Here is a 72,089-nt window from a genome sequence, read left to right as displayed (position 1 = left end):
AGAAGATTGGTGGTTGCTAAATATGATATCTAGTACCATTCTAACCATGTTATACTCTCGATACCGGCGGATTTATAGTCTTTTAAGACAATGCTATTGGCCGACGTATCTGAAATCCGAGGTTTTGATCCGTGAGATGTTCTTGAAATTTGAAATGGGACTAGGCATGCCTGATTCAAAGATTATTCATTTCACCCGCCTGACAGTACGGAATCAAATATCCACATGATGATGCTCTCCGGTCTATTGAAAATTACCAGGACTCTGAAGCCGCACACACTGTGGAGGCCCTTGAGGGCTTATCTGATAAAACAGGAAAAATTGTGCTGCAGTGGATTCCAAGTCATGAAGGTATATATGGAAATGAAATTGCCGATCAACTGGCCAAAGAAGGAGCCCAGAAGGAACAACCGAAGTCGTCAATCACTTACCATCAGCAAAAGAAAATAATAAAGCTAAAAATAGACAAAGAAAGGAATGACACACACCTAGAACACAACAAGCAGGATCCAATCCATGCCATTCAGCGAAGTAGCCAAGTCACTCTATTCCGCCTCCGAACAGGACACAATAGACTAAGAGGACATATGTTTACAAAGCTAGGTATTGGAACAACCCCTTATTGCCCATGTGGAACCGACCATGAAACCACTTTACATGTGCTTATGGATTGCCCATTATACAACGTGCAACGTTCGAACCACTGGGTCACCCCTACAACACTCAACACAAAGCTCTATGGTGAGGCTGAGGACCTAAAGCGGACCACAGACTTCATAGCAGATATCGGACTGCAGCCATAGATGTCCATCAGAGGAACGAAGAAGAAGAAGAAATATCCACATGTTCCAGTACAAATCACCTGCTAGGCCCCCTCCAGTGCTGACAGCTATGTTCTCATTAACCTCAGTGGAATGAAGTAAATTGTGTGTAGTGCCACATTCCACGAGACAGCGTGCATCGTACAATTAGGGTCTTTAGACAGTGTTCTCATTGGGTATATTTATTTTATAACTCATTTATTGAATATTGTTGTGATTATTCACTTTTTTTAGTGGAGGAAAGCTAAATGCTACTAATAACTGTTGCATTTTATACCAAAGACTACATTAGTTGATTAATACAAATCTATCAAATGGTGCAATTTAGTTCAAGGTCAATAGTTCAACTGGAGTACAGAACTCTGTAACTAGTTATTTTGACTTGACCTGACTCATCTAACATTAAGAAGTTTAAGGGTTTTGTTGTTTTTTTTTTTTTGGGGGGGGGGGGGGGGGGTTTGTTTGTTTGTTTGTTTGTTTTTTTTTGGGGGGGGGTTGGGGTTTTTTTTTTTCATCTTCACCTTTTTAATGAATCTAGATCGTTTGATTGCAAAAGTCTACATGCCTTTGTTAGACAGTCGTTCCTAAAGATTTTATATATTTTCTCTTTTCATCTTCAGCTTTTTAGATGATTTAGATCGTTTAGGTGCAAAAGACTACATGCCTACGGAACAAGACATCTTGAGGACCAGAGTCAAAACCACTGGCATTGTCGAAGTTCATTTCTCTTTTAAAAATTTAAATTTCAAGTAAGTCTCGACATTTTAGAAAAATCAATATTTACTTTGGTTTATATACAGAGAGTTAAGGTGGTTTGGACCCAAAAAAAATAATTAAAAAAAAATAAAAATAATAAATATTTTTTTAAACAATTTTTTTTTAAATAGATAAAAACAATTTTATTTTTAAAAGAAAAAAAGTATATGTTATATAGCTTCCTGATGAGAGCGAATGCTCGAAACAGTATTGTAGAAGTTGATCATGGTTATACTTGAAATGTTTTATAAATAGCTCCTTTTATCAAAAAGTTGAGCACTATTATTTCATGGTTTTTGTATATATATATATATATATATATATATATATTATATATATATATATATATTTCATAGGATGTGAATCTTATAAATAAAATGGTTTTCAAATTAAATTAGTCCTTTTAAATCTTTAGTCAACATCTTATGCCATGAGATCAAACGCAACATACTTCCAGAAAGACTCCATTTATGTTTCATCACCATCCTGTGTTATAATGATTTGAATTACACGACAAAAAAAAAAAAAGGGGGGGGGGTCATATCTATTGAAATGCTCACTAAACAGAAAGGGAGATTTGAGTTCCTTAAGGTCCAATTTGTGGGCCATGATTTGCTCTCCTTGTATTCATCCAGTGTTTAAAATCATATGACCACCACAGACATTAAACATCGTAGAAAATATGTTTAGAATATTGAGAATATGTACGGAATACTGTGTATCCTTTGTTTCTTTTCAGATTGTTTGATGTTGGAGGCCAGCGATCAGAAAGAAAGAAATGGATACATTGTTTTGAAGATGTGACGGCCATTATTTTCTGTGTTGCTATGAGTGAATATGATCAGGTCCTACACGAGGACGAAACCACAGTAAGTCCATGTTTTCATTGGAATATCATTAATTCATGGATAAGAAGTTCCAGTCATTTACACCAAAAGTCGGTTTACTTTGATTGGAACATAAAGGTGTCTTTACATTCATGACAAGGAAAGTTAAAAGCTCCTTAATTGCCGTTAAAAAATATCTTAGTTTTGTAAAGAGAAATGGACAATAAATATTAAAAGCCCAGAGAACACTTACTAAGATCGTAAATTTTTTTCAGCAAGTTTTTAAAAAATTATCTGAAATAGCGTTTCTGTAGATTTGTCTTTAAACCCTTTCTCATTTTTTGACTAATGTGATGTCAGGAGCCAACCAGATGCCATGTCTTGACTCTTGACTAACACATCACTAGGCATTGAGTTTGGTCAGTGAATGGATGGGTGTGAAAATGATTAAGAAAATCTTGTCCTAGTGGTTTAGGGCACATTACTCACGTCAAGCCATTGGTCTCGAATAAGAATCAGTGCTATACTTATACAGATGTTATGAACATTTTGGTTTGCATAAAATGGACATATGGGTCCTTATGGAGCAAAAGGAATAGGTTGTGAAGTAAGTACATGAATCACGTTGAACGACATTGTATATGCATATCCAATCCAATCCAACCCAACCCAATCCATTACTGCCACAGCTCCAGTGTTGAAGGTCATCATGCCATTTTATAAATGTGTGTGGTTTGGCTTATTCAGTTCTAGAGGATGTATAATTCAGTTACCATAAATATTGCCTATTTCAGTCAAAATGCGTCTGTTTTCACAAAATGCTCTGAAATTCATTGATATAAATTATTTCACTTTAATGTCAATAAAAAGATGAATAAAATTATGCGGTGTTATGGGGGAAAATTAGAAATCACGATTAAGAATTGGTAGTCCATGAATTTAAAATGCGAAAAACTTGTCTTTTTGTAAGAATGAATGAAGGGGTCTTTTTTTTTTCAAGTATCTGTTACAATTCATTTATAGATATTATAAATGAATGACTTGGTCAGACTGATTGTTACTTTGATCATTGACCATTCCCTATCTTTTTCTTCAAAACCCTACAGAATCGTATGCAGGAGAGCTTGAAACTGTTTGATTCCATCTGCAACAATAAGTGGTTCACAGATACATCCATTATCCTGTTTCTCAACAAAAAAGATCTCTTTGAGGACAAAATCAAGAAATCTCCTCTTACGATATGTTTCCCAGAATATACAGGTATGGAAAGAAATGGATCAATCTGGCAGTTGATTTGCTGTTTTGGTTTGATCAGACACTCTTGTTTAAGAATAATTATCCATCCCTCTATAAAATGCTTGCTTTGAAAGATCCATTTTAAGATATTTATATACTTATGGACAGAATTATATACTTATGGACAGAAATTACTTGACGCATACAAGCATAACATATGGTTGAATTCCTTATATTCCCTTGTAAACCACCTCTCTGTTATGTACCGTTATAGTTTTTGCTGTAAATGATAATCTTTTTGTAAACATTTGAGTGAATTAGATTATTGCTGTTAGTGGAGCCCTCTACCTGGATGGGATTTTTAGGTGATCTTAAATTAAGCACGTTGATAGTTTGATTTTGGAATGTACTTCTGGTCCCTATTTTACCCAGCCTGAGTCGCATTACAGTTATTCTCTTCTTGGTGACAACCACACGATGCCATCTAATAGTGAAATAACCGAGTCTGAGGCTCACAAGATCTCAACCATCATCTCATAATGTTATTTTAGGCCAATTGCAAACATTTCGGCTATATAGATAAGCCTTTCCATATTCAATCTTTAATGGCTTGTTTTTGTTGTTTTTTTTGCAAAAGATCCCACGGGCCCATCACTGCAAATGTTCAGTCCATTCAAAATAGGGAACAGTCAGATTACTTTTTTTTCCATGTGTGATGAAGTTCGTTTGTTTTTGTTTGTTTTTGTTTTTTTGTTTGTTCGTTATGTTTTGATGTGCTTTTGTTGTTGTTGTTTTGTTTGTTTGTTAATTGTTTTTTTTAATGTATTTGTGAACAAGTGAACAAGGGTTAGAGGTTGCAAAAGCAATATCCATAAAGTATGCTGAAAGCAATTGACAAAGGGCCACAGGCCAATAGTAATCTAAATATGTCAGATGACACACACTGCTTGTAAAACGCTATTATAATTTCTTTGCTCCAGAGACCACATTGTTACTGATCATCTACTCATTTTGCATTTGAGTATGAAGAGAAAATATGAGCAAAGAGCCCTTTCCAAAGTCTCAACTTTGCACTGCTGATAGTGGAACTGAAACCACTGACCTACCTGTAGAAGTAAAGTTCTATATCATTAAACCACAAAGTCATATTAACATTGAATTACAGAATTTTATCCGCTTTTGTGGTATTGGCCAGTCTTCTTAGCAGGCAGAGTTTGATAGAATTTAAAAACTCAATGTCTTTTCTTTTCATTTCTCCTTGTGACTTTAGGGAAACATCTGTATCAAGAAGCCTCAGCATATATCCAAGCGCAGTTTGAAGCTAAAAACAAAAGTTCATCAAAAGAAATCTACTGTCATCAGACTTGCGCCACAGATACCAACAATATCCAGTTTGTCTTTGACGCTGTTACCGATGTCATCATTGCCAACAACCTACGGGGCTGTGGTCTATATTAAGTATATAGTCACTACGCTAACTACCACTACTACTATTACTATTATTATTATTATTATTATTAATACTTATTATAACACACTTTGGTTTTATCATTGATGACATCATAATATTGTTATGATTATTATGGTTATATTATTTATGCCATTATTACAATTGTTAACAATAAAATGAAAGTAAGGCTCTTCTGATTGCATCGTCATGATATGTGTATGATGAGTATGAGGTGATTACTGACATGGGAACATATTTTGATAAACAATCAAATTTAACATTTTATAGAATGATTAAAAAAACAAAAAACAAACAAACAAAAAACCAAAAAAAACATAACAGTACGACCGGGTTAGAAACAGAATAAAAATTTACTAAAAGTAATCTATGAAGTCTGCTCTTTTGCAAAACTTGTATTTTCTCAATGAGCAATTATTTTGGAGTTTAATGAATGATAAAGATTTTAAAGAATGATTATCATAGATTGAATCAATTTTTAATGCTTAGTATTGAAGTATGAAAGCTGAGACCAATCACCTTGGTTATTGTCTTTATAATTAAATTTGACCACATTGTTATCCATCAATCTGCGATGCCATTACATTTTCTTAGCACGTCCTATTCATTCTGCCATGTGAGATCACTAGGAGATTTGAGACAGAACATTTGTTAAATTCAAACCGTTTATTCTTGTAACAATCGCGAGTTTATTTGTAAAAACTTTAAGTTCAATTGGAATCTATCAGGGTAGAATTGATATCTTGAGAGAATCACACAAATTGCAATTATTGAAGTAGAAATTTCAATTTTCCAAAATGAGTCAAGGATGAACTGTTGTTCTCATAACAGAAAACCGGAGTGATTTTATATTTGTAATAGAATAAATGAATGGCTTGCTAGAGTTTTTGACTCTTATGTAATATTTTGAATATAATTTCAGAATTGAATCATAAATATTGTCAACATTTGAATGGGAGCTGTGTGTACAGGAAGACTAAAAATAAATGAAATCGATGGGTCTTTGTAAGCATGGCCTTTGTGAGATTAGAATTGTATTGTTAATATCATCATACCGGCGTGATAAGAGTGGATGATGGGGTGAATGAATTGATAACGTCTTCTTATATTTTGTCAACATTCACCTCCCATCAGGGCATGCTTTGTACATGAAATAACTATGAAAAGAAGAAACACACACACGCACACGCACACATATACACAATGAAATATAATGAACATAGGTTATGTCCAATTTATGTGGTATTGAAATCATTTAATTTAAATTCTTTTAGAGATTAAGAAAGATGATAAAGCAATATTGAGCACAAAGAATCTCCTGATAGTTTTTATTGATTTATCATTTCACTTTATACTAAATCTTTGTTTGTTTCTGTTTATGTTACTGCACATTTTTGATCAACCACTGACACTACCATGGGCCAACTTTGTGTTATACACATATAATGTTTTGTTCTAATCATTTTTTAATGATCAAATTTTCTTTTTGTCTTTGATTTTTACTTATTTTATTTAACTTATTTATTTTTTATCAAGGAATTACTTTGGTTTTGTTGGGTGTTTTTTTTTTTTTTTGGTATTTTTTTTGCTCAGCCATTTTGTACTTCATAAAAGTTACCCAGATTCAGCAAATCTTTGACAATGGCAATTTAAGCAGTCTCTGCATCATTTGTTACCTAGTATTTCTGTTATGACAATGCAGAATTAGAGGTTCTAGTAAAGTTACAGATTTAGATCTGACCTGTTCCATCTGTGACTTTTTCTCCCTTCACAAACCTAGCTGATTTCATTTTGCAAATTTACAAACTATCTGGAAAATTACATGGTGAAAACCAATAAGACTTTGCTTTCAAGATTTTGCTCTTTGTCATAGCTCTTTAGTTTTTAAAAAAATATAATAAGCGCAAAAAGTGAAAATGATAATTCTCCTCTTGAAAAGTATTGTCATCCCTTTGTTTTCTTCTGATTTTAAAATTTCAAGTAGAATGGGAAAGGGAGGGGGGGGGGGGGGGGGGGGGGGGGGCACGAGCCATGACTTATTTGGGGTTTGTTTTTTGTTTTTTAGTTTTTTGTTGTGTTATGAACTTTTGTTTAATTATTACTTTTTAAGAGTTGCTCACTAATAACTTTTTAATATACCCAATTAAAGAGAAAAAAATCACCGTTTTATCTTGTCATGTCCTCCCTTGTCGGTGACAAGCTGGGATGACCAGGACGTGTAAGACTATAATCCCGTTTTCATGATTAATTTTTTTTTTTTTTTAATTTTTGGAAAGGTTTTTTTTTCCATTTTATATTGATGCATTTACATGGCTGAACACTGACACCAGACATCTATATTTATGCCTGTGGTGTGCGCGTGTGCGGTCACTGCTCTATGAGTGACGGTAACAATAATTGTTATGATATAATATTTCTATTGTCAAGCTTTTCATCTCTGTGGATGGTGAATGACGATGCACATCTAGATAATGTACACCCTGTCATGTTCCTGTCTTATAGTTTATTATATACTTATAATTAATTATTATTTTTATTATTATTATTATTATTATTATTATTATTATTATTATTATTATTATTATTATTTTTATTGTCATTAGTATTTAGTATTATTTAATGACAATATACATTGATCATAAGATGATATGATAATGACTTGAATTTGTTTGATTCGATTATTATTCTGTCATCGTCTTACTATTAAACTATCCCACTCGACATTGTCGAATGCGTGTATAAATGAGGTTTCCTTGTCATTTAAAAAAAAAATTATTTTGTTTTGGGGTTTATTAAAATTTGTTTTTTGTTTTTTAAATGTGCATGTGTTCATGTATTATGTGTGAATGTATGTATGTGTGTGCGCACATGCTTGTATGTATGTGTGCTTGGGAGTTTGGGGATTGCTTTACGACTATGTATTGTGGAATTGTACAGCCCGCTTTTACAATTTGCTTTTAATCCATTTTGTATGATGATATTGGTGAATCGGTGTGCATGCATCTGTGTGTGTGTGTTGTGTGTGTGTGTATAAAATAGAGTGAAAGAGAGAGAGAGAGAGAGAGAGAATGTGTGTGTGTGTGTGTGTGTGTGTGTGTGTGCGTGTTTGCGTGTTTATCATAGTGTGTGTATGTTTTGTGAACCGAGCAAGCTTGCTCAATAGATATGATGGATTTTATAAGTGGGAAAAGGCACAATATCTGTAAAGACTTGCCCTTGTGTGCTTGAACACAGTTCGTGAGCAATGTTTGTATAGATGTGTATATATGTGTTTTTATGGTCCTATGATTTTTGACATTATTCTTTTTTTAAATATCTGGCATCATATTTTATATCAAATAACATAATTTGTCAATGTGTTAATTGTATTACATACATGTTCATCATTAATGTCATTTGATATTAATTACTTGATCCTGTATCTGACACACTATTATTATTATTTTTATTATTATTATTATTATTATTATTATATTATTATTATTATTATTATTATTATTATTATTATTATTATTTATTATTATTCATATATCATATCTATATATTATTATTATTATTATTATTTATTATTATTATTATTATTATTAATTTTATATTATTTTATTATTATTTATTATTTTTTTTCCATCTCATTATTTTTTATCTTATTTAAAATAACTAAATTTAAATCGTTTAGCTTCATATCAAGTATGACATTTTGGTTTCGAATTTTTTTTTTATCTCATTCTTTTTTTTCTTTTTTTTTTTGTTATTATGGTTCCTGTTTTTAAGTTTTATTTGTTTAGTTTTGGGTTTTTTTTTGGATTGTTTTTTTTTTTTTGGTGGTTTAATAGTATTTTAAAATATTCATTAGGTAAATTTACTCTCTACAATGAATCAAGGTACCCATTTCAAATCATGCTTTTTGTATGAAAATAAATCTCCGTTTCTTTTTATTTTTAAATTTTCGTTTGTTTTTTCATTGATTTTTTTTTTTAATTATTCAACCGCCTAGATTCCACCTCCTTTTGCTCATTTCTTTCTCTGTGTTATATTCAGTCAGTGTGTGCATGAATGTATATTTATATAAATATATTTTATATATACATTTATGTTTACTCATGTTCATACTTTAGCTAACACTTTATTTTGTGCTTTAAACGCCAATAAGAAAATTTGAAGCTCAAATGGTGAATGTTTTCAGAATTTTGATAGTTCTCCTTTTCGTAGGTTTATTATATTATGATAGTGTTGTTTATTTCAATGAGTATTAATTTATTGTTTAATTTCATCCTTTGCTTTTGACTACAACACATCCAATAATTTTGCCTACACACAAAAATCGATGTTAGCAAATTGTTTGGGTTTGTTTTGTTTTGATTTTTTAAATTAAATTCTCATCTTCAAGTGGGTATCGTGGAAATCAATGCAGCATTTTTAGTTTCAGCTCGACAAGCGTGTAATCAAGTTGAAAAAAAAAAAAAGACTGAAACTACAGTAGCCTGTATAAGTGGAAATGTGTAGAAATACTAGAATCATTGTGCTGGAAGAGAAATTGCTTTTTTTTTATCCATGAAATAAAGTGTTTACTTCATTATAGAATATGAGTATATATATGGTTATATTATAGTTAATCTGACATTGCACCAAGGTGGTAAGCTTTGCTAAATAAAATATACATTAATTTATTATCGTTTATAATTCATTTCATCATTTTCCATCATTTGCTCATGTAATTTATTTATATATTTATTTTGTTATATTTATCATTATTATTATTATTGTTATTATTATTATTATTATTATTATTATTATTATTATTATTATTATTATTATTATTATTATTATTATTATTAGTATTATTATTATTATTATTAGTATTATTATTATTATTATTATTATTATTATTATTATTATTATTATTATTATTATTATCACCGTCATCCTCATCATTAAATAATTTTTGTTAATGTTGATGTCATTCATATTGAATAATATACCCATCAATGGAGTTTTAAATAAATAGTTTGAAAACACTAACATCTTGACGGTTTAGAAATGGTGGAAATGAGATGTTCTAGTTTATAGTGTATTGATTTATTTATCTATTTGATTGTTTATATTATATTTTGTTATTTATTTGTTTATTGATTAATAAGTTGCTTTTTTTTGTCTGGGTCTCAAGATGCATCTATATCTATTATTTATTGATTTTATAATTCAAATCTCAAGAGATAGGTTTGGGTGGGGTCTTCTGACATCCCGTGGTCCGTGGTGGGTAGAGAGGTCACTTATTGTGTCTTCTATCCCCTAGATATGTTTTCCCTTTCCATGCTGCTCTCCATCTTTGTTGTGGATTGAGATTGCCGAGGTTGGTTTTTTTTCTTGCTCCTAACGGGGATCCTTAGCTGGGAGGGAGACTTGAGAGATAATTTTTTTCCTTGTCAATCATCTCTCTGGTATGTACAACTATAATTAATAATTGAATTATACGTTTTTAATATACTGTAGTTTCTAAACATTTGAGTGTATCTTTCAGATAGGGATCCTCTGCTTGTGCCTGGATGAGACTTGTAGGTAAGATCGAAATAGACACATTGATGGATTTCTCACGGAGTCTTCTGTTCCTTATTTGAACTAGTCCCCTTTGTCTCGCTTTTTCTTTGATGCTTTTAAATTCAGATCTACAAGTTTTCCTCTGCCATCATCATTTTTACTGGCGTTGAATTGACCCGATAGTGTAAGAAGCGCCTTAAAACCCATGAAGAAACCAAATCGAGAGATACATCCAATTTTATAACTTAGTTTTAATTTAAGGTGATTGAAATAAATTGATTTAAAATAGAAATATCATATTTTACTGTCAAAACCCGTAACGAAAATTCTCAGATTTTTGAGCGAAAAAGGAAAATAACCCAATTATGACTGAATTGTTACTTTCGAAAAGAGAAAAGTTTTGTCGTTGGCAAATAAACACTGTACTTCAAGACTCACGAATATTGTTATTATTTTGTATATGAAATTTTAATGGATGAGATATTGCAAAAAATGTGTTAGGATGGCATTTGACGCACAGTCACACTACGCTCCTTTGGCGATGTTGTCAAATCTCTCTTATTTCCCAACTACTGGATATAGTCTCATTCATGGTATATTACTTTATTAAGTACAATCTGTAGTTTTGTTATAATTATTTTTTTAAAATCTCTTGTAGATTGGTCAAAATTTAATATTTTGATCTATCTTTTCCACTGTAAATGTGGTCTGCATCTTTCCTGTAGTTTTTTTATTTTTTATTCAGAGCTTTTATTTGGCTCTCAAGACTGCCATTTCTTTTTGATATTTCAATTCGTAATATTTTATTTTATTTTTCTATACTATAAATATTTCCACTTCTAGTTTAAGATCAGGGTATTGTAATACTTAACATTAAAAATGGTTCTGCCACTATCATTTGTACTGCCACGGCTAATAAAATTATGTTTTGATTAGTCTTACTGAAAGATAGAGAGACTTAGTCACAATGAATGATCTTTGAACGATGAATGGTAATGACTGTTTGTTTTGTTTATTTGTTTGTTTGTTTGTTTAATTGTTTAAATAGAATTTTCATTCACATTTCCACTTATGAAGTCGAAAGTACAATTATGTTGGTGTGTCTGTCGTCTCTATATGTTCATTACTCAGTCTTATGGTGATGGAACCAACTTGGGACTGAGATTGGTTTGTTCAATCACCATTTATACATTTGTGGATATTGGTAATGGTGGTGATGGCAATTTGGATGAAAATAAAAATTGATTATGTATCATCCTTCATTTTTTTTCCTTGGTCATTTAGGTAGGCGAGTTGTTGCTCGCAAATTGAAACGATAATGGTCATATTCATCATCATTGCCATCATCATCATATCATCCTGATCAGCATCATCATCATCATCATCATCACCACCACCATCATCATCATCCTCATCATATCATCTCCACCGCCTCCCATCTTCGTGGTAGTTGTTGACATGATAACATTATTAAAGTGGGCAGGGCATGAAAGGAAATATTGATGGATTACTAAGGTGGCAATGATGGTGATAGTTATAGAGACATGACAATGCTAACTCTTGTGTATCATTTGTTTGGACAAAAGTGTGCGATGTGATGTACGACGTGTGGTTGTGGGGAATATTTGAGAACCAGCCTACTACAACAACAATCCCATCTCCACTTCATCATCTCTGACTAATTCTAGCAACCCTCTCCTCCTCCTCCTCCTCCTCCTCCTCCTCCTCCTCCTCCTCCTCCTCCTCCTTCTCTTTCTTCTTCCTCTTCCTTCTCATCCTCTTCTTCTTCTTCTTCTTCACATTCGCATCTATTATTTTCTTTCATTTTACAATACGTTTCAGCACCTCTATCTGTACGACAATATCACTTACGTGCGTTTTAAAATATTTTTTTAACCATCGCCATGACAACAACATCAACAAGACATCTCCAACCACGTAACTATACAGTTGGGGTCAGGTGGTGTGAAAGAGTTGGGTAGCATAATAACACGAGTACTGATATAAACAACACATTATTATGATGGTCATGATAAATATACTATGATTGCGATTTTATAATATCAATGATAACAATAATATTATAATGATGATGAAATAATTAATGTCTGTGGTATAATATTGTTATTATAATAATTATTACAATGTGTGTGTGAGTTTGTACGTGAGTGATTGAGACAAGAGAAAAGGGATGCGTGCAATCTACTATATTATATATATATTATATATAAATGCATACTGACATGTATGTATATACATATAATATGTATACATACTAAATATTATTTTTTATTCATTTAATATTATTATTATTATTATAATTATTATTATTATCTAGTCAACAATTTGAAAGTTTAAGGAAAACCTTTATTTTTCAGTGCAATTGTTCTCTCTATGTGTAGCTGTAACTATTCTTTAATCACTATCGCCTGCTGCCACATAATACAATGGTACAGTTCCTGATGCCTCTTTCTCGTCCAATTTATCGTCGTCGTCGTTGTCGTCGTCACTAATTCTTTTTTTTTAATCTCACCTCTCCTCTCCCTCCTCTCATTCCACCATTCAACCATCCATATCATCAATTGCTTACTGCATTTTCATTCTCTCTCTCTCTCTCTCTCTCTCTCTCTCTCTCTCTCTCTCTCTCTCTCTCTCTCTCTCTCTCTCTCTCTCTCTCTCTCTCTCTCTCTCTCTCTCTCTCTCTCTCTCTCTCTCTCTCTCTCTCTCTCGTCTTCCTACCTTTCTACCTTTTAAATAGAAATAAAAAACACAGCCTAACAAACCAAGTCCCACGAAATCTGGTGATTGAAAGAATTTCTGCAAAAAAGATGTTAATCACTCTTCTAATATTGTATATTTTTTAAGGAAAAAATGGGGATTTTGGCTATCAAAATTGTGTTACGATTCACATGATATAGATTTCTTGTCTTTACTTTTTCGCCTACCATCATCAGGGAGAACATGCCGTCAGTTTTAAGCCTTCAATCCACCTCACCGTTGTTCATCCATTCACCCTTTTTTTTTTTGGTCATGCATGTCCAAAAATGCGTCTTTTCCCTCTTTTACGTTTAGTGTCTTACTCTATCTCCCTCCTTTTCTTTCCGTTATTTTAGATGAATAATCTTTGTAAAAACCTTGAGATGACGGAGTAGATATAAGTCATTGCACTGAAACCTGGGAGTCATAGGTTTGCGCCCCACTTTTGACATTTTCACTTTTTTTCCTTGGACAAGATTATTAAACCTAATTCGCAGATTGGCTGAATTTAAGAACTAATAACGATGATTTGTTGAATTTGTATTTACATTTGATGGTTATGATACATTGATATTTATGGATTTCACCCATGTAGGACGACACACACAACCTGTCTTCTCTCCACTCTTTTCTCTTTTGTTTTCTTCTTCCAACTCGTCTAGGACTGTATCTGGCATAACATCTGTCTTCAGCAGGAAATAAAACTCTCAAACTTTCACAGCTTAATATTTGATTGATTGTTGCTTGCATTATGCCTGTTTAGTATGTATTTATGTATGTTTGTTGTTTTGCCTCTTGTTGTTTTGTTTATTCTTTGTATATTGGCGGGGGAGGGGTGGGGGCAGAGGTTGGGGATCGTTTTGTTTTTATTCTTTATAAGTGTTCAGTAGGGATATATGGTGTTATGCTATCGCGTCCTGTTCCAAACCCCACTGATCTGTTCACTTTGTAGTGAATGAGTAGCTGAATCTCTAAGATCTGATGAAAGTAAAAGCGACATGGACAGTTGTTTGGTCACTGTACCACATGATGCCGTTGATTCAGGACTTTGCCTCACTAACTTGATCATCATCAGATTTGAAACTTACTTTACTGTTTTAATCGGAGATACAAGCTGAGGTTTCTGGGTGGGGTTACCGACCTCCCATTGTGGGCAGGGAGTTACTTGCTGTCTTCTATCCCCCTGTATCTGTTTTCCAATGGCTTTTTGTCTTTGTCTTGGAATGAGATTACTTAGTTTTGTCCTGACCCTGGCCGGAGTCCTTGGCTGTGAGGGAAACAGTCGAATGTATAGTTATAGTTTTGGGAGATGATATTTTTCTTCATTGTAAATCATCTCTCTGTAAGTTATATACTTTTTTATTTTTATTTTAACATATGATTTGTAATCATTGGAGTGTATTCCTTTTAGTGGGATCGTGTGCTGGTGTCTGGGTGATACTTTTAGGTGATCTCAAACTGAGTACACTGATTGTGTGCTCTTGGAATCTACATCTGTTCCCTATTTGAACAATTCCCTTTGTCTTACTTTTTCTTCAAGTCCTTTTAATTGTACATCTATAATGTTTTAACTATCCAATTTTCTTCCTTTTTACTGGCGCTGATATGACCTAAATGTGTAGCAAGCGCCGGAAAACCATTAAAAACAAACAATTTCCTTGTGTACTTTAATTGTAATCATAGAACTTTTTGCTATCCCATTTTCTTCCTTTTTACTGGCGCTGATATAACCTAAATGTGTTGCAAGCGCGGTAAAATCCTTTAAAGCTGAGGTTTGTTAATTTTTGGAATATTAATATGGTTAGTAGATGCACCCTGTAGAATGGGCAGGTTTCCTTTGCCGTTTACAAGCAGGGTTTTGCTTCTCATTCTTCAAAAAAAAAAATAATAATAATAATAATAATAATAATAATAATAATAATAATAATAATAATAATAATAATAATAATCTCAAGTTTATTCACTCTTTCCCATGACCAGATGGTAGTCGGTAGGAGATGCGGGATGTAGCCTTCACAATCTGGTGTCAAAGCTGTCTATTCCTTGGTATTTCCTGCCACATTTTCTTTTGTCTTCCTCTTCTCATTTGATCTTACACCGTGTGTTGCATGACTGTGCTTCTCACGTGGTAACGATAAATATCTGGGTGGGTTTCTTGACCTCCCATAGTGGGCTGGGAGGCACTTACGGTGTCTTCTATAGTGGGCTGGGAGGCACTTACGGTGTCTTCTAGCGGGTGGTTGGATGGGAGCATCACCCTTGAATCATATACCTATGATGTTCGCATGGGTGTACGATCCGATAGTGATGTCGTTTCTTCTTCTCTTACTAGCCTATCCTGCTTCTTTGGTTGTGATTGTATTTTGACAGGGGATATTTTTTTTTTCTGTAAATCTTCTGCCTGTTTGTTCTTGGTTATTTATAATTTAGCTTATGATATCTTTAGGTATGATTTGATTTACATTTGTACTATTTTTGTTGGATTGCTTGTTTTTTTTGTTTCAGCGGTCTCTCATATAACCTCAATTGTGTTGGAAGAGACCTAAAGCAAAAGACAAAAAAAAAACGGTGTCTTCTATAGTGGGCTGGGAGGCACTTACGGTGTCCTCTATAGTGGGCTGGGAGGCACTTACGGTGTCTTCTATAGTGGGCTGGGAGGCACTTACGGTGTCTTCTATACATATATGTGTCTGCTTTCTAACTTGCTTTCTGTCTTTGACTTGGAATTAGATTACTTGGTTTTGCCCTTTCCCTGAGCGGGGTCCTTGGCTGGTAGGGAAACAGTCAAATGTATACTTATGGTTATGGAAGATGATTTTTTTCTCATTGTAAATCATCTCCCTGTTATGGTTGTTATATTTGTTGTTTTGATTGTAAATTGCCGCTCTGACAAACCTCTCTATGAGTCCGTTGATGGAAGATCCCGGCAAACAAATGTATAGTATTTCATGATTAAGGGTTGATATCAAAGGAGAAACTGAATACTTGCTGATTATAGGGAGAAAAAAACAGAAGATAAAGAGAAACTGAGAGAGAGAAGTTTTTTAAAAAAGAAAGAAACCCCTCTTACCAGTGATTGTCTATGGTTCATGTCGAGATATAAAAGTTTCAATATAACTCTATATATTGATACCAGTCGACAGGTTATTGGAGATAACCACCACCAAAGAATAAGAAAACTAGAAATCAGAAGTAGACAAGATCTCATTACAAACTACAGTGGAATCCCTATTAGGCCAACACCGCTGGATCAGAAAGATTGAATGACTTAAAGCAAATTTGATTTTATCGATGGAACACACATACAGAACAGAAAATTTTGGACCATAAGAGGTGTTGATTTTAAGCAGAAGTTTACGTTAAGTGTGGATTCCATTGTATCCGTTTGTCTGGTCGAGTGTGAGACCACCATTAGTCCCACCCAAACACTGGCGCAGGCGACAATCATACATTGCCTTTTTTTTTAACCTTGATCTTTTATATAGAGCAACATCCACTAAAGGTGCTCAAAGCGCTTTACAAGTGGTCCCTGGCCAGCAACAACACTTAACATGTAGGACGAGACGTGGCGCCTGTTACGCGATGATACAATTCCGACAGAGACAGCGACCAGGTTTTCATTTTATACCAGAGTACGGTGAGAATGGAAGAGCCTTTTCCAAGGACTCAGCTATGCACCGCTCAGAGCGGGCTCGAAGTACACTGATAGTGTGCTCTAGGAATGTACTTCAGTGGTCCCTATTTGAATCATCCCCCTTTGTCTTACCTTTTTCTCGTATGTTTTTAATTGAAAATCTAGAATCTCTTTTTTTTTCCTTTTTACTGGCGCTGAAATGACCTGAATGAAGCGCCGTAAAATCCTTTAAAACAAAACAAAATCTCTCTCTCTCTCTCTCTCTCTCTCTCTCTCTCTCTCTCTCTCTCTCTCTCTCTCTCTCTCTCTCTGTGTGTGTGTGTGTGTGTGTGTGTGTGTTTTGTTTTTAAGGGTTTTACGGCGTTTGCAACACATTAAGGTCATATCAGCGCCAGTAAAAAAGGGAGGAAATGGGATAGTAAAAATTCTAGAATGACAATTAAAGCACTCGAGAAAAAGGTAAGACAAAGGGGAACTGGTCAAATAGGAAACAGATGTAGATTCCAAAAGCACACTGTCAAAGTACTTAGTTTTAGATCACCTAAAGTCTCATCCAGACACGAGCACAGGTCCCCACTAAGAGGTATACACTCAAATATTTACAAATCATGTATATAACATGTAAACAAAAAATAATACAATGCATAACAGAGAGATGATTTACAAGGAAAAAAATATCATCTCCCAAAATTCTACCTATATATTTGACTGTTTCCCTATCAGCCAGGGTATCTGGCCAGGGCCAGAACAAAATCAAGTAATCTCATTCCAAGACAAAGACAGAAAGCAAGTTGGAAAACAGATATAGGGGGATAGAAGACACAGTAAGTACCTCCCTGCCCTCTATGGGAGGTCAGGAACCCCACCCAGTCTCTCTCTCTCTCTCTCTCTCTCTCTCTCTCTCTCTCTCTCTCTCTCTCGCACAAAATATGTACACAGCTAACTCATGAACCAGCACACCGGAGCAACAAGTACACAGTAAACAAAACAATTAAACTATTTACCACACATCACACACAATCCAAAACATACTTAAATACCAATCGGAGCAGCTTATCAACCACCTAGTATAACACCATCATGTATAATTCTAAAATCAATTCTTTGATTCTCGATACACTCAGGCGGAGGGGGAGTGGGGGATAAAATAAGAAATAAAAAACAAAAAACAAAAGATCGTGCTTGTTGCACACGATTTAAAAACAGAAAGCAACAACCAGACAGTCACCATTGAAGATTGTGCAATAAATAAGCAATTGACTTGTTTCAGACCTGCCAAAGATGAATATACGTGAGCATTTATATGGCGCATTATCCACTAACTGTGCTCAATATGCTTTACAAGGAGTGCCTGCCAATAGCAACCCTTAACATGAAAGACGAGACATAACAACTGGATGCCGATAGTACTTTTTTCCCCGACAGAGATATCGCTGTTTTAACGGTCAGGTACTCATTTCACACCCCAGGTACGGCGAGAGAATGTGAGTAAAGCGCCTCAACTTTGCGCCTCTCAGAACAGGACTCGAACCCACGACCTACTGGTCCAAAGTCGAGTGTCCAGTCACTAGACCACAAAGTCCGACGGACACATAGAAGAAGAAGAAGAAGAACAACAACATCAACAAACAACTACAAGAACAACAAGAAGAGGACGAGGAGGAAAAAACATAAAAAGGGTGGGGGGAGGAAACTTAATCCTTTTAACTACAGTATTTTGAAAATTAACCCCCAAAAAAATCTCCATTCCCTCCAATTCATAGGCGATGGCAAACCCCTTATTATAACAGTGATCAAAAGTTACGATCGAAAATAACGGTTCCAATGACATCTAAAGGTAGAGGTGAAATCTATTTGCAAAAAAAAAAAAAAAACAAGAAAAAAAAACAACTTCAGTGATATTAGGCAACTTATTCAATTAAACGTTAGTTTTACCAGCAAGACAGTCAGGTGTACGGTTGTCAAATAAACGCTAGCCAGACTTGTCACAGATCTCACTCAGTGACATATACAGCTATGGAGTGTTGATTATTTATTGATTGATTCATTTTTGGTTTGTTTGCTTTATTTGCCAGCCAAAACTGGACACTACAAATATGTAGAGATCAGTTTGGAAACCGAATCACTTACATATGAAATGGAGAAAAAAGTTAAAGTTAAATATTATATGTTGCTGCATTCTCTCCAGAAAATCTGGTAAACACATCAGAGTAAAGACAAAGATCTTAATCTAAAGAAATTCATCCAACCTGGTCAATTCTCAATCTGTACCAAATGACACCACGATATGCACACATTCTAACGATGATTCATAAGCTTGTTGTTTTAAAGGGTTTTTGGCGCTTGCAACACATTAAGGTCATATCAGCACCAGTAAAAAAGAAGAAAACGGGTTTTTAAAAGTTCTAGAATAACACTTAAACTTAAATCACCCAAGAAAAGGTAAGACAAAGGGGAATAGGTTCAAATAGGAAACAGATGTAGATTCCAAGAGCACACTATCACTATCAGAGTACTTAGTTTGAAATCACTTAAAAGTCTCATCCAGACACAAGCACATGTCCCCACTAAGAGGAATACACTCAAATGTTTACAAATCATATATAATATTGGGTGTCTATTTTGATTCAGAAATGAAAATGTCAGCTCACATTTCTGCTCTCTGTAAATCTTTATACTTTCAATTGAAGAAAATCAGTTCGATCCGTCAGTATATTGCAATTGGAACATGTAAAACATTGGTTGTTTCCCTCATTTTTTCGAAACTAGACTATTGTAACTCGCTGCTTGTCAACTTGCCTCAGGCTTCTATTAAACAATTGCAACTACTGCAAAACAGTGCAGCAAGATTAGTTTTTGGCAAAAAAAAATTTGATCATGCAACCCCTTTGTTGGCCTCTCTCCACTGGTTGCCCATTGAAAAGCGCACATATTACAAAGCAGCGTGTCTTGTTTATAAGTGTTTGGCTGGTATAGCACCGGCATATCTCACAGATCACGTGGTCATGTGTAAATTTGAAAATTACACTTTAAGATCATGTAATGACCAAACGAAAATTTCGGAAAAAAGATCAAGAACAAAATTTGGTGATAGATCGTTTGCTTGTTTCGGCCCCAAGATTTGGAATGAACTACCACGTGGTCTGAGGGAGTGCAAGTCTTTACCTACTTTTAAAAAGAATCTCAAGACACATTTTTACTGTATTTGTTTTTCTTGACTCTATATGAATCCTTGATTTGGCTATGAATTGTTATTGTTGTTATTATTTTATTTTTTTTATTTTTTCACTTAAAATTGATATTTATATTGTAAAGTGCCCAGAGCTTGTGTTTTACACGAGAATGAGCGCTATATAAATGTGTATTATTATTATTATTATTATTATGTATACAAAACATAATACAATGCATAGCAGAGAGATGATTTACAAGACAAAAAAATATCATCTCCCAAAAATCTTACATTTGACTGTTTCCTTCCCATCTAGGGTATCCGGCCAAGGCCAGGACAAAACCAAGTAATCTCATCCCAAGACAAAGACAGAAAGCATGTTGGAAAACAGATATAGGGGGATAAAAGACACAATATTGACAGAAAATAATAATGCTGCACCAACAAGTGTGTAGAGAGGAGTAGGGGGCGGGGGGGGGGGGGGGGGGGGGTTCGCTTAGTAGGGACAATACATTAATAAAATAAAAACGTAAATTCCGTTTTATTTTCACTCAGATTTTATCACATTGAGTGGCAGGTCTGTAGTTTGCTTATAACCACGTGACGAGTTATAAGCAATAACCACGTGACGAGTCTCCACCAATCAATTTCTACATCATGCTTCATCCACCACTTGCATTGATTTATTTCACAATACAGCAATTTGCCTTGATATCTCAAATGTCATCAAGTTTACATGCAACAGTCCAACTGTATGGTGATATTTGAAGGGCAACAAAAAAGTTGTGAAAATATGAAGTGATGAGATGAGGGTGATGGTAAGAAGAAAAAAAAAAACACGATATCAATATCTTATATCAACAGCTTTGATTGATTTTTATTTTTCATTCAATGAGGGCAAGGTGAGAATAATGCAATATAAAAACAACAACAACAATAATAATAATAATAATAATAATAATGATGATGATGACGATGATGATGTGCAGCTATGTGGTCTCGTGGTATGACACTCGCTTTCGGATTGGAAGATCCTGGGTTTGAGCCTCGCTCAGCGCATAGTTGAATCCTTGGAAAAGGCTCTTTACTCACATTCTCTCACCATACTCATGTGTAAAATGAGTACCTGGCATTTCACAGCGTTGTCTTTGTCAAAAGAATTGTAATATCGCCTAACAGGCGCTATATAAAAGCTCAATTTTTAAAACTTTTTTCTTGACGATGATAATAATAATGGCAATAATGATGAAACAATTTACAGAGAAGAAAATTAAAAAGCAGAAAGTTGAAACAAATCAAAACAATATGAGAACTGCTACATTTTTACTCTCTTAATAATAATATGGTTGCTTTTCAAGCTTACATTCAAATGGCTCCTAAATGGAAAACGACTCCAGTCAGCCATGATCGTTTCCAGGACAAGGATAGAAAACAAGGTTTTAATAAGTATCAGTGTGAATTACATAGTAAAACATAACTAAACAGAGAAGTTGAGATTTACAGATGAGCAATGTGACATGGTCTTTGCTTCACACCCAGAAGATGCAGCATTCCATTAACCCACAGAAACCAAAAACAATAGGAAATGAAATGGAAGTTTTAATTTAATAAATGAAGATAGATAAAGTGGACGTTTCAGGTTTCCCCTTTATCAACAAAGCACGACGAATGAAACATTAAAGACAAATGAGAGATGTGAGTTTCTTATGCCATTGTGATTATTGCCCCTATTTCTCACATCTCTCATGAGTCTTTGGGATTCCATTCATCCTGTTATGTTGACAAAGGGGGAACCCAAAACGTCCACAGTATTTGTCTTCTTTTCAATTCCTATTGTTATTCATTCTGGTTTTAGATATTGAGATTGCTTTTATGAAGCATTTTATAGAATGTCATTAGAGTATTGATAACCCTTTCTAATCCTATTATATACCGTACCTACATATTTAAGATAAGATGTCAATTCAAATCATTTCATTAGGAAGAATAAATTCAACAGAGCCAATGCTGTTAATGCTAGGTACTCATTTTACACCTGAGTATAGTGAGAGAATGAGAGCCTTTTCCAAGGACTCAACTATGCGCTGAGCATGGCTCGAACCCAGGTCCTTCCGATCCGAAAACGAGTGTCATAGCACAAGACCACATAGCCGCAAAATAACACCAAAGAACCTGTAGTGATACCCACATTAAATGTTACTTTATTTCGTCACTTGTCTTACCACTTATAAAAAACAATTCATTTGAAGAGTATCAAATTCAATAGCAATATGAGCATTGACAAAATATATGAACAACCACCATAGAGTCCCTTGCAAATTCCCGACTATACTTCTCACATTCGAGATCATTCTATCCTCATTATGAAGTATATACAATTATCATACATAAACTGATTTGTTTTTAAAGGAAAATGGCATCAAGACCATCAAATAATACAAATTGGACATTCATATTTATAAATAAAATTAAAAGATGCAACCAAACTTACCCTACAAATATATACAAAGCACTCACAAACTATCATCATCGGTATTCAAAATACATCTTTAACTGCCTCGTATGGTTGGCCATTTGCTAACAAAACCCTAAAATGTCTTAAGCTAAATTTTTTAAAAATATTGAATAATGGAACATAACTCCACTCAGGTCACTGATGTCAAGCAGTGAAACTAAAACTATACGGGGGATTTTACGCTTGAATCACTAAAATGAACTAACGACGAATCTGACAAAACAAAATCAAACAATCCATAAAAATTGGAATTGGCTAAAGGTTACTTGATTTTATGTGCTTTCATTAAGTCTTTATTTTTTTAAATTATCAAGTAAGAGATTTTCTTTCACAGTCAGCATGTCAAGATTAAATAGCATGTCAAGATTTAATCAAATCTGCTAAAAATTAAATATGGCATAGGAAGGTGCCATTTGCTCCAAAATACCTGACTAGATAAAGGCTAATCCGAAATCTCAACCACAACAATCATCTTCATCAATTCTATAAATAATTTCCATTGTAGGTCTTGTGACATTGGTGTAAAAATATTCCTGATTAAGAAATAAAATTCAAAGAATGGACTTTTAGTTTTTTTACTACCTTATTTGTACAGCTTTACAGCAGAATTAAAACATCCCTTTTCTTGGTACTTTATGCACTATCAGAACCAGCACTGCTGCACTGTAACTGTAACTAAACAACTTCCGTTCAATTTGACAGGAAAATATTTACTTCCAATATCCATGGCTTAAACCAATCCCAGACTTGTCACAAATTTGTCTTACAGTTTCAGATTTAAGAATTTGTGACAAGATGGCAATCATCTTGCTTCGTTGATCTTTGAAGTAACGACATTTTCTCCAATAAATAAAACAAAAGGTGTTTAGTCATAGAATGAAAGTGAAAGTACAGTTGGTGCCTTGTGCTCTATTTAGATAACAGAAGGAAAAGTAAACTATTCATTATATTTTTCAAAAGTTCACTTTCTATCCTTAAATTTGAAAAAAAAAAAAGGCAAAGTCAAGTTTCACCCGGCAAGCAAAGTCAGTGTTTCAAGTCAACCCTTACAATGAATATAAATAATAATCAAGTAAAAGTTGTCAAATATATTTTTAAAGAGTCCAAGAAACTTTGTTGCAGGATTTCTCGCTTGTCCATAAAACTGTTTATGTTATAAAGTCACTCTTTGTTTAAACAAGATACTTCCTTAACAAAAAACAAGTGAACTTATGTAATGATTGAATAACCATTTCTTCAACAGTTGTTTGAATTGAAAAAAAATAAAAAACAAAACCAATTTCCACTCATTCACTGAAATGAAATGCCATAGACCATGAAACCAAACAAGAGGAGGAAAAAGATTTTACTACAATGAAAACAACTGTGTGGTTGAGAACATGCTGGATAATAAAAGGACATAAACCAGTGGCAATTAAATCATTGTGATGATCTGCCTTCCGCATCATCCCCTCCTGCCACCCCCCCCCCCCCCAACCCCCTACCACTAAGTCAAAACAGGCATCACCAACTACTGGCACCAGGAAACAGTATTATCGTCTGAATCTCCGTCTCACCCAGCCAAAGACAGAGGAGAATGGAGCGCTACGAGGCATGTTAAAGATGTCGCTGTGTCAGGGGGCTGGTCGGGGCTTCAGAATCAATTTGCCGTTCTGTAAAAAAAAAAAAAAATTTGACTGCATTTACTTTTTATGTAGTTTATATGTACAATATAATGTCTAGATAATTAACATAAACTCGAGTTACTCTTATTTAGTTGAACAGAATGAATGTACAAAATAGACAGTTTGAAATGTTGTCATTTTTTTTTTTTTGTTTCCCCTTTTGATAGCTAACAAACTGTCAATAATCTAAACAAGTTAATTTGGCACACTCTGACAAAATAACTTTTTTTCATATTAGAAAATTGATTAATTAAAATGACCCACAACTTGTCAAAGATTCTGATAACCCGAACCATCAAAGAATTATGATAGTTTGTGAACTTTCAAGGTTAAGAATGTTTGAGAAGTTAAATGTCATCTAATCTATGGCCGTTTGAAGTTAATATTTTTGGCCAAAATAAATAAAAGGCGTACATCACAGTGTGACAGTAATGTACGTGTAGGCTACCAACAAACATACTGGGGATACCGACAGCTCAGTTGGTATTTTTTTTGGACCCCCCCCCCCCTGTATATTCACCAGTGAATGGGTAGCTGGGTCTGATAGATCTGGCAGAAAGTACTTTGTCCTAGGCAAGAGTCCTAAACAAAGGATAGTAAGCAATTGCTATTGTCAGTTTCACACTAAAGAAACTGGGACAAACTCCAGCTCCATGAGCCTCATGGTTGTTCTTTTAATGAGAATTTCCAGTTGGTGACGGCAACATTTCATGCATTTCAAATTGAGATGTTGCACCACCCAAGGCTTGTAATTTGTAGTGACAACAATATTGTTCCACAAATTTTCAGGTGATGACATACGGGAGGCAACTCAGTGACAACAAATTACTGGGTTGCTCATGGTACCGTGATTATCTGTTAATCTTCCATCACTATTCTTAAAAAAGGGTCTCAAGTTATAGAATTTGTGATAACTTGGGGGGAAAATAAATTTATCAACATTTCTTTCAAAAATATTTCTGGCGAAAAGAAGAAAATATATTTTTATCAGCATGCAGCATAATAGCAGTTTTGAATATTTTATTTTGTCAGTCATTTTACTAAAAATTATGTTCGAGATCATTGGACTTATATGAATACTCAGATATTGCAACCACTTGGTTATCAATATCAATGCCAAAATATAGGAGTTGATTGGAATAGGGAGAAACTGTTGTCATTATTTCATCAAAGGAATTAATGTGAAGCTCCTATCAATGTAAAAAAGATTGTTGCTTTCAAATGCCATGGATAAAAATATATTAATTTCATTATGAGGCCTCTTTATACATAAAATATTATTCCCCTTCTAATGGATTTAAATGTACATGAAGAAACACAGGCAAATAAATCAAGAAAAAATAACAAATAGGATTGAATTGTATGGGGGGGGGGGGGGGGGTTCAGAAATTGTGATAGAAGAAAGAAGAAATAAAGAAAATTGATTACTATGTGCATTCCCTTTACTTTTTCTTCCATTCAATTACAACTATCATTCTACACTGCAGAGCATGCTGGGAAAAAAAAACGTCCTTCTTTATTTACTTCATACATCGATAGATTACAATGACCCCCACTTGTTAAAAAGTCTTCAACTTGAGACTTCTAAAGAAAAACAGGTTTTGCACTATTGTATGTCAATAGAGCTATGAAGGGAGATGAATGAAATCTATAACAATGGCATGATTTATTTAAAGATCGATCATCAAATCTCATCCCTAATACTTACATCATCACAGGACATGTTGTACTCAGATAGGAATGTTCTACAGCGAGCTGCAATACTGAGAGTGGTGTTAAGGCTGGATATTTAAATCAATGCATTTTAAACATCAGAGTTGTAAACATAATTCACAAGATTCATGATTTTGATTACATTTACATGCCTACTTTAAAAAGAAAAATTAAACATTTATGAACGAGACGGGAATTTTCCAAACACATTTTAATTATGAGAGAAATAGAAGCCATACTTTTCATGCTTCTATGAATCCTCCATCAACAAATTCAAATTGACGGACACTGGGCTTAATTTAAACACTACTGGCATATATTATATCCCAGTTTTTTTTTGAAAATCAGATAAAATATCAATATTTCAACATTAAACCTTCAAACAGAGGAAAATTCCTTAATCCAAATATAAACAGCTCATTGTCATTTTTAGCTACTTGCAGCCATTGCACTTAAAATGAAAAGAAAGCATATAAAACAATGTAAAAGATTTTTCTGGCATGTTTGAAAAAATGTTTTTCTCTATTTATGATTGTTTTTGGCACTATTTAGACTGGTTAGTGATACAAGTCAAAAACAAAGAAACAAAACAACAACAAAAAAAAAACCCAGTAAAATAATTGATCAGGCAATGTCAAGGATACATAGAGGCTGCCACAACACGTTTGTGTATTCCAAACAAAAATACCAAAAGGAGGGAGGCACAGCTTATTGTGAAGATTATGTGGTTCCATAAAGATTGACTTAGACTGACCTGGAGAAAAGCAAAAGATAAAAAAGTAATTTTTTGAATCATCAAAACAAATGAGAATAAAGGTCACGTGACAACATATACAGTACAATTTGATCACCAAAATTTTGACACAATAGGTGAAAGTTTTTAAAAATCTAATTAATACATGAATGATGAAAAGAAAAAAGGAAACATTTTTTAAAAGTCTATTGTTGATGAGGTGATTTGAATTGACGACAAAGGTAGACTAAAATTCTGACTAAAATGGCGCATTAAATTTCATTTTTCAACAAGAAAGACTTTCATTGGACTGCAATTTTTGACTTAATATTGCCAAGTCTAACTGATTTGGGGTTGTCAAATTTCATCTTGTTATATTTCCATTTAATACCTTTAAAAAAGGGACTTTAAAAAGAAAATGTTGTCTACATTTGTGAACTAGCTGTGTTGACATTTGGTTTGTGACCTGCTACTCCCAAAGTCAAGTCTCACTGTGGCAATGCAAAGTCAAATCCGACAAAAAGTCTCTTTACACACGTTTCCTCACTTTACTTTTTACTCTGCTGTAAAATAAGTATCTGGCTGGAAACAGAGTTGTCTTTATTACAAATAGTTAGTTGATATTGCTCGATATAAAAACTCAAATTTATTGACTACAGTGGAGTCTGCATAAAGTCAACACCTCTTGTTGGTCCAATATTTTCTGTTCTTTATCTAAGTGTGTTCCATTGATAATGGATCAAGGCAACCTTGCTCAATCGACCAATTTTACTGGTCTGGCAGTGTTGACTTTATCAGGATTCTACAGTATTTAGTTCAAAAATACAGGACTAAAGACTAATTTCAATAATATGTTCAAGTGACCTACTGTCTAATAAAGGCATGTATGTCTGAGTGAACGAAACACTGAATATTTAAATTTAATTCTACTGAAAATCATGAAAGTTGAGTTGCGACCACAGTGCTTTTACAGAGGAGAGAGTTGCAACCATACTGCTTTTTATAGAGGAGAAAGTTGCAACCATGGTAAGTTCACAGAGGAGAGAGTTGCACCTATAGTGCTTTTATAGAGGAGAGTGTTGTACCCATAGTGCTTTTACAGAAGAGAGAGTTGCAACCATGGTGCTTTCACAGAAGAGAGTTGCACCATATGATTTTATAGAGGAGAAAGTTGCCAGGCCTGTAAATGGTTGGTGAAAAAATTGTCGGAACTTTTTGAACACGCGAAAATAGACACAACAGGAAACAAATATGGACACAACACAGATATGACACGTCAATTGACTAGTCAAATCATGTCACTTTCCCCTACTTATTTATAACGAGGTCCTTATTTTATGGTACCAAAAAAAAATCCCAATTATTTGAGAGCCCAGGTCTGAGTTAGTAAAATGAAAGGAAGAGAACATTCCTACCCTTTTGAATGATGTGTATCTCGTGCTGATGACACAGGAATCTGCATATCTTCGCTACTGTTTGTGTTAAATGTTTACGCTGATTCTTTCGTTTATTTGGATTAATTCTTATAGAAGAAGAAGAAGAAGAAGAAGAAGAAGAAGAAGAAGAAGAAGAAGAAGAAGAAGAAGAAGAAGAAGAAGAAGAAGAAGAAGAAGAAGAAGAAGAAGAAGAAGAAGAAGAAGAAGAAGAAGAAGAAGAAGAAGAAGAGGAGGTGGTGAGGTTGGGTGAGAGCTTTCGAAGAAGAATTTATATCTAGAAGAAAAATAATTATTTGGCATTATTTTTTTTTCCGTCTTACATCCGGAGGGAACCAAAGAAATATAGAGACTGAGAAATAAGAACCGGAGATGCATGTGTGTCGGTAGCAAAATAGAGAGAAACCTTCCGGTCCGGTTCGACACACTTCTGTACGTGCGTTATTTACTGACTAGGTGTGTGTGTGTGTGTGTGAAGACGACTCGTGCGAACCTCGCGACCCACTCTCGCTGGCTGTGGCACAGTAGCCAGGCAGTGAATATATCCACGGCAAGTGGAGTGTGTAAGTGGCATGATAATATTATAGCTAACAGCTAGACAGCAAGTTTTGTTTTGTCTTTGATGCAACAAATGAAAAAAAAATTATTTTTTTTAAGTCGGCATTTGAAACGGAATAAAAATTATTTTTTTTCGAGGAACGAAATAAAAGTCTTTTATTTTCTTTTTTATTGGTTCTGTTCTTTGACGTTGCGAATTTTATTTTTACTATTATCTTTTTTTTTTTAATATTACCACTTAAGAGCAAAATCATGCTGTCGGAAATCCGAAAATAGACGGAAGAGTTACAGGCCTGAGTTGCATCTACAGAGCTTTTACAGAGGAGAAAGTTGCACCCATGGTGCTTTTACAGAGGAGAGAGTTGCCCCCATATTGCTTTTACAGAGGAGAGAGTTGCTTTTACTATCTGTCCCTATCTCAGCTTTCAATTCAATCTCTGTTTACATTTCATCTCATAACTTCATCTCCTTGTCTCCTTTTTCTTTCTTCCTCCCCCCCCCCCCCCCCCCCCCCCACCCTCCCTCTCTCCCTCTCTCTCCCTCTCTCTCTATATCTCAGTGTATGTCCCTCTCTCTCCTTCCCTTGCGCACACACACACACTCACACACATTTTTACCTATCATGTTTTCTTTTCTTACTCTCTTTTTCTCGTTTACTAACATTATGCAAATGTAATATAATAATTTATTTCCTTTTCTTATTTTACATTACCTGAAGATGGCTAAAGGTGAAAATGTTGTTGACTTTGTGCTGCATCTTTTATTAAGAGCAATTTTTACTCCCTTTATTTTACTGTACATTTTATTAACTCATTTAGGCACCTTTTTCTTTTACTGAGAAGAGAGTTGTGTAACCATAATGTTTTTACAGAGGAGAATAAAAGTTATTTGTTGTACTGATCTGGTCACATTTACCTGAGCAGTCTGTGGATCCCTCAACCAGAAGTAGGCACCAAGGACGGTAAACAAAGATATGAAAGCAAAGATAACTGAAATAGAAATAACATCTTAGCTATTATAATGTATTATAATTTTGATTGGTAAAGAAAGCCTACGTCAATTAAAAATCAGACTATTAGATACGATGTCAAATCATCCTTGGTCTTAGTCTTAGATATGGTTTTGGAAACTATTGGGATGGCTTCAAATAGCACCCAACTCACAAGCAAAGGGACCAGCACAGGATCCCATGCACTGACTTTTTTTCTTCTTCTTCATCCTTAATACAGTTGTAAGAAGTAATAAGCAAAAATTAACATAAAAGCTTCCAAAAAAAAAAAAATACCAAACACGGAATGTTTCAGACTTAAAACCCTTCTTCAGTCAACATCAACAACAAAAAAAGCCCCAAAAAACATAAATGCATTACTAAAAAAACCAACAACAGACAAAGCCGAAAGGACTCTGCTGACCCGATGACGTCTTCGCCAAACAAGCAGCTTCGAATTGGATTGGAACCCTCAGGGCAGAAGATCAAGGGGAAGGCCACGAGGAACATGGAGAAGAATTAAAGAAGCTGATATACAGAGAAGTGACAACAAGATATGAAGTGAATAGAAAAGTGCCAGAAGACAATAGAGAATAAAATTTTTTTCGCGGCGGTGGTGGGGTTTGAACCTGCGACCTTATTGGTACGACAACTCCGCCTGGCAGGTGAGAGCGTGGCTCTACCGTGTGAGCTATCCACGAACACAAAAATATTCGTTTCAAACTCAAAGTCATTACTAGATCCCTCTCTCACCCACTTCTTGAGATCGCCGATTCGTTCGTACACCACCATCGCGAATAATTTTGACCAGCAGTTAAGCTTAATAGCCAATATTCTCAACACAAACATATAACATAGAAACGATTGAGACATTGAGTATGCTCCGGTGTATGGGGTGAATTTTAATTCAGAAAAGTGAGTGGAGCAGGCACTTATGTTGGTAACAACAAGATATGAAGTGAATAGAAAAGTGCCAGAAGACAATAGAGAATAAAATTTTTTTCGCGGCGGTGGTGGGGTTTGAACCTGCGACCTTATTGGTACGACAACTCCGCCTGGCAGGTGAGAGCGTGGCTCTACCGTGTGAGCTATCCACGAACACAAAAATATTCGTTTCAAACTCAAAGTCATTACTAGATCCCTCTCTCACCCACTTCTTGAGATCGCCGATTCGTTCGTACACCACCATCGCGAATAATTTTGACCAGCAGTTAAGCTTAATAGCCAATATTCTCAACACAAACATATAACATAGAAACGATTGAGACATTGAGTATGCTCCGGTGTATGGGGTGAATTTTAATTCAGAAAAGTGAGTGGAGCAGGCACTTATGTTGGTAACAACAAGATATGAAGTGAATAGAAAAGTGCCAGAAGACAATAGAGAATAAAATTTTATTAAAAATTTTATTCTCTATTGTCTTCTGGCACTTTTCTATTCACTTCATATCTTGTTGTTACCAACATAAGTGCCTGCTCCACTCACTTTTCTGAATTAAAATTCACCCCATACACCGGAGCATACTCAATGTCTCAATCGTTTCTATGTTATATGTTTGTGTTGAGAATATTGGCTATTAAGCTTAACTGCTGGTCAAAATTATTCGCGATGGTGGTGTACGAACGAATCGGCGATCTCAAGAAGTGGGTGAGAGAGGGATCTAGTAATGACTTTGAGTTTGAAACGAATATTTTTGTGTTCGTGGATAGCTCACACGGTAGAGCCACGCTCTCACCTGCCAGGCGGAGTTGTCGTACCAATAAGGTCGCAGGTTCAAACCCCACCACCGCCGCGAAAAAAATTTTATTCTCTATTGTCTTCTGGCACTTTTCTATTCACTTCATATCTTGTTGTTACCAACATAAGTGCCTGCTCCACTCACTTTTCTGAATTAAAATTCACCCCATACACCGGAGCATACTCAATGTCTCAATCGTTTCTATGTTATATGTTTGTGTTGAGAATATTGGCTATTAAGCTTAACTGCTGGTCAAAATTATTCGCGATGGTGGTGTACGAACGAATCGGCGATCTCAAGAAGTGGGTGAGAGAGGGATCTAGTAATGACTTTGAGTTTGAAACGAATATTTTTGTGTTCGTGGATAGCTCACACGGTAGAGCCACGCTCTCACCTGCCAGGCGGAGTTGTCGTACCAATAAGGTCGCAGGTTCAAACCCCACCACCGCCGCGAAAAAAATTTTATTCTCTATTGTCTTCTGGCACTTTTCTATTCACTTCATATCTTGTTGTTACCAACATAAGTGCCTGCTCCACTCACTTTTCTGAATTAAAATTCACCCCATACACCGGAGCATACTCAATGTCTCAATCGTTTCTATGTTATATGTTTGTGTTGAGAATATTGGCTATTAAGCTTAACTGCTGGTCAAAATTATTCGCGATGGTGGTGTACGAACGAATCGGCGATCTCAAGAAGTGGGTGAGAGAGGGATCTAGTAATGACTTTGAGTTTGAAACGAATATTTTTGTGTTCGTGGATAGCTCACACGGTAGAGCCACGCTCTCACCTGCCAGGCGGAGTTGTCGTACCAATAAGGTCGCAGGTTCAAACCCCACCACCGCCGCGAAAAAAATTTTATTCTCTATTGTCTTCTGGCACTTTTCTATTCACTTCATATCTTGTTGTTACCAACATAAGTGCCTGCTCCACTCACTTTTCTATACAGAGAAGTGGTAAGACCTGGAATGAGATAAAAAAGTTGGCTCAGGATAGAGAAGGATGGAAACTGTTTGTCTGTGGCCTATACCCTGACCCAGGGTGAAAAAGGCAATGATGATGATGATGATGAAAAAAACCAGATCGACGACAGAGAAATATTCCTTTTTTATAGTAACTTATTTATGTTTTTATTGTTTTTCTTTTTGTTATTAGCTGAAGAAGGGTTTTGAGCCTGAAATGTTCCACATTTGGAATTTTGTTCCTTTTTGAAGCTGTTGTATTTATTTTTGTTTATCATATTTTACAGTCCACAGCTTCTAACGGCTTAGTATCATTTTGACTTACGTAATGACAATGTTGCACTCGTACATTATCTGCACATTTTAAAAGTCAAACTACTTTGGCCATATTGAATGTGACTATCTGTCCCAAGCAACCATAACTTTTCATAAAGTTTCTCTGCATCCTATTCTGGCTACTTTTCTAGAACTGCTATTATGAAGAGAGGCATGTGTGATGGGAAGAAAAGCAATCATATCAAGATCTGAAAAAAAATTTGATCCCCAATCTTTTTTGCTTTGCCTAGCACTGTTTAATACACACTTTTTTCAAATCCATATCTTACACCAGTGGTAGTAGTAGTAGTAGTAGTAGTAGTAGTAGTAGTAGTAGTAGTAGTAGTAGTAGTAGTAGTAGTAAGCCTCCTTGCAGTCTGAATGACGCTTGCTGAGAATTGTGTGATTCAGTCACAGATTTTTTAAAACGTCGATGAATATAGTAGCTGCTCTCTCCAACCAAGTTGTTAATTGTTTCCATTGGTCACAGTCCTGGGCCAGAGTTTTGAGGCTGTCAAGATCTTGTTGTGACTTAAGTACAGAGGGCACTGCAGTTTTTCTTAGTTCTTCAGGGATTAATTCGGTCATTGTACTCAGGCATTGGACCCTGGTTCTTTCATAGAGATCAGGAATTGGAATTGTCTCTGGCCAATAGATTCAGATTAAGCAACGCAATTACTTGTCGTGGTATGAATCGAGACTTTCTACGTTCTTTTTTGTGAGGCCCCGGGTTCCACAATTATATGTCAATATTGGAATAACCAGTGCCTCGTAAATCTGTATTTGTTTATTCTCACTGATTATGTTTGTGAGGCCCCAGGTTCCACAATTATATGTCAATATCGGAATAACCAGTGCCTCGTAAATCTGTATTTGTTTATTCTCACTGATTATGTTATTTCTATTCCATAAATTTTGGAATTGGTTGAATGCATCGGTGGCCAGCTGCTTTTGTTTTCTGATGTCTTCATTTTCGTTGATCAAATTGCCTAGGTTACGTACGCTTTTCCATTCATTTAAATTTCTGTTGATTCTTGTATATTCTGTTTTAGCTTCCATTCTTCTAGAGTAGTTGATATTATTGGTGTGTATATTTTCGCTTGATGCTCTGATTCAAAGATTAGGTCTGCATCATCTGCGTATATCAATTCACATGTGATCTTCTCTCTTGGTGGTAATTTTGGTCTTAGTTCTTTCATGGTCGATTCAAGGTATATCATGAATAGAATTGGACTCAAGCTGTCTCCTTGAGGGAATCCAATTGAGGTTGATATTGTTGTTAATTCTCTGCTGGATTCAAATTGTAATGTAGTATTTGATAATAGGTATCTTATGAGCTTCACATGATCTTTGTCCAAGAATGAGTCAAGGATTGATAACAACTTGGTTCTATATATGATGTTGAAAACTGAACTCATGTCTATTCCAAGTATGGTAAATTCTTCCTTATATTTTTCCATTCTAGCTTTCAGCCATCGATGGGCCTACATACTATGTCCGCTCCTGCTCCTTAAATTGTCACTTTGAGTCTTTTATCAGTTCATTTTGTCATCCTTAACATTGTGGGCATGTTCTTGATGTCATTTGGTTTAGCTCAGAAGGCCTTTGTATGATGGTCATCATCATCATATCGTTTCACACCAGTGCTGGATCCATGTCATAGCATCTGGGCTGCAGGTTCTGAAGTCAGTGTCAGTGCATGTCAGTCCCAAGTTACATTCCAAGACAATGTATTCCATAGTCTGCATTGGTGAATGTCATAAAATCAAAATATCAAATAATTTCACATTATGTTTTGAATGAATCAAATGTACTTCAGTCATCAAACTTGAGGTTTCCACATAATGAAGAAGCTGATGTTACATTGGGAACATATTTACAAAATTATTTTTTTAAATCACGAGACAGGTGTATGTCAATTAACTTAAACAATTTTTTAATCAATGAAAGTAGCCCTTACATCTCCAAAACCGCGCTGCAGGCTGGTGTCCGCTTATCACCTCTGTTAGGCGTCGTTCAAAAGCTTTAAGATCTGGGGAAAACAGAAGAGCAACAATGAGATTTGCTAATGGCTGACCCTATGTACGACTACCAAATAGGCATCTATTAATATGTGATGAGAAGGGTCTATGTCGCTTACTTTAGCTCTTGCAACTTGGGATTAATATTTATTTGCCGACACACTCCACAAACGGTTATTTACTGGAAGTTTAATCCAATCCTTTCACCATTCAGATCAACTCGTTTTCGCTCACAATGAAAAGAGTAAGATAAATAGAAAAATTAAAGGGATAACATTATTGGAAAAAAGAGAGGGGTGTTCTCATGTCTATTTTTTGTTCGGAGAGGAGGAAAAAGAAGGGAGAAAGAATATTAACATTAATTGCAACATGATTTACTCCTCTAGAAGGCAAGTTTTAAAGAAAAGAAAAATGGCAATTAATAATGGGATTCGAACCCACCATCAGTCATATTTAGAAAGTGGGAGGCCTTCCAAAAGCTTCTAGTGCTCAGGGAAACAACTCAAATATTCCCTCAACTAACCCTAAGGTCTCCCTAAAGGAAGGTGCGAGTATGAGTATGAAAATTCGTTATCCCCAAACACCTGTCTGGGGATAACAAAAATTCATTATTCCCAGACACGTATTTGAAACTCGGCTCTTTTAAACAATTATCCACATTCCAGAACATGGAATGTTTCCAAATGCACATATAAATAAGGAAAGTTAACAAAATATCTATAAAAACATAAAATTAACCAACATTAAATCAGTTGTTACTACATATACACAATATGCGTCGACTTCGAAGTGGATGTCATGGCCGAATGGTTTAGTCGACTGTCCTGGAAGTTTTACCAGAATCGACGTTGTGGGTTCAAATCCTGGTTCCGCCACTTTTTTTTTTCAATTCAGACACAGACAGGTGTCTGGCGATAATCACAGCGAATTATGAGTATGAGTATGAGTAGGCAGTTTAGTGAGCAGCAGCAGTGGCAGTCAAATTGTGACCCAACTTGCCCATAGGAAAGTTGTGACTGGAAATTGCTGTTCGCATTTTGGGGGGGTTCAATTAAAGATGCATAACTTCGTTATAGAGAGGAATATCGCAGATATTTTGGTATCATTATTTTCGTCTTTTAATTTCTTTTTAAATGGTGCCAATTAAGTAAAAATCCATTAATAATTCCAGAAGTTATATGAAGTTAAAATTTGGCAATTTTCAATTGCATTTATTTTTTTATTTACCGCATGTGTTTTTAAAATAAAAATGCTTGTTTTTAGAATAATATCTAAACTTTATTCATACCAAATTTCTGGGCTCTATATCTATGCGCAGACACTTTTTAACTCTGCGCCGATATGCCATGTTTACATTATCTTCTCATCATGACTGCCCGACTATATTGATATTCATATCGATATTTTAAATTTAGTTATGTACTATTTTAAATTTAGTCCATAATATTTTCAGTACTATTATTTACTATGTTTTTATTTTGAATACATACTTTCCAACTTTATTTATGGGCATTTTATAGTTTTTGTTTTAAAAGTTCGTATATTTCTTCTCTTTCTGAAATCCGATATTAATAATATCGATATTTTAAAAATACCAATTGCTTTAATTTAATTTTATTTTGCAATCAAGTCATCAAGTTTCTTTCCCATATGTTTAGATATGTTTGTTATCATTTGTATCCATATTCTAAAGGACTTAGCCTTAATAATTATTATGGTAAGAAGTTCTATCAGTTATAATTATAAATTCGTAGTGTTTTTATGCACCTCTGTTGACGGTGTATCTTAACGGATCGTTTTTATACACCTCCGCAGAGACGCCAACTTTAAATTTGGCTCACAGGAGTTTCAGACACCACTCGTAGGAATTTCAACGCCGAAAGAGGAATTTCCACACACAAGAAAAAGGAATTCGAATGGTATTTGATATTGTGTTTACATATTGTATAGTTCTAAATAGATAACTCATTAGAATTATATTATGATACAGAAACACATTGCCAAATACAATCACCAAGTTTCCTTATTTCAAATGAAGTAAAGCGCCAAAACCTAATGGTAGAGATTGTAGTACAGGTGGTATTGTGGTGTTGGTGGTTGTAGTAATAGTAGTAGTGATGATGAAGACGTGATAGTGGTTGTTGTTGTAGTAGTAGTGGTAGTGATGATGATATGTTGGTGGTGGTGGCTGAAGTAGTAGTTGTAGTGATGATGATGTGGTGGTGGTATAGTGGTTGTAGTAGTTGTGGTCGTGATGATAATGATGTGGTGGTGGTTGTAGTAGTGGTGGTAGTGTCGTTGATGTGGTGGTGATGGTGGTTGTAGTACAAATGGTAGTGATGATATTGTGGTAATGGTGTTTGTAGTAGTAGTCGTGGTAATGATGATAATGTGGTGGTGGTGGTTGTAGTAGTAGTAGTGGTAATGATGATGTGGTGGTGGTTGTAGTAGTAGTGACAGTGATGATGATGTGGTGGTGGTGGTTGTAGTAGTAGTGGTAGTGATGATGATGATGATGATGTAGTGGTGATTGAAGTAGTAGTAGTAGTAGTAGTAGTAGTAGTAGTAGTAGTAGTAGTAGTAGTAGTAGGAGTAGTAGTAGTAGTAGTTGTAGTGATTATGATGTGGTTATAGTAGTAGTGGTAGTGATGATGATGTGGTGGTGGTGGTGGTTGTAGTAGTAGTAGTAGTGGTAATGATGATGTGGTGGTAGTGGTTGTAGTAGTAGTAGTGACAGTGATGATGTGGTGGTAGTGGTTGTAGTAGTAGTAGTGACAGTGATGATGTGGTGGTGGTTGTAGTAGTAGTGACAGTGATGATGTGGTGGTGGTGGTTGTAGTAGTAGTGAGTAGCAGTGGTGGTGGTAGTGATGAAGATGAAGTGGTGGTGGTGCTTGTAGTAGTAGTGGTAGTGATGATGTGGTGGTGGTGGTTGTTGTAGTAGTAGTGATAGTGATGATGTGGTGGTGGTGGTGGTTGTTGTAGTAGTGGTAGTGATGTTGTGGTGGTGGTTGTAGTAGTAGTGGTAGTTGCAGTGATGATGATGTGGTGGTGGTGGTTGCAGTTGTAGTGGTAGTGATGATGTGGTGGTGGTGGTTGTAGTAGTAGTGCTAGTGATGATGTGGTGGTGGTGGTTGTAGTAGTAGTGCTAGTGATGATGTGGTGGTGGTGGTTGTAGTAGTAGTAGTGGTAATGATGATGTGGTGGTGGTAGTGATGATGTGGTGGTGGTGGTTGTAGTAGTAGTGGTAATGATGATGTGGTGGTGGTGGTTGTAGTAGTAGTGGTAGTGATGATGTGGTGGTGGTGGTTGTAGTAGTAGTGCTAGTGATGATGTGGTGGTGGTGGTTGTAGTAGTAGTAGTGGTAATGGTGATGTGGTGGTGGTAGTGATGATGTGGTGGTGGTGGTTGTAGTAGTAGTGGTAATGATGATGTGGTGGTGGTGGTTGTAGTAGTAGTGGTAGTGATGATGTGGTAGTGGTCATTGTAGTAGTAGTGGTAGTGATGATGTAATGCTGGTGGTTGTAGTGGTAGTGATGATGTGGTGGTGGTGGTGATTGTAGTAGCAGTGGTGGTGGTAGTGATGAAGATGAAGTGGTGGTGGTGCTTGTAGTAGTAGTGGTAGTGATGATGTGGTGGTGGTGGTTGTTGTAGTAGTAGTATTGATAGTGATGTGGTGGTGGTTGTAGTAGTAGTGGTAGTGATGTTGTAGTGGTGGTTGTAGTAGTAGTGGTAGTTGCAGTATTGATGATGTGGTGGTGGTGGTTGCAGTAGTAGTAGTAGTGATGGTTGTAGTAGTAGTGCTAGTGATGATGTGGTGATGGTGGTTGTTGTAGTAGTAGTGGTAATGATGATGTGGTGGTGGTGGTTGTAGTAGTAGTAGTGGTAATGATGATGTGGTGGTGGTGGTTGTAGTAGCTGTGGTGGTCGTAATGATGAAGATGGAGTGGTGGTGGTGGTTGTAGTAGTAGTGGTAGTGATGTTGTAGTGGTGGTTGTAGTAGTAGTGGTAGTTGCAGTATTGATGATGATGTGGTGGTGGTGGTGGTTGTAGTAGTAGTAGTGGTAATGATGATGTGGTGGTGGTGGTTGTGGTAGTAGTGCTAGTGATGATGTGGTGATGGTGGTTGTAGTAGTGGTAGTGGTAATGATGATGTGGTGGTGGTGGTTGTAGTAGTAGTGGTAGTGATGATGTGGTGGTGGTTGTAGTAGTAGTGGTAATGATGATGTGGTGGTGGTGGTTGTAGTAGTAGTGCTAAGTCGATGTAATAGTGTTGGTGGTGGTTGTAGTAGTAGTGGTAGGGATGATGATGTGGTGGTGGTAGTTGTAGTAGTAGAGGTTGTGATGATGACGTGGTAGTGGTGATTGTAATAGTAGTGGTAGTGATGATGTGATGCTGGTGGCTGTTGTAGTAGTGGTATTGATGATGATGTGGTAGTGGTTGTTGCAGTAGTAGTGGTAGTGATGACGATTTGGTTGTGGTGGTTGTAGCAGTAGTAGTAGTGATGATGCTGTGGTGGTGGTTGTAGTAGTAGTAGTAGTGATGATGATGTGGTAGTGGTTGTAATAGTGATTGTAGTTGTGGTAGTGATGGTGATGTGGTGGTGGTGGTTGTAGTAGTAGTAGTGGTAGTGATGATGATGTGCTGGTGGTTGCAGTAGTAGTGGTAGTGATGATGATGATGTGGTGGTGATTGCAGTAGTAGTGGTAGTGATGATGGTTGTAATACTAGTGGCAGTGATGATGATGTTGTGGTTGGGGGGCGGGGAGGTATCCTTGGAACAAAATGACCTCACCGGAATTTGACGGAAGTTGCCCGGAGCCCGGAATTTTTTGCTCCAGACCGGAGTTTTTTCCGGTGAAACCGGATTTTTGGCATCACTGCCTCCGTCACGCATGCGCATCCCACCCAATTTCATCAGCGATATTGGGTTTCTGTATTTGGACATGGCGAAAGTTATATTGTGACATCTGTAGGATGTTTTTGTGAATAAATTTAATCAAAAATAATAATAATTTAAAAAATCGAAATATAAAACCAGAAAATAGAAGTTTCATTGAAGGTAAAATAATGTTTTAGAAAGACCTTATTAAATGTGATGAACAGGCAGGTGGCTCCGTAGCGCAGTGGACAAGCTGTCAGACTCTAACCTTGAAAGTACTGGGTTCGATTCCCAATGTAGACATTTTTTTTTTTAATTTAGTTTATCGAGAAAGAAATGGGTTTTTTTTTTTAATTCTTTTTTTTTTTTTTTTTCAAAAACTTTTTATCATGTTTTTAAAAAACTTCGATTTTAATTTTCTAAAATTATTTATTTATTTGAGATCAGGATTTGTGTGCCATGTTTCTTTTTACTTTTGATTTTTTAAATTATTGTTATTATTCTTTAATTTATTATCATTGTATAAACGTACATCGGTAATCACAAAGCAGTGTGCTAAACTACAATCTAAAACTATTTAAACCTGATGAACGTATGCAGCAACATTTTCATTAATTTACCATCACCGCCAACGGAGGTGCATAAAAACTGTGCGTTTTTGTACACCTCCAACGGATGTGCATAAAAACACCACCTTATAAATTTTGACACCCCCACACATTGAGGGAGAAGAGGGGGGGGGGGAATAACATATGAATTGTCAGTGTCAGTTCAAATGATGTAATAGCAATAAACCCAAAATGGTTCAGCATAATTTTTTTATGTATTAAAAGCCAGAACTTTCCTTTTAATTAAAATAGGGAATCCGTTTCAATTTATTTGAACTTTTTCAATCTACCATTTTATTTATATGCAATTAAATTGCCAGAGGTAAAAATAAACTCATTACGATATTACGCAACATTCATTTAAATACTATCAAACCCTTTTTTATTCTCTATGTATTAAATCAAAGAGGGGAATTATTTGCAATTGTTTCAGTGAGATATTGGGGATAAATCCAGAAGTGATATAGCAAGTTGTTTCTCACGTCTAGCCGAGTTTTTAATTATGTAACATTTGCGTCATATTATGTAATGTGTTAATTTGAAATGTTTATCTTCCTCTTTATTAATGTAAATGCATTGTCCTCGATAAGACGAATATTTTGGTATACAATATATGATAAGAACTCCATATTGACTGTTTTAACCATTTTTTATTAACGTCACGAGATTTCGGTCACAGACTGTCACAGTCACAGGTAATGGTAATTTTTTTGGGGTAAAAATCGGTCTGAAATTCCAGACTTTGAACTGCCGTAACTACATTTCTAATCAAGATAGAAACAAAATTCAAACTGTTTTGTAATCTGCGTTGCCAGCTCTTTCATATGACATTGGTTTCAAGTGTGTGAGTTACATTTAGAATTTCTATGAAACTCCCTAGTCCCTAGTATTAGTATTTTAGGCACTTAAATGAAGGGCTAAATCTGTGTCACAGTTCTCCCATTCACCTGTGTGACGGCTAGTTATCGTTTGTGAGCTGCAGGCTAAAACCATGGCTTGGTTAAATTGAGATATCTCTGGTATTTATTTACAGAATTGGATAAATTAAATACCAAAATAAAGGGCATTGAACGCCCTATCATTTGGTACAATTACCGTTTCCCTCCTTAAATTCATTTAGAAGATATTGTAATGGAAAGATAGCTTAATTTTAGTGGGCAAGAAAATCAAGCCGTTTATCATCATTCATGAAAAAATTCCCTTAAAACATAAATAATCATAAAATTCAATCATTTTCCTTTCCAATGATACCATTTTCAACTTTCAAAACTGCTTCCAGGATACCCTTTGAGCATTCCATAAAATCACACTCATTTCAAAATCTACCAAAGTAACGCCATTTCAGCTTGGACTGCCGTGGTCAGCGTCGGTCATTGGCTCCTAGCCTTGTGACGTCACAGTGTTTCAGGGGAATCCCCTTTCGTTTTTTCAGTCAGCTGGTGCCCAATTTCAGGCTGATTCCTATAGTAATTTTTGGGTGTTTTTAAGGCATAAAAAATTGAATAACTCTGCTTCTATATAACCTAGAGACAAAATTCAAACGGTTTTATCATCGGGATGGTATACTGCATCATAGTAAACCAAATTTTATACTGTCATTTGAAAACTGAATTTTCATTTAAGTGCCTAATAGTATTATGAGTATGAGTCGGCATCATTCGAATGGAAGAGGAGGGAAACCGACACCCAGAAGTGAGAGATTGTGTGTCTGTGACTATATCATAGTCTAGAATGTGCACTGTACTATTCCAACATTTGTTAAAATGAATGTACTCTTATATTTAGTAAATTACACCAATAAGTTATCAGCAAAAATCGACATTCACCTTCTGTTTGTTCTGCCATTTTGTAAATATTGAAAATTTGAAACTCTCTTGTCTTTTTCCATTTGTTTGGTCAGGCCAACAATAAGTGATTCAGTAGAGAAACTTGTGGTATGAATGAGGTATGCACAGTGTTCATTGTTCAATGTAAAGTTTTTTTGTTTTTGTTTCTATTGTTGTTTTTAAAAAATGATAATCCATCTATTGTGCCTCATCTTTTGTTGATTGAAAGCTGATTTCATGGTCTGAATTGCGGTTTCCAAGAAACAACTGGACATATTGTCCCTATTACTTTTCGTTAATATAGATTCTTTTCAACTAAGACCACCGCCCACCTTGGCAAACAAGATGGCTGTTTGTATTGCTGTAATCGCAAAAGAGGTAGGATTAGAAACATATAATAGATAGATAGACCCTCTCAACCCGAACTAAGCGATAAGATTTTGACGGTCTATACTTTTCAATTTTTAAAATCTTGAATAAGATCTTATTCTCATATTCCTTCTTTTTCTCATTCATACTTCTCCACTCCATTTTGCAGGCTACTACTCTATTATACTCTATACTAAGATATGAAGTGAGTAGAAAAGTGCCAGAAGACAATAGAGAATAAAAATTTTTTTCGCGGCGGTGGTGGGGTTTGAACCTGCGACCTTATTGGTACGACAACTCCGCCTGGCAGGTGAGAGCGTGGCTCTACCGTGTGAGCTATCCACGAACACAAAAATATTCGTTTCAAACCCAAAGTCATTTCTAGATCCCTCTCTCACCCACTTCTTGAGATCGCCGATTCGTTCGCCACCATCGCGAAGTAATTTTGACCAGCAGTTAAGCTTAATAGCCAATATTCTCATCACAAACATATAACATAGAAACGATTGAGACATTGAGTATGCTCCGGTGTATGGGGTGAATTTTTAATTCAGAAAAGTGAGTGGAGCAGGCACTTATGTTGGTAACAACAAGATATGAAGTGAGTAGAAAAGTGCCAGAAGACAATAGAGAATAAAAAATTTTTTCGCGGCGGTGGTGGGGTTCCTGACCTCCCATAGTGGGCAGGGAGGCACTTACTGTGTCTTCTATCCCCCTATATCTGTTTTCCAACATGCTTTCTGTCTTTATCTTTGGACGAGATTACTTGGTTCTGTCCTGGCCCTGACCGGATACCTTAGCTGGGAGGGAAACATTCAAATATATAGTAATTTTGGGAGATGATATTTTTTGTCTTGTAAATCATCTCTCTGACTGTAAGATACTACTACTACTACTACTACTACTACTACTACTCTCTCTCTCTCTCTCTTAACTGATATGTAGCCTATTATATATATATATATATATATATATATATATATATATATATATATATATATATATATATATATAATATATATATATCTTTAACTTTTACGGTTGCTTGGAAATTCATTGCTGAAGATAATTTGATCTGTCATAGTTAAGGCAACAAACTGGAACAGCCTTCTTGCCATATAGGGCCATTAATGGCATCTTTTAATTAATATGGCTATTCAAAATGGATAAAACTTTGTAAAAATCAAAATGCAAAAATATAAACTACTCAAGTAGGAACATTTCTGATCACACTTTTATATGCTGTAAACTGATTGCAAGAACCAGTATTAGATACACTTATCGATTTTAAATTTATCACACTCCCCAACACTTTCACTTCTCATATATGCTGTTGAAGTTGAAGTATATGTAAGAATTTTCGGGTGATTTAAATCTCAAATTTTGAACAAAGTTAACATTTACATAACATTCTGTACCTCTCAAAATTTTACAAGGATTTTTTAAAAAAATGTATATGATACAAATTATATGGATGTAAAAATAAAGATGTAAACTGCAAAACCTCCATTTAGCTCATTGTCTGCTTAATGTTGAGCATGGACTAGAGTGTATCAACATTAAAACTGTAAAACTGTTTGTTATACTTATAATCTTAGCTGAGGGCAATTCATTATACCATCAATTTGGGTTTTTATTTAATTACAAGAAATGAAGTGAGTAGGAAAGTGACAGAAGACAACAGAGAATAAAAACTTAAACGGCGGCGATGGGGGCTCAAACCTGCGACCTTACTGGTACGACAATTTCGCCTGGCCGGGGAGACCGTGACTCTACCATATGAGCTATCCATGACCCAGGGGGTCACAGTAGAGTCACGATCCCCGGCTAGGTGGGGTTGTTGTACCAGTAAGGTCGAAAGTTCGAGCCCCCATCGCCACTGCAAAGTTTTTATTCTCAGATGTCTTCTGATACTTTCCTATCACTTCATTTCTTATTATTTATCAACATAAGTGTCTGCTCCACTCACTTTTCTGTTTTTATTGAATGAAACCCATCAGACAAACTGCTTTATTCCTCATTCACCAGGTTTCATATTAATGATTTTATCCTTTGTTTTTCTACAGAATTATCCTCTCTTCATCAAAACTGTCCCAACAGATAATGAGTTAAAGTTTTACTACACAGTCCACACATCTCTAGACGTTGTGGAGGAGAAGATCAGTATTGTGGGTAAAAATACCAGTGACTTACGGGAGTTGTATTTAGGTATATTGTACCCAACAGAGGATTATAAAGTGTATCCTTTTCTCTTATTAATTGTTAAGAATCGTGAAGCTTTGAATGGATACTGATATAAACCTGTTTATTAGACTCCATTTCGATAAGTGATATGACCTAGTTTTTCTTGACAGTTGAAAGGTCAAAGGGTCGAAGTCAAACAAACAATAGTGTAGCTGGCATAAGAATAACGGTAAAAACATTGTTTCATAGTCTTCTTGGTTGTTCAGTTTGTGATAAAAATTTCCTAGGTTTTCTATAAGCAGTATGAACTCTTCATAAATATTTAAAGGAAAGAGGTGTGATAGTAATATTCACTGGGTTTAGAAAGAGAGAGTTGATCAATTTGTGATGTTGAAATTGACCTGCACGGTTAGTGAGAAGACTTTCAACTAGGTCTGTTAATGTTTGATGGAATCTGATGGAAAGTACTTTGTAATAGACTAGGTATCCTATCCTTACGGTTGTAAGCCATTGTTTATTCCATTTGACTCTAATGGACTGGGCCTAATGTTACCGAAAGGTTATGCTAGTTTGTTATAGTATAAGTCATAAGATAAAGCAACCCAGATTTGCTTTCAACCCACTTGATAATGAGTGGAAATATGAGTAGAGTCAGGCTGATTGTTTGGAATGGGTATTTTTCTTGAATTTTTCTCTCTGCTTTGTCTGGCACTATTTCATAGACATTTTTTTCAGATTTTCATCTTAATGATTGTGCAGCTATGTGGTTTATTGGTATGACTCTCGCCTTTGGAACGGGTTCGTGGGCCACTCTGAGCATCCCATAGTTGAGTTCTTGAAAAAGGCTCTTTATTCACATTCTCTCACCGTACTCAGGTGTATAATGAGTACCTGGTCTCATTAATAGCATTGTCTCTATCAGAAAAACATCACGGCCGCATCCGGGATCGATTTCAGTCCCTTGATTATTTCGTGAGTGCCCTACCAACTGAACTATCAGGACCCCCCAATATATACCAGCACCCTATTAAGGTAAGAGGTATCATTACTATCATTCATCCCATAGGGGAAATTTGTCTCTAAGGTCTATTCCAAGGAAAGAGTGGAATAACCCAGGCGTCAGCCACAGTGCAGCGTCGTAAATTGAGCTAGGGCAAGGGGACTTGCTCAAGGCCAAACATCGCAGTGGCAGGTGACTGGACTCGGTACCTTTCAGGTACAAAACAAAGACTACCACTGAGCTACGCTGTCCCTGAACCTTTTTTTTTCTTGTCATTTTTCATCAAACATTTACAATTATTTTCTTATTATTGATGTTATACACTCCAGCACGGTTTCCTCGAACTCATTCAAATGTCCAGAAATTTTTTTCTGTATTATTCTTTGTTATTATTCCATTCCTTCCTCAAACTAATTTTTGCCTCGAACACGGTTTCCTCGAACTAATTTCACCCAGCCAACGTAAGAAAAATTAATTAATGATTAATTAAAAAGGGATTTTTATAAAACCACTGATGACGTACTGTGACATTGACAGTTATTTATGTGAGTATGCAGTAGGATACACAAGCAGATACTCACAGCCACTCACACACTCCATCGCCATTTTGCATAAAAGGCACCTCTCTGCATTTTCATATCATTTCGCCATGATTATGGTTGCAGGTAAATGAATGTTATAATACAGTAATTCTCTCCCCACCCCCCCCCCCAACCCCCCACAACACACACACAAACACCAACATATCAATAAAGTAAATAATAATAAAGTTCTCTTTATTCATCCTCAAGCAGAAATTTGTCCTAGGGTCTATTTCAAGAGAAGACTGGAATAACCCAGGTGTCACCACAAATTGAGCTATGGAGAGGTGGCTTGCTGAAGGCCATATAACGTGGTGAATATTTGAACTAGGTATCTTTTGGGTACCATACCGCTTAGCCATACTGGCCCTCCTCCTTCCCATCAAATGCAATGGCAATATAAGGTTTCCTCGAACTTTTTTGCTTTTCCCAAAGAGTTTTTAAAAATCGTGCTGGAGGGTAGTAATTATTGCTGTACAATTTAGGTTACTGGACCTTTTTTCCCCCCTTTTCATGGAGAGATTCATAGTGATCAACAATCTTTTACACATGATGGTTCCTTATTGTTTCTCAGATATGGTTATGTTGCAAATACAAAAGTAAAATTTATTATTATGGTCGATTCTACAAATTCATCATTTAGAGACAACGATATTCGAACTGTGAGTATTTTCTCTCTCTTTGTCTTTAGCTCCTGAGGTCATCTCTTACTTTAGCAGATGACCTCTTAAAAATTGTTTTATGACAGAGGTGGGATTGAAAATAGTATATAGGCAAGCTGCACATATAAGCATGTCTGATAACCGAACGCAATTATTGGTTTGATTTACATTGTTGTATAGGAGAATATTTTGCATTGGATTGAGAGTATTTCCAGTACAACATTGGGCCCATAACGATTTGGGTTATCAAACCTGCAAATAAGTATATATCGTATACAAGGCAAGTTAGGTAAACTAACTGAGGGGGGTTGTTTGTCTTTTCCCCGCCACAAATCCTTAAATTCATCAAACCTGCATGCTGATACAGTTTTGAATGAAAGTTAGAAAACAAATTACATTGTTTTAGGATTTAAAAATACATTTTGTGGTCATGTGATCATCATTAGTATATATATATATATATATATATATATATATATATACTACTACTACTACTACTACTACTACTACTACTACTACTACTGCTACTAATACTACTACTACTACTACTACCATTGGTAGTTCAAGTCTTGCTTTGGGCAGCATAGGGTTGGGTCCTTGGAAAAAGCTCGTTCCCCACATTTTTTTTTTTACAATACTCAAGTGTATGATGAGTACCTGGCCAGTCACAGTATTGAAGTGTCTTATAGACACCGAATATTGTCTTACATCCTCAATGTTGCTGATTAAGGGTTTTGAGCACATTGAAGTGAAATTGCGCCATATAAGTTATTTTGCTTTTTAAATATCCCACTACACTTACATAGCTAAATAAATCTTCAATCTCCCTTTTTTTCTATTCACATCCTAGATGTTTAAAAAGCTTCATAATGCCTACGTTGATATGCTGTGCAACCCGTTTTACAAGCCCGGAGAGAATATCACATCTAAGTAAGTGGAGGGACAGAGAAATTCCAGTCTGTTCAGTAATTTATGTGGATTTTTAAAAATTGATGTATAGCTTGTTCTTGTACTGTTTCTATCTGAAGCCTTTTTGATAGTATTTTTACAATCCCAGGTTTACCGCCTCTCTATCTTGCTCTTGTCTAATTTAACATTTTTAAAAATATATTGTGAAAATTAATTTTTAAAGACCTGGGCCTTTCTACAGTACAATATCCACTCATCGTTCCCAAAGCACTTTGCAAGCATACAGCAACATTTAACATGTCGGACGAGACATGACTCCTGTTAGGCGATAGTTTTGTTTGTTTTTTCCCCGACAGACACAACACTCTTAACAGCTAGGTTATCATGTACGGTGAGAAGATGTGAGTAAATAGCTTTTTCCAAGGACTGAACTATTCGCCGCTCAGAGCGTGATTCAAACCCAGGACCTTCTGATCCGAAGGCGAATATCATACCACCAGACCAGATATATAAAGTGCCTTCTGGCTGTTTTACATAGTTTGATGTGCACTTTGCGGTATTGTAGTATATTGGACTACAAGGTCCCTCTCTGAGCCGTGCAAAATTTGAGTACTAGGAAAAGGTTCTTTATTCACATTCTCTCACGGTACTCAGGTATTAAATGAGTACCTCGTCAATAACAGTGTTGTAATATTGCCGTCATGTCTATTCCTACTACACATTAAGTGTTGCCATTGCTTGGGACCCTTAGCAAAGTGTTTTGAGCATGTTTGAGCAGTGGCTATTACGCTCTATAAATGCTTAAGTTCAAATGAAGTGTTGCATGTAAATTAATCAATATTACAAACTAGAGTTGAGAGAAGTGATTAATGAATTTACTGGAATTACTAAATAAAAATTAACAGCCATACAGCTAGTTCTTTGTCTCTCTCTCTCTCTCTCTCTCTCTCTCTCTCTCTCTCTCTCTCTCTCTCTCTCTCTCTCTCTCTCTCTCTCTCCCTGTCTCTCTCTCCCTCCCCTTCCCCACTAATTGTTTTTTTTATCTTTCAATAATCATCCATCCATCTTTTTGAAATTTTAGTTGTCGAGATTCTCTGCTCTAACGTCTCTTTGAAGTTGCTGAAATCGAAGCGTTATCATAATTTTGTTTATCTCTCTGCATTTCAGGGTGTTTGAGAATGTTGTGACTGCCATGTTGAAGCAGGATTGAAATTATATTGGTTTTAGGTCTGGAATATTTCTGCTTTTGTGATAAACCATTGTCAGTTAACTATGAGTTTTGCCCAAGTCGGATTCAGCCTTTGAATATTTCCACTTTTGTGATAAACCATTGTCAGTTAACTACAGTAGAACATGAAAGTAACATACTCGGAAATAGCGAGTAAAATCTAAATCCCCGTTTTTTTCTCTTATTTGAGTCAATAAAATTAGCATGAAAGTAGCGAGTATGAAAAAGAGGTCAACTCGGAAATAACGAGCATTTCCTGCCCCAGCCTAGGACTTCGAAAGAAGTAAAGCAAAACACCAGACAAGGGCGATTTAAATATTTTTAGCCTAGCTTCTTTCCTTTTTTTATTTTTCGTTACGAGTAACATTACATAGTAGTAGTAGCCTAGTCTGTAGTAGTACATAGTAGGGGAAACACATTTGGGTGTGTGTGTGTTTGTGTGCGTGTGTGTGTATTGGGGGTGGGGGTCAATTATTCACCCAATGTGGTGCCACGCGACACGCGAGGTAAGCACTGGCAGCCAAGATGTCAACACTTAGCAGCATCGGTCAGCAAGTAGCATTCGTTAACGAACGACACGATCAGCCAGAGAGGGGAGCGTGGAACCATCATTTTCAGTGGGTCAGTGATTGAGTGCTGATGCGCTTGCTTACCTCATCAAACATGCCTAGTGCATACAAACACTCGCACACACACACACACACACACACACATACACGAAATCTTGATGGAAATGGAAGGGGTGGATCAACTTCAACCCGTGGCCAGCATTACGTAGTTAACGAAGGCCGTGTTCAACCCCGCCCCCACCCCACTTTATCCACACACAGTCATTTGCACGCACGCGCGGCACACACACACACACACACACATTGTCTTTCCATATTTTTGTACGGCCGAGTGACCTTTCCTGGCAACTCGGGAATAGCGAGAACTCGGAAATAGCGAGTAATCAGGAGTGGACCCGTCGAACTCGCTATTTCCGAGTTCTACTGTATGAGTTTTGCCCAAGTCGGATTCAGCCTTTGAATATTTCCACTTTTGTGATAAACCATTGTCAGCGATGAGTTTCACCCAAGTCAGATTCAGCTTAAAAACACATAGCAGACATCATCAGAATTCGCATTGCCCAGTTTGATTTTCATTAAAATGTATAAAATAAAGACAGTTTTATTATAGTCTACATTGAAAAAAAAAAAAATTGGGCTAAAACATTGGGGGTTTTTTTTTATTACTGGTACAGTCCTGCCATTTTATACAAATATGATCATTATAAAGTTTACAGATTTTTGGTCAAAATCTGGCCAAATTCAGACTTTTGCTCCAGGTTCTGATTTCTAATTTGAAAATGTTAGATTAAAATTAATGACAGAATGCTCTATTTTACCAGAAATTCCCGGAATTGCATTATTCAAAACCAACATCAATTCTGAAGTAATTTAAAGTGACCATTCATATAAATACATAAGTATCAAAATCACACATTTTGGATTAATATCTATTATCTTGAATTTAGGAAAAATTTTTTTGCATATATCTGATTTTTCATTGGCTGTTTGTGTCAGTTCTGTCTGTAACTCAAAAGTCTGGAAATTGAACTAGGTCAAAAAGGTAGCTCATTGGCAATATATTATAAACAAGATAACAAGGTGAAAACAGTTATGAAGATTAATTTTTTTTTGCCATTGGTGTCTTCTTGAAACATCTACACACTTCCTGTCCAGAGTAAGGGGCTAAAATGTCATTTTAGCATGTGCGCGACGTGATGAGCGAATTTCAGGTCAAAAACAACAACTATCGGTACACAGAAAGGCTAATGGTAAACAACTCACTCAGTGGAAAATCATTAGCCTACGCCAATGGATAAAAAAGTAACAACGATTTTAAATTCTTTACTTTCTTTTGATCTCAAATATATAATGCAATTTTAAAAAGATGAGGTTTCGTAAAAGGTGTGCCATAATGTTTTGTTTCATAAAATTAGACACCATAACAGAACAGTTATTGTAAAAATGCATGTTCTTTTTTTTTTTTTTTTGCTTAGATTTAGATTACAGTGGGTCTCATTTATTTAATTTACAAGCCCCAAGCTTATGCAGATATCGGAATAACTTGTCTTCATAACCTGTCGAAATACTATAGTCTATCATGGTGAATGTCATTTTCCAATAGTCCATCACACTTTGTTGAATTTAATGTTGCCCTCTTGATGGAACACTGGTTTAGTCTTATAGTCTATAATTCATCTGTTGAAGAATATCCGTCATAATAATAATAATACATGCAATCCCTGGGTAGCAACATTGACCTCTGTTCCCAAAGTTTTTGGTTAAATATTATAAGTAATTTTTTAAAACCCAAATAGCAACATACATTCTAGTAAAACCCCTGTTTAGTGTCACCAATATAGCGATAATCGGCAGGTGACACAGACGCTTAATACAAAGAATCTAGCCAAATAGGCGACATCTTTTCCAACTAGGATCATCTTGTACTCTAAGTCAATAAAGTTAAAAAGCCTACTCATACTCTGCTAACGAGATCACTTTGTTACAGACCAATGCGAAAACGTGTTTACCTACCAATGAAATCACGTTATCCTTTTTGCCACCAGGTACATAGAAAAATGGAACTATAACTATAAAGGGCTACCAGATAGCCATTGGCTAAAATTGGCCTCGGCAGAGAATCATATTTTAATTGATGGTTTTAATTTTTTAAAAATACATTCTTTTTTTATTCAATATCAATTAACACAACTCGAAGAATGAAAGCATACCTGGCAAACCTTGTCTACAGAAAAATACACATTCTGACATGATTGGGACACGCATTATCACAGGCACTGGTCAGTGCATCACATTATTGTATTCACAGGTCCCACCACTCCCCCTTTTCCGCCATCTTGAAAACACCGGAATAACGATGTAATTTTCTGGTCCCAGGCGATGTCGTTATCCAGGGGTTGCACTGTATTTTAATTTTATTGTAATAGGTCTTGCTTGCATTGAAAGAGATGCGTGAGTGAGTGATAGATAGGTGGAAAGAAAGAAGGAATGAGATGAAAGGGACAGAGAAGAGAGAGTGACCAATTGAAATAAACTATGTTCACGGTTAAAATATTTTGTTTTGTTCTTTTGATTTTAAATCTTTTACAGGAACAGCAATGTACTGTGAAATGGGAGTGGGATATTTTTTTCATTTCGATTACATGTCAAATTGCCAACAAATAGCATTTCCCAGTTTGAGTTTAAGACATATCCGTCTCCAAGATGTCCACTGAAGCTTCTTCTTCTCAACACAGAAATAATATTGTTGGGATGAATGCAACAAAGGCCCCATCCACTTGCAAAGGAAATGGGAGAGTTGAGAGAGGGGTTTTTGTTTGATCATTTACAACGCTGATTTAACTGTCATTCCGCAAATTTAGGCAAATCGTGGCAAATTTTGGGAAAATTGGCAAATCGCGTGGAATATTTGGGAGGAAAAAAAGAAGCGAAAACAAAATAACGAAAAAAAAGTGTGAAACTTGAGAAATGTTGCCCAAACCAAGGGAAGCTTCTCTCTACGGATAATGATCCTTTAAAATCTTTGTAACAACGCTATTGTGTAAATTAATAAATGTAGCCTCCTTAAATGTAATAAATTGTCTTTTATATTTTTTTTTCTGTATCGCGTGTTAATTTTTACTGAAACGCTTAGTTCTCCTCGGCAAATGTTGGTCTTTTTGGCAAATTTTAGGTCCCAATTTGGCAAAAAATGCAGACGACAGATTTAAGGTGAAATGTGGATGCTCCAATCATTTTCAGGGTCTTGTGACTTTTTAAGTCCCAGGTTCGAGTCCGGCTGGGAGTGGCTCGAAGTTGAATGGGCTTTTTACTCACCTCAAGTCCTAATAACTACAAGATCTGCCTCATAAAAACCTGAGCATTTTCTTAGACTGGACGATGGAACAACTGGTTAATTATTTGGTTAAGGGACAATTTGGGTTTAAATGCCTATATCGGGCGGTTTTAATCATTCTATTTTGTCATAAGGGTAAGGTAATCCAATTCAGACACCTAAAATGGCTCCCCATTATCAAACTGTGTGTTTGTCCTTAATTTATGGGACCTAGTCACTTGTGGCAAATATCAACTTTTGGTACAGCCTCAAATGCACTTGTTTCTCTTTAAGGGTTTTTACAGCGCTTGCAATACATCAAGGTCATATCAGCGCCAGTAAAAAGGATGATAATGGAATAGTAAAAATGTTCTAGAAATAGAATTAAAGCACCAAAGAAAACGTAAGACAAAGGGGAACTGGTTCAAATAGAGAACAGGTATAGATTCCAAGAGCACACTACCAGTATCAGTGTACTGTTTCAGATCACCTAAATGCCTCATCCTGGTAAAAGTACAGGCCCCCACTAAGAGTACCAGGAACAATCAAATGTTTACATATCATAATTTATGTAAAACAAAAATAATACAGTGCGTAACAGAGAGATGATTTATAAGACAAAAAATATCATCTCCCAAAACTCTTAACTATACATTTGATTGGTTCCCTCCCAGTCAGGTCCAAGGACAAAACCAAGAAATCTCATTCCAAGACAATGACAAAGACAGAATCTACCGACTTCAGGTCCCATCAACCTGCAAGCAGACAAAAATTATCACGGACAAGCTTGGAGTGGTGGATTTTCAAGCGATCAATGGCTAGCTCAATACATTTAGACTGAAATGGCTTTGTCTTTAACTTTAAAACAAAGATTTTAAAAAGTTGTATCAGGTAATTATCTTATACCAGCGCCTGCTGCTAGCACTTTCATATAATATTATCTTTAAATTTAAAGTAGCGAGTGATGAGTCGGCTGAGTACTATTTATGATCAAAACAATGACAATAAATGCCGGAGCGTGAAAGTGTAACTGAAAAGTAAAACCTTTTTCAACCATCTTGAAAATCCTGGAATAACGACATCATTTTCTGGTCCAAGCGATGTCATTGTACTGTACTTAGTTTGAGATCATCTAAGTCTCATCCAGACACAGACTGAAGAACATGAACCCACGAAGAGAGAGGGACAGAGTTTTATTGTTTTAATTTTTAAGGGTTTTACGACGCGTGCAACACATTAAGGTCATATTTGCGCCAGTAAAAAGGAAGAAAATTGGATAGTGAAAACATTCTAGATGTACAATTAAAAGGACTTGATGAAAAAGTAAGACAAAGAGAAATTGTACAAATAGGGAACAGATGTAGATTCCAAGAGCACACTATTAGTAGTGTAGGGTACTTAGTTTGAGATTACCTAAATGTCTCACCCAGACAAAAGCACAAGATCCCACTAAGACTAAGAGGAACACACTCAAATGTTTAGTTACAAATCATATGTTAAAAATAAAAAATAACAGATGCTTTACAAAGGAAAAAAAAATCGTCTCCCAACTATATACATTCGACTGTTTTCCTCCCAGCCAAGGTCTCTGGTCAGAGTCAGGACAAAACTAGTAATCTCATTCCAAGACGAAGTCAGAAAGCAATTGGAAAACAGGTATAGGGCTGTAGAAGACACAGCAAGTTCCTCCCTGCCCACTATGGGAGGTCAGGAACCCCACCCAGAAGGGACAGAGTCAAATGTTCACAAACCATGATTCAAAACAAGAACATAGCAGAGATGATTTACAAGAGGAAAAATTACTCCCTTAAACTAACTACTAACTATACATTCGACTTTTTCCACCACAGCCAAGGACCTGGACAAAACTACAGTCCAGTCCAGATAATTCGAAATCTGATTAACCGAATTTCTTTTAAATCGAAGAAAATACGATGTAATGAATTATTTTCTTCTTTTTCTATATAAAATATTCATGGTTAATTCGAATTCGAACAGTCTCTCTTTATTCGAAGTGCAAGTGCTTGCCCATCACTAAAAAAAACAACTCTGGGGTCATAACGAACTGCCTGTTCTCCGTATCCACCCTCCCACGCGTTTTAATGACTGAGTTGACTAATAATAATAATAACTAGACCCCTGAGGCATGTAATGGCGTGTTGTTCCCTCTCCGTCCCACCAACCCTCTCTTTCTCCAAATTGACCAGCTGTCTCGCATCATCCCTCTCTCCTTCTCGCGCTCTCATCACTAAGACTAACTTGTGGTCTGCTGGCCGCTGGCTAACAAAGGGGGTTGGTTATAAATAGATCTAACACACAGTGATAACCACAAGCTGACCAATACACGGCATGAACAATCATAGGCCACACCCCACTCCACGCGTTTCTCTTTCTCTTCTGTGCTGTCTTTCTTTATTGATCGATGGATCTAGATCTAGAAGTAGAGGGCCTACACAGCATGCAGTGTTAACTACTACTCTGTGCTATTGTGTAGCTTGTAAGTGTAAGGGCCAGGGCCAAAGCATACGTGTACAACAAGGGTACAACAATGTGTAGTCTTCCTTTCTTTGTTGTACAACTTGGCTTTCTACTCAAGCAGTAGTTATTTCCCTTGTTTGGAGACAAATCGAATTCTGATAAATAGAAGTCATTTGCTTTTCCCACCCAATTCGAATTATCAGGACTGCACTGTAATCCCATTTTGTGACAAAGACAGAAAATAACATGTGGGACGAGACATGACGCCTGATACATGATAATACATTCTTTCGGACAAAACGCCGTTAACAGCCTGGTAGTCATTTTACACCAGGGTATGGTGAGAGAATTTAAGTCAAGAACCTCTTCCAACTATGCGCCAAGCAAGGCTCAAACCCAGGACCTTCCGATCCGAAAGCGAGTGTCATACCTAAACCACATAGCCGCACGGAAATCAAACTCGGAAAAACGGGGGATACAAGACGCAGCGAACTACCTCCTACCCACAAGGGGAGAGAGACAGAAAGCAAGTTGGAAAACATATAGGGGAATAGTGGACACAGTTTATGCCTCCTGACCACCATGGGAGGACAAAAGACCCTTCCCAGTATATGTCGTTCTAAAAAAGTAATCTCACCAGAGCTGCAACACTGCAAAAATTGAGCAAGTCAGCAATAAAGCTTTAGCAGAATCCGCAAAAAAAAGATAACACTCTCAGAACACCTCTTGTTGATCCCAAATTTTATGGTCTTTAAGCGTCTTCCATTGATAATGGATAAAGTCAAACAATATCTCTGGTCCAACAGTGTTGACTTTAACAGGATTCCACTGTACTTAGCCCTAGCGGAAGACCTAAAAAAAAAGTACACACCCTGCAGCAATGACTATCCCGCACAAATCTTTGGGTCTCTTTTTCGCTCACGAAGTGCCCAAATTTGCGTCAAAATATGGGACGAAGCTGTTTCGTATATGCTATTTAAAAAAATTAATTACGACGCTGTTTATCGATGAATATGACTGAAAGTTGGCACACAGTTAGAAAAAAGGTCATTTTAGATTGTCAAACGACAAAACTCGTGCGATTACCAGAAGACCGTTAAAAATAGATTTTTACTCTTTGGAGTAAAATATTTCTAAAAATACCGGGCGTAGAGGTTTTGTCGTTGACAAGGTAATACATGAACATTTCTCCTTTTTGGTTGTAAAATTTCATATGAATATGACGAGTACCTACTTTTCCCGTATCTTACAAAACACCATCCTAATTTGCTCTTCAAGTTTCAATCTTTTAATCCACTTATTACGCAAGATACAACCAAAGGTCGAAAAAAATTCCGAAAAAGCGTCCCATATTTTCGCGGTTTTTTCCTCTTTGCGGGTTATCCAAATAAATGACACCTTTGAAACTGCATAACTTGTTTATTTATGAATGGATTTTCAAAATTCAAAAACATGTTTACTCAGTGGAGATAGGGCTTTGGTTTTAGACAAAAATTTTCCTCAAAAAGAGAAAAAAACATTTTTCATAGTCATTGCTCATTGCTACACCTTGCCCCCTGAAATCTGTTTTTGTTTTCAAGGGATTTTACGGCAATTGCAACACATTTCGGTTATACCAGCGCCAGTAAAAAGGAAGAAAATGGGATAGTAAAAAGTTCTAGAGTTACAATTAAAGCACCCAAGTATAAGCAAGACAAAGTGGAATTGGATCAAATAGGGAATAGATGATTCCAAGAGCACACTATCAGTGTACTTGATTTGATATCACTAAATGTCTCATCCAGACATAATCACAGGTCCCCAAAAAAGAGGAACACAATTGTTTACAAATCATAAAATATGTAAAAGGAAAAATAATACAGTGCATAACAAAGAGATGATTTACAAGGGAAAAAAAATATCATCTCCCAAAACTATAATTATACATTTGACTGTTTCCCTCCCAGCCAGGACAAAACCAAGTAATCTCATTCCAAGACAAAGGCAGAACGCAAATTGGAAAACAGATATAAGGGGATAGAAGACAGTAAGTGCCGCCCCCTGAAAGCACTTTGATTCTTACTATAAAGTAAACAAAAAAGGCTTAAGTATAAATAACACTTTAGAAAATTTAATGAGTGGCACTGAACATCTGACATGAATTGCGTTCCCAGTCATTCTCACATCACAAACTGCTAGTAATGTCCATTCACTTCACGGCCATTTAACATTCACATATCATCAAGCAAATATAACACAATGGAATGGAACATGGTCAGTGTGAACGATCATATATTTCAACCCTGTCATATCTATAAAAAAAAAAATCCCTCCACCTACAAATCAAATAAACAATGTAAAAAAAGAAAGAAAGAAAAACGAAACACTTGACATAATAAAATGACAACTTTGGCCAGTCACATATCACAAATGTATTATATAAACGCAAAGAAATACACTGAACATTTACAATTGGTCTCAAAAGACACACATTGCATCAATCTCACAGACATTCAAACACTAATGTGTGCATCAAATTCATTCTTCCTTGGAAGATCATGACACCTAAAGTCTGTCCAAATCACAGCAAGAGACACCAGTTTAAATCATCTTTCTCTAATTATCATTCCTCAAACATGCATATTGGTGGTAAAAAACTGAATTGGCAGCAGTATAAAATTGTAAACTACAAATGTCAAAGACTAGTCGTCAGTTTTTAGAGCCCCAACAAAATTCTGATACTGACTAAAATCAAGTGAATAATTTTCTTTTTTAAAATAAAAACTAAATTAAGAACTAATAAGCCAATTAGTTCAGGTATGAACAAGAAAAATTTGTTATGATAAATTAGAAAGGTCTTGGTAATAAAGCGAATGTTCGGACTGCTATTAATGTTGGGTGTATTTCCAGTCTGATCTGCCTCTGCTCTAGAGAAGATGATGTTTATTCTTCTCCGAATCCGGATGACCTCAGGTTGCGTCTCTGCCGTGGTGACTGCTTCGAGGACTTGGAATTCTGCTTCCCATTGGACTTTGGGGACTTTGGGGAGCGACGGGGGGACTTGTCTGGGGGGGGGGGGGGGGGGGGGGGGGGGGGGGAATTGAAAAAACAAAACCATCAATTGACATGACCAAACAATGGGTGTCGGATTTTTAAAAATCCCTGTTCTCAGCTCTCTATTGCCTTAGTAAATAAAAAATGCATTCAATGGACATTTTTTTTTTAAAGGATTTTACAGCGCTTGCAACACATTAAGGTCATATCAGCACCAGTAAAAAGGAAGAAAATGGGATAGTAAAAAGTACTAGAATTACAATTAAAGCAGCCAAGAGAAAGTAAGACAAAGGGGAACTGGGACCAAATAGGGATCAGATGTAGAATCCAAGAGCATACCACCAATGTACTTAGTTTGAGATCACCTATAAGTCTCATCCGGACACATGCACAAAATCCAACAAAGAGGAATACACTCAAATGCTTACATTATTCAATAAAAATAACAAATATAATAATGCATAACAGAGAGATGATATACAAGGAAAAAAATATCATCTCCCAAAACAATAACTATGCATTTGACTGTTTCCCTCCCAGCCAGGAAAAAACCAAGTAATCTCATTCCAATACAAAGACAGAAAGCATGTTGGAAAACAGATATAAGACACAGTATGTACCTCCCTGCCCGCTATGGGAGGTCAGGATCCCCACCCAGATTCAATGGGCATCCTATCTCGTTAAATCACATTAAATGAGATCAATTCGGCCTGAGAAATGCTACCCACAAACTGACACAAGTATTCCATTATTTGTTTTGCTCTCCTTTAACACAAGAGTGATTGATGTTGCCTAATGCACATTTTAAAAATATCCACATTAGCACAATGCTACTCTAACCGTGTAGAGTACAAAGTACCCAACTTGCACTTAACCAATCCATCTCCACCATTATCCGTGCCGGTAATAACAGGTTAATTTCTCAACACTCTGTCTGCCCAACAGAATGGATAATTGGTTCTAGAAACAGTCTGGCACATAATGTTGGAGAAACAAGACAGGACTAAGAAATATCAGGCAAAATCCAGACCTGCCAACCTTCCCAGGATGAAAAGTGTATTCCATGACCCTAAAAAATGTATTTTTAGAACAAAAAAGTGCGCACTATAAAAAAAATTATATAAAAGCTAACATCAATCCCAAATCAAAATAAACTCTGATCTTCATCATTCAAGCAATCTCTAGTGATTACAAAATTATCGATTTATCAAGAAACTAAAACTTAATGGCCATTTAAAATAAGCACAAGGCTCAGAAATTGCAATATCAAAGGAAATTGCTTTCGAAACACTCAAAGAAATGACCAAAAGACCCTTAACATGGTAGTATTGATGCTAGTGTCAGTGGAAGAAGTGTTGGTTGTAGCGATGGTGCTCTAGTGGTGATGATGAAGCGGTGGTGGTAGAAGTGATGTGGTGGTGGTTGTGGCAGTGATAATGCTGTGATGGCAGTTGTAGAAGTGGGGATGTCATGATGATGATATCTGCTAGCCCAGTACATCAGATATGAGAAAGTTTTGAGATAAAATATCTGGGAGAGTGGTCTTCAATTCAATAGATGACAATTTACAACAGTAGCAAGATATTTTCCATATATGTTATCTAATGATCCACATCTCTCTCTCTCTCTCTCTTTTTTTTTTTTTGGAGCATTCATTACTACTACTACTACTACTCCTCCTCCTACTACTACTATTACTTCTATAAACTACTAATACTATTACTTTGGTCAAATGATGGGAAATTCGCAAAGTACGTAATATGCAGAGACAAGTTAAATACTTCTAAATGGTTCTAAAAAAATCATTTTGAACCAAATACCGATCCTAAAGCTGCCCACTTTGTAATTCAAGACTCGTACAAAATAATAAAGAAAAAAAAAATCATTATAAATTTTATAAATCAAAATAGAGTAATTTAGTTATTATAAAGGGAAAAATCCCATTTATGTTTAAGTTAATTAGCAATACAGTTTTTAATTGAAGGCTTCATAGTCAAAGATGTGAGTTCAATTATATTTTCACTTAGAATCTTCTATTTAACAAGTGGCAACAGTTTAAATGTGGTCTGAGACTATTAAAGTATAAAACAAGCTTATATGCATAAGTCAATGCAAATCCTCAAAAATGTATGAGAAAAATATTGGTGAAAACTGGCATCATATAAGCAACTGAAATGATAACTTTAGTATTAAATGTGATGCATCATTCATTCAGAAACACAGTCAACAGTTGTACGACATGTGTGTATCAATGCATTATCTACATCATTCACATCACATAGCTTTTAAAAAATCGTATTTAATCCACGAAAATCGTATCCGTGTATTTGGGGTCCAAAAATCGTACTAAAATACAATTAATCGTACTGGTTGGCAGGTCTGAAAATCATGGATATTTTTTACCACCTGCCTAAAAATTTCACAGAAAATGCGAGTTAGTGTAACAATAATATAAAGCTATAAACTAAACTACTGTTAAATCCAATGTTATGTGGAGAACACTCACTTAAAGCCTGCAGTGTTTCCTTTGGGATCCAGTCATAGTCTATATCAGAGTTCTGGGTTCCCATCTCCAACTTCCTTCTAGGCCTAGACAGATGTTTTCTCTGGATGGAAAAAAAGACAAAAGAAAAACATTGGAATGAAATGCTAAAATTTAATTTATGACACACAATAAAGAACAGCAAAGAGACTCCCTACCCTCAATCCAAATCCATCCTAAAACAACAAATGTAGGAGATATCTAAAAGTACAACCAGATTGTAATGTCCAAGCCATACAGTAGCTCAATCTCCATAACGATATAGCAATCCCTCAGGAAGATTTAGGCTGATGATGTACAACCTGATCTGCCGTATATTTGCATTGTGTAGGGAATTTCAATAGATGGATTTATCAACATGTGTTCTGAAAGAAACTAATTGGAGAGGGTAGGGGAAAGTGCTCTTTTCCACCGTCAAAAATTTATTTAAAAGGGGAGGAAGAGGCAAATGTAGCTTTCAAAATGTGCACATACAGAAAACATTTCTGAATCTATATATGAGACTATACATATTGGGTACAAATAAACAAATGTAGAAGATATCTTTAAGTACAGCCAGGCTGAACTGTCCAAACCATACAGTAGCTCAATCTCCATAACGATATAGCAATCCCTCAGGAAGATTTAGGCTGATGATGTACAACCTGATCTGCCGTATATTTGCATCGTGTTGGGAATTTGAAGTGGATTTATTGGCATACAGACAGCTGAATGCAAATAGCTGGGAGGGGTAGGAGGAAAGGGCTCTTTTTCAATGTCAAAAATTTCTTGTAACACCAATTTACAACAAAAAAAAGTGGGGAGGAGGATTTACCTTTCAAAAACTTTTACTTAAAGATAAAATCACTGAATTGGCAAGACTACAATGGTTACAAAATCAAAAAATGTAGGAGATATCTAAAAGTACAACCAGACAAATGTCCAAGCCATACAGTAGCTCAATCTCCATAATGTTATAGCAATCCCTCAGGAAGATTTAGGCTGATGATGTACAACCTGATCTGCCGTATATTTGCATGTTGGGAAAATTAAAGTTAATACTTTGGTATAACATTTTACATCTAGATGGGATTGGGGAGAATGATATTTTTACTGTCAAAAATGTCTGGAACAGTCTGTTTTTAAGGGGTTTATGGCGCTTGCAACACATTTAGGTTATATCAGCGCCAGTAAAAAGGAATAAAATAGGATAGTAAAAAGTTCTAGAATTACAATTAAAGCACCCAAGAAAAAGTAAGACAAAGGGGAACTGAGAACAAATAGGGATCAGATGTAGATTCCAAGAGCATACCACCAATGTACTTTGAGATCACCTATAAGTCTCATCCGGACACAAGCACAAAATCCAACAAAGAGTAACACACTCAAATGCTTACATTATACATTAAAAATAACAAATATAATAATGCATAACAGAGAGATGATTTACAAGGAAAAAAATATCTCCCAAAACAATAACTATGCATTTGACTGTTTCCCTCCCAGCTAGGATTCCGGCCAGTGCCAGGACAAAACCGAGTAATCTCATTCCGAGAGAAAGACAGAAAGCATGTTGGAAAACAGATATAAGGGGATATAAGACACACTATGTGCCTCCCTGCCCGCTATGGGAGGTCAGGATCCCCACCCAGTGTCTGGAACACAAACACACATAAACAATTTGGCTCAACCATCTCCAACATATGTTACGTACCAGGCCTACATAAGCAAACATCCACAAAGTGTAGAAGATATCTTAAAGTAGAACTAGACAAATGACCATGCCATACAGTAGCTCAATCTCCAGAGGGATTTAGCAATCCCTCAGGAAGATGAAGGCTGGTGATGGTCCGTATTACAAACGATTAAGTTCAAGAGACATCTAAAAATACAAACAGAGAAGTACAAGCCACACAGATGGGAATCCCTGTCTAAAAGGCAAGGAAATGTTTTTCTGCTTGTTTTTATTGTATCACTACATTCCATCAAAGAAGGTGGGAGAGGGGGGACATGGTCCAAAATGTCTTTTTATTTATACATATAGTATATATATATATATATATATAGTATATATATATATATATATATATATATATATATATATATATATATATATATATATATATATATATATATATATATATATATATATATATATATATATATAAATCTGGAACAAATCAACAAATGTAGGAGACATCTAAAAGTACAACCAGACTGAAACGTCCTTGCCATACAGTAGCTCAATCTCCATAATGTTATAGCAATCCCTCAGGAAGATTTAGGCTGATGATGTGCAACCTGATCTGCCGTATATTTGCATGGACTTCTTTTTGATTTGTGTGTTTGTGTGTGTGTGTGTGTGTGGGAGAGAGAGAGAGAGAGAGAGAGAGAGAGAGAGAGAGAGAGAGAGAGAGAGAGAGAGAGAGAGAGAGAGAGGGAGGGAGAGAGGGAGAGAGTCATGTTACAAATAAACGATGACTTACCCCATATGTCAAGAATAACTGATGAGCTCCAAACAGAAGCAAAATAACAATGGCGATCAAAAAGATGTACATGAAGAACCTGTGAGGAAAATAGAAAAATTTGATAAAATCAATAAAATTGCACATAAAGTATGAAGCTGGGTTCTTAAAGGTCAACATTGAAACATGTAATATTGATATGTTCTAAAATTTGTGAAAGACATCTACCGACATATACATATATGCAGGTCTGACATCCGAAACCACTAGTTTAACAGATACTTCATAGAAAATGCTAATTGGGAAGACTGACCTGCTCCCAATCTGTAGCAAACATGACGACCTCCCAAGAGGCCTTCATTTGGGACACAGCATAAAAATTTTGATCATCGTGAAAAATCTCAAAGTCTAACCCAGGCACTACAACGGAAACCTAATATAGCAGGGGTAGCGAGAGATGGACAGGGAGATCAGAAATTTTTTTTTGACTGCACCCAGGATTGATCTCAGTCTCTTTGTGTGTGAAGCGAGCGCTCTACGAACTCAGCTATCGGGGACCTCTACTTTAGCATTACATAGGAGAATAAAAAAATTTTAATAATTAGGTGAAACTTAGATGCCTGTTGCAAACTACATGCAAATTGTCTTGTTTGATAAAATCAAATAGGCAATGAACACTTGACTAGGCAGTGACTGAAAGAGGCCTTAAAGGTTATGCTTATGAAAATTTCAGTGCCTGGCTTGGCTAAACAACTGCGAGATGCTCTTTATTGAACTATAAAAACTATAAGCAAATTAGCAAAAACTAAGGATGCCTAAGTCAGCCAGAAAATATAAAAAAATAACTAAAAATAGAATCATTATATAGAAAGCGAAAATGTTGGAAAGATCTACCCTCTCCTGCCAGATACAGGAGAGGTCAAACTTCTTCCCACAATAATGTAGCAAATATGAGGACTGTATTCAAGGATATTAAATCCAACAAGAATCCTCCTTTTGCAAAATGATGAGCATACAATCTGCGTCCTTTTGACATTATGAGACAAATTTGTGCTTTTAAGTTTAAATCCAAAAAAAAAACCAACTAATTTTTATCCATGATAATAATATTTATTTAATTGCTACAGTCAATTCCTTCAAATATGTAATAGATTTTAATTTTCAAAAAAGAAAGCACATTAAGGCCATCCAAAACAATTTAGTACTTACTATTCACAAGTTATCTCTGGTTCCATAATTTCAACTTCGGAATACGAAATTTCCATTGTCTAAAGTTTGTGTAATGACAAGATTTTTGTCAAATTGGGAAGCATATTTGTGCACCTTTTCTAAATGCTATCCATTCCAACCATGACAATAAACTAATTACTTGAGCAAAGAGAACAACTATCAGTCCAAAGCTAAGTGAGCAGATCTACTATACATTCCTTTTTCCTTTCCATCAATTGACTTACACAAGAGTCAATTATATTACATCAATCTTTATCTGCAAGTAAAAGTTCTGTACACTCACTTTACCTATCCAAACCAATCTAGGGCTTCTTTCTCACCCATTCCTCTGGCACCCCCATCCAGATGCAACACTCACTCTGTGCCCCCTTCCCTACAATAGTCAAGTCCCTATAACCCAGATCTCTCCATTTTCCGGACAGCATGCATGGGAACTTATCTATATCTTTTTTTTAGCACACTGTAGTCTGAAATTATGTTTCCGGACCCAAACACACATTGGGAACAAGCCATTACAATATAGAGGATTTATGATTCTATAATTTGAATGTCACACAGACAACCCATCCACCTCATGCAGCTGAGCACAGGTTTCAAAAAATGACACACGAGACATGACGATTTTCCAGCTGAACTACCGCTTAGCTGACAGCAAAAAGAGCGGAAAATTTCTGAAAAAATCCTAAAATCCCAGAATTCGCTGATCACCTAGTTATTATGCTTTGCACATAGACCTCAGATTTGTCTTATCCCAAAATACAACTAGGAAAAAAATAATCCGATGATGCTCCAAGACCAATTTCTGAAAACTTACGTTTCACCATCTAGACCATCATCAGGTTCTGTCACTTGAATAGTTTCATTGAACACAGCTGTTTGAAACACATTGCCTTCCTGAAAAAAAAAAGTCAATAATAATGATAAACCAATTTGTTTTTAAAGGTTTTATGGGCTTGCAACACGTTTAGGTCATTTCAGCGGCAGTAAAAAGGAAGAATAAGAGAGAAAAGATTCTAGAATTAAGAGCAAAAGGACATGAGAACAAGTAAGACAAAGGGGAATGGTTCAAATTGGGAACAGATGTAGATTCCAAGAGCATACCATAAATTTGAGATCACCTAAAAGTCTCACCCTGACACCAACACTAGATTTCACCAAGAGGAATACATTCAATTGTTTACAAAATACATCCAAAACAGAATATATAACTAACAATACACAACAAAGAGATAATTTACAAGGGAAAAAATATCATCTCTCAACTAAAATTAAACATTTGATTGTTTCCGTCTCAGCTAAGGGCCAGGACAAAACCAAGTATCTCACCCTAAGGGAAACACAAATTGTGAAAATTCCTCATGCAAAGCATGCTTACAAAAGAAATGATAAAAGACACTCACAGCATCTTTATAATTGAGAAGGATAGAAAGTCCAAAAGGTCTTGAGCTGAATGCCTCGTTAGGATTGAAACCATACTCAAAGGTGGCCTGTCTTCGTGGCTCAACAACACTGTTGAAATAGATTGTAGTGAACTGTGGAAGATAGAATAAGTACAAACATGCTATATGGAAGATAATAAAAATCCATAGTCTATACTAATAAAAAAACAACAAAATTGATAAAAGCAATTTAATACCAAGTTTATAGACTAAAAAAAAAATCAACATCAATTGTGCAGCTGCATTTATTTCCTGTTTTCAACTTTCAACAACTACCCATAACCCCATTTCACAATGCATGATGCAATTCTTATCTTACCAATTAATGAGATGGATCAAATTGGCAGGTAGGAATGTATAGATGCTATTTAACAGCTCAAAAATGTCCTGCCGGCCTTGGTACCATTCCTCATCACGTGAATGTCAATACAAGAGAACCAAACAATTTCAACAAATGATGCTACATGCAAAAATTCTCAGTCGTGTTTTGGAAACCATTGCCTATAAAAATTTCCAATTTCTTGCTGCTTGAAAAGCCCCCCAAAAAAAGCCTGGGTATTATCATTTTACTTACATTCTGCAAAAAGAAGGAGAAATCCTGTGGATATCTAAAAGAAGCTTCCATGCTATCCACAATGAAGTCCAGGTTTCCTTTGTTGGTAAAACCAACCAAAATACGAACTGGCTTGCCAGCAGGCAATTCTGCAATAGTGAGAAATAATATCCACTGAATACACAAAATATCAAGATTAAAATTTTGGTTTAGCTTAGAACAAAGGTTGTGCAACGGATCATGGGTTGACCGGTAAAAAGTGAGAAATTATGAGAAACTGGACTTCTTTGGGGAAGGTTATGCATATTTATGAGTACCAACAGAATTGTATGTATAATATGTTAATAGCTTCAAAATCAATTAATTATTTTATGACATGAAGAGCTGATGTCAAATCTTGGAAAAACGTGCCCTATAATCAATATCAGGACTACACTAAGGGGCCAATTTCTAACTTTAAACAAAATAAATTCGAATTCAGAAATCTGCCCACTGTATCATTATGTATTTCACCATACACAGACCACAAAAATCTGCTGTTTCTTCCCGTCTCAGAGATAAAAATGACAATTTTATGATACATGAGTGCCGTAAAGGACATTCAGATCATTCATTCTCACACTCTTATTTACGCTCTCACTTATCTAAGATGTACGAAATAATGTTAAATCTACATTTTAAAATATTAATCCACGCGTTCAATAAATAAGTGACATTTGACCATTCCTATTTGTAGCAGAAGAATGATTTAGTGTTCTATGCTTTAAGTGCAGTAACCTATAATGTCTATTGCTCCATTTGATTTGAGGGTATTATCCAATTCAATTTCGTATTACACACAGGTTTGAACATGGTTTCAAATTCATATCTTTTTTTTTTTTCTTTAAATCAGCAAAAATACATTTTTACAAAAATCAAATCTTGCAAAATCAAAAAGAAATTTTATGAGTAGGTGAACTCACCAAGTGGGTTGGCTGGTTTGGTGAAATGGGTGTATGTGTCAGCATCAGGTGATGGTTTAAGGGTTTGATCCTCATCTTCACTTTCTTCTGGTTCTTCCTGAAAAATTCAATTATATCAAAAAGCAAAAATTTAAAGGTTGCATACAAATATTAGAACCAACAGAAATAGAATTCTGGTGTTACCAAAAGATTTTTTTTAAATGAGCATATTTCATATGTCCCTACATATATAATTGTACTGTAAATTTCCCTTGGTGAATCTTGGCTTCATTGAATAAAACACACAATTCTATACTGATTGTTAAGTCAAACCGATCTAAGCGATTCCCTCACGAGAGGCCATACAAAGAAAAATTACTCTCAATCCTGGACAAGACCAGAAAGCCACAATTTAATTTTAAGCAAAGAGATGTTTTCCTTAGGTGAGACAAAATGCTAGTCTAGTGAGTTCAACAAATCATTAGCAACTTTTATGTGACACACTCCAAAGCATATGGATTTGGGGCCATCTAACCCATATTACTAAAAAACGACCTAACCTATATTACTAAAAAAGTAAGCTGTAAAAAAGATGCTTTACTTTATCAGTTGGAGCAGCTTCTGTATCTCCTGCATCGTCATCCGAGGAATCAGTCTCTACAGTGGCTTCTGTTTCATCTTCCTCTCCTTCCATGGAGTCTTCCTTTGCAGCAAAGGCCATGTTTCCTGCACTGTCCTCTGAAAAAAATGAGATATAATCCTCACATTAAAAAATGAAACATGAAAATAATTTTCTGGGCTGTTTAACCTTTCAACTATATTTATCCGAACACAACCAGGAACCTAACCATTTTCACCGAGCGAGCAGTAACAGTGATGCAAGTGGGGTTTCAACGTCAATTAAGCATCCAGATACCGATATTTTGTCAAATGTGCAAAGATAAATGGGCCATCAAAAACCATATCTTAATTTTGGATGTGGGATAAAAGCTTCCAAAGTAAAGATTAGCCACCAGTTACAAACAATGCCTTTTCCATTTCAACCAGTAATCAGTTTATCGAGAGATGCCCAGTGGGGAAATTCAGTCACAGATTTTGTTGAGCTTGTTGATGTTGCAATTGGCAATGGCAGGTAATGATTCGTAATGTAAGATTTAGTAAAATCGTCATAACCGTGGAGCCAGGTATCCTACATCAAAGAGCAAGGAATCATAACAAATGTTTTAAAGAGGCCTATTTATCTATGTAAAAACTAATTCCTAATTATTTACTTTCTTATTCAAGAAAAAATATCAAGACTACCGAATTTAAAAGCTTGCTGATACTGATACATTCAGGGTACCGTGAATATAGCCTCACAGGCAACATTCAGAATGCATTGAACATCAGTCATAGTCATAGCCACTGCAAATCTACAAACTTTGCATTGTCCAGTTCTTAAAATTGGTTTTACATGGGAGTGTCTATGTACACTGTATCCAGGCACCTAGCCTCAGGATCTATGTACACGGTAGCTCCTGTAACTGGTTTGCCGCTACAATGCAAGCAATGGATGGACCTCGCTCTGTGTGTGTTATTTATAAAAATCAAACAATACAATTTAACCCATTAAAGGTGAGATTCAAGGGAACCGTGTACGTAGATCCTGAGGCTAGATGCCCGGTTAGTAACGAAAATAATGATACCAAAAAAAATGTGATATTCCTCTTTATTATAATGAAGTTATGCATCTTTAATTGATGAACCCCCTAAAACTTTTAGTAAAAAGCGAACGGCAATTTCCAGTCACAACTTTCTTATGGGCGAGTTGGGTCACAATTTCAATCAATTTGAATTTCGCTGTGATTATCCCCAGACACCTGTCTGGGGATAATGAAAATTCGTTATCCCCAGACACATATTTGAAACTCCGCTCTTTTACACAATTATCCACATTCCAGAATATGGAATGTTTCCGAATGCACATAGAAAAAGGGAAAGTTAATAAAATATCTATAAAAACATAAAATTAACCAACATTAAATCAGTTGTTCCTACATATACACAATATGCGTCGACTTCGAAGAGGGTGTCATGGCCGAATGGTTTAGTCGTCTGCCCTGGAAGTTTTACCAGAATCGACGTTATGGGTTCGAATCCTGGTTCCGCCACTTTTTTAAAAAAAATTCTGTCTTCTTTTTACAGAACGTTGCAAGGGATAAATAAATGTCCAATCCATCCTCCCCCCACCCCCTTTTTTTTTTTTTTTTGCTCCGTTTACATATATTTTATTTAACAAGGTGGATAGTATAGAAATGAGACAAGAGACTTCAACATGATAGTCATAGTTGTTTCTGATCTGTAAAGTTTTCCTTTTACCATGAGATGGGAAGGGATGACACTACGACAAAAAAAAAAAAGGGGGGGGGGGGAGAGATGAAAGACACCGAAACATAGGCAGATTCTTCAAACCTTATTTTAAAGTTAAACGGTCTTTATTGTGATCTTAAATTATCAATTGTAATCGTTAGCTATTAAGGTACTAGTAGTGTGACACAAAATAGCACTTCATTCTAGCAATAATGCCAGCAGGGCAGTGGCAAGAGTAAGTCACCAGTAACCACTGCCACTGTGGATATTGTCAATGGAAATCATTGGCATCGACGAATCAGAATCAGAAAAGCCAAGTCTACCTACATATAAAAGTTTAAAACTGGTGATTATGACCTCTGCCTCTGCAAAAGAAACAATTTGAATTGAATTACAAATATGAAACAGATCAGTCCTTGGTGAGGGGAGGGGGATTGCACAAAGATAACATATGACGACTGCGACAGCAAACACTATTATTGCCACGTAACAAACAGAAGACGGAATAAATCGACTAGCGACAAACCCGAATTACCTTGTCCAGCAAAGAACACAGTTGATGGAGCTATCAGCAGTAGCAGCAGAAGAAAGTTTTTCACAATTTTCCCCATGATGAACACTTGTTTTCCTTCAGCTGTACGGATTGAAACCGATTGATTTTTTGTCCCTTTACCGGCAAACTGTAGGACGCCTCTCTCGTCGTTTACAATTCTTTTTAAAACCGGAAGATTGTTCTCTCATGGCACAGGAAGTTAAATCTTAGCGTCCTTGACAGCAACTCTCTCTCTCTCTCTCTCTCTCTCTCTCTCTCTCTCTCTCTCTCTCTCTCTCTCTCTCTCTCTCTCTATTGGCGACTTATTCGCCTTTTTATGAATGTACTCTGTCCATGGAGCTCTAGACTCACCTAGACTCTGTCTTATCTCACGCGCTTATCCTTATAGGTCAATATCTTCTTCTTCTTCTAGGTTCCATGCCTGGTCCAGGCTTCGGATACTGCATGAATTATCTCTCTCCATTCCTCCCTGTCTCTTGCTTTTTCAAACAGCTCTTGGATTGTTAGGTTGGTGAAGCCCTTCAGTTGGTCTATGAGTGTTTTTCTTTGTCTCCCCCGGGCGCGTTTACCAGGTATTTTTCCACAACTTGCCAGGTATTCATTCTTATCTTTCCTTACTATGTGTCCGAAAAAGGATAGTTGTCGATCCACTATTAAGGGCATTAGTTTCCTTTGTTGGTATGTTTGTTTTAGCACTTCTTCGTTCGTTTTGTGTGCGGTATACGATATTCTCTGCATCCTTCTCAAGCACCACATTTCAAAAGCTTCAATGTTCTTTTGTGTTTCTGCATTTGTAGTCCAGCTTTCGCATCCGTAGAACAAGATTGGCCACACGTAGCCCAGCCTAATCTGACGCCATTATTTTCCATTTATTTTATCAAACAGAGGTACTGACAAACTGTGCAAAATGACCCTGATGTAAATACAGCCTTGTGCTGATTTCATATAAATTACACGTCGACATTTTTTGTCACAGAGAGAATTTATAATTTGTAGTTAGATTTATTCTAAGCAAGATGCACAAAGTAGGTCTGATAACTGAGCGTAATTACGGACTTGGTTTAACATTGTTGTAATGGACTATTTTGTGTTGTATTTCCGTTACAGTAGTGAGCCCATAATAATTTGGGTTATCAGACCTGCAAATAAGTAGGTACTTACACGTTGGTTCTACGTGTTCCAAGATTTCTGAACTTCCAGTCTGGTGGGCCATAGATTACTATTTTGTTATTCTCTAAGTGATATGAAATTACTGTACCACAAACACCAAACAACATTGTATTACGAATTCAAATTGATAGGAACTTAGTTCTATTCCTGATTACCCCCCATTCCTCCACTATTCATACCATCTCTGGAAAAGGTGAAGATGAATTACCCAAAATTACTGCCAGTACTAAAGAGAGCAGTTTTAATACTGTATGATCTGTTTTGTTTTATCTTTTAGGAAGGGGAGGGGGATTATTTTTGTTTTCTTCGTATAGCTTGCTTAGCAAGTTCTGTCTCGCTTTTTTTTTTTTAATTTACTTTTTATTCTAAAAACTGTTT

The 72,089-nt window shown here is 35.9% G+C and overlaps 4 protein-coding genes across 5 annotated transcripts in view; 2 read left to right on the top strand and 2 right to left on the bottom strand.

Annotated features, from left to right (window-relative positions):
• LOC144977264 (guanine nucleotide-binding protein G(o) subunit alpha) overlaps positions 1-6,281 on the top strand; it is an 85,462-nt gene extending 79,181 nt beyond the window's left edge. Inside the window, exons 5-8 of the mRNA XM_078922298.1 lie at positions 1,442-1,570; positions 2,317-2,446; positions 3,511-3,664; positions 4,911-6,281. Of these exons, the coding sequence (XP_078778424.1) occupies positions 1,442-1,570; positions 2,317-2,446; positions 3,511-3,664; positions 4,911-5,098 (601 nt within the window). The 3' untranslated portion in view covers positions 5,099-6,281. The remainder of the gene's footprint in view (positions 1-1,441; positions 1,571-2,316; positions 2,447-3,510; positions 3,665-4,910) is intronic.
• A 14,771-nt stretch (positions 6,282-21,052) lies between these two features.
• On the bottom strand, positions 21,053-42,256 carry LOC144977263 (nuclear envelope phosphatase-regulatory subunit 1-like). 2 transcript variants are annotated; one of them, XM_078922296.1, is made up of 6 exons: positions 42,165-42,256; positions 34,788-34,859; positions 29,738-29,811; positions 26,743-26,852; positions 26,094-26,148; positions 21,053-24,373 (listed from the first exon to the last, which is right to left on the bottom strand). In XM_078922296.1, exons 1-6 carry the CDS (start codon positions 42,181-42,183, stop codon positions 24,335-24,337), a joined length of 369 nt encoding a protein of 122 aa, XP_078778422.1. In that variant the 5' UTR covers positions 42,184-42,256; the 3' UTR covers positions 21,053-24,334. The 2 variants fall into 2 exon arrangements, with proteins under 2 accessions (XP_078778422.1, XP_078778421.1); XM_078922295.1 differs by lacking the exon at positions 42,165-42,256 and adding an exon at positions 41,590-41,925.
• A 3-nt stretch (positions 42,257-42,259) lies between these two features.
• LOC144977262 (trafficking protein particle complex subunit 2-like protein) lies at positions 42,260-52,217 on the top strand. Its single transcript, XM_078922294.1, has 5 exons — positions 42,260-42,542; positions 44,600-44,772; positions 46,873-46,960; positions 47,811-47,890; positions 49,037-52,217. The coding sequence occupies exons 1-5, from the start codon at positions 42,510-42,512 to the stop codon at positions 49,077-49,079; spliced, it is 417 nt and encodes a 138-aa protein (XP_078778420.1). The 5' UTR covers positions 42,260-42,509; the 3' UTR covers positions 49,080-52,217.
• A 5,328-nt stretch (positions 52,218-57,545) lies between these two features.
• LOC144977261 (translocon-associated protein subunit alpha-like) lies at positions 57,546-70,721 on the bottom strand. Its single transcript, XM_078922293.1, has 9 exons — positions 70,524-70,721; positions 68,241-68,377; positions 67,661-67,757; positions 66,720-66,847; positions 66,107-66,238; positions 65,521-65,600; positions 63,498-63,576; positions 60,997-61,096; positions 57,546-58,501 (listed from the first exon to the last, which is right to left on the bottom strand). Exons 1-9 carry the CDS (start codon positions 70,597-70,599, stop codon positions 58,380-58,382), a joined length of 951 nt encoding a protein of 316 aa, XP_078778419.1. The 5' UTR covers positions 70,600-70,721; the 3' UTR covers positions 57,546-58,379.
• Positions 70,722-72,089: the final 1,368 nt, after the last annotated feature.

The sequence above is a fragment of the Berghia stephanieae genome, chromosome 7 (genome assembly GCF_034508935.2).
Source record: "Berghia stephanieae isolate SIO BIC M18660-M18661 chromosome 7, UCSD_Bste_1.3, whole genome shotgun sequence".
NCBI lineage: Eukaryota > Metazoa > Mollusca > Gastropoda > Nudibranchia > Aeolidiidae > Berghia > Berghia stephanieae.
The sequence above is the reverse complement of the archived record's forward strand: the minus strand, read 5'-3'. Positions and strand labels throughout refer to the sequence as shown.

Coding starts and splice junctions, on each gene's coding strand:
- LOC144977263 (XM_078922295.1), bottom strand. CDS start 41,638: ATGGAATGCTCAAAGGGTATCCTGGAAGCAGTTTTGAAAGTTGAAAAT. Junction 34,860..41,589: donor AGTTTTGAAAGTTGAAAATG/GTATCATTGGAA, acceptor TGTTTTCCCCAG/ATCTTAAAGCTTTTGAACGA. Junction 26,853..29,737: donor GGGATCCACAGACTGCTCAG/GTAAATGTGACC, acceptor GCTTTTCTCCAG/GTCAGTCTAAGTCAATCTTT.
- LOC144977261 (XM_078922293.1), bottom strand. CDS start 70,599: ATGGGGAAAATTGTGAAAAACTTTCTTCTGCTGCTACTGCTGATAGCT. Junction 68,378..70,523: donor TGTGTTCTTTGCTGGACAAG/GTAATTCGGGTT, acceptor CATTTTTTTCAG/AGGACAGTGCAGGAAACATG. Junction 67,758..68,240: donor AAGCTGCTCCAACTGATAAA/GTAAAGCATCTT, acceptor TGAATTTTTCAG/GAAGAACCAGAAGAAAGTGA.
- LOC144977262 (XM_078922294.1), top strand. CDS start 42,510: ATGGCTGTTTGTATTGCTGTAATCGCAAAAGAG. Junction 42,543..44,599: donor TTGCTGTAATCGCAAAAGAG/GTAGGATTAGAA, acceptor GTTTTTCTACAG/AATTATCCTCTCTTCATCAA. Junction 46,961..47,810: donor GAGACAACGATATTCGAACT/GTGAGTATTTTC, acceptor TTCACATCCTAG/ATGTTTAAAAAGCTTCATAA.